The sequence below is a fragment of the Parasteatoda tepidariorum genome, chromosome 6, assembly GCF_982258835.1.
Source record: "Parasteatoda tepidariorum strain Cologne lab strain chromosome 6, Ptep-v5.0, whole genome shotgun sequence".
NCBI classification, from domain to species: Eukaryota; Metazoa; Arthropoda; class Arachnida; order Araneae; family Theridiidae; genus Parasteatoda; species Parasteatoda tepidariorum.
In genome coordinates, this window is record NC_141760.1 from 88,341,438 (window position 1) to 88,413,526 (window position 72,089).

At 28.4% G+C, this 72,089-nt stretch overlaps 2 protein-coding genes across 3 annotated transcripts; both read left to right on the forward strand.

Moving 5' to 3' along the window:
- Window positions 1-426: 426 nt before the first annotated feature.
- On the forward strand, window positions 427-18,285 carry LOC107443020 (cationic amino acid transporter 4). 2 transcript variants are annotated; one of them, XM_087166158.1, is made up of 5 exons: window positions 427-676; window positions 6,309-7,885; window positions 9,556-9,664; window positions 11,441-11,609; window positions 18,155-18,285. In XM_087166158.1, the coding sequence occupies exons 1-4, from the start codon at window positions 634-636 to the stop codon at window positions 11,596-11,598; spliced, it is 1,887 nt and encodes a 628-aa protein (XP_087022284.1). In that variant the 5' UTR covers window positions 427-633; the 3' UTR covers window positions 11,599-11,609; window positions 18,155-18,285. The 2 variants fall into 2 exon arrangements, with proteins under 2 accessions (XP_087022284.1, XP_087022285.1); XM_087166159.1 differs by lacking the exon at window positions 18,155-18,285 and having other exon boundaries at window positions 11,441-11,613.
- A 3,511-nt stretch (window positions 18,286-21,796) lies between these two features.
- Window positions 21,797-43,982, forward strand: Dus1 (Dihydrouridine synthase 1). The gene is made up of 11 exons (XM_087166160.1): window positions 21,797-22,162; window positions 28,616-28,775; window positions 29,081-29,193; window positions 30,017-30,099; window positions 33,045-33,148; window positions 34,413-34,557; window positions 36,218-36,320; window positions 37,420-37,514; window positions 39,962-40,157; window positions 42,980-43,055; window positions 43,790-43,982. Exons 1-11 carry the CDS (start codon window positions 21,932-21,934, stop codon window positions 43,909-43,911), a joined length of 1,428 nt encoding a protein of 475 aa, XP_087022286.1. The 5' UTR covers window positions 21,797-21,931; the 3' UTR covers window positions 43,912-43,982.
- Window positions 43,983-72,089: the final 28,107 nt, after the last annotated feature.

A 72,089-nucleotide genomic window follows, 5' to 3' on the forward strand; every position in this document is an offset into this window, starting at 1 on the left:
ATAATTTTAGCCACGGATTTGCACATGGAAAAATTGTATAAATTAATGAAGAAATTTTTAGTATTAAATTTTAATATTAAATATATATATATATATATATATATATATATATATATATATATATATATATATATATATATATATATATATATATATATATATATATATATATATATATATATATATATATATATATATATATATATATTTAAAGTAAAACTTTTTTTTAACCAGGTAGATACAGTGCTTAAAATTAAACCCAAGGCAATGATTTTTTTGTTTACCTTGAAAAAATAGCATTGAAAAACACCTTTAGACACTTTCTATTTGAAAGAATAGAACAGAGCTGCGTCATTTTATGTTTTTTTATCCTCACGATCATAAATATTTACCAATTGTTTTCGATTACAGTGCAACAGAGACAAATTTTTTTTCTTCGGAATTCAGAGGTAGTTCATGTAATAAGTCTCTCCCAATACTTATTTTAGTCTAATAAAATATTTATGTAGCACATGAATCTTAAACTATATTATTTCAATTGATACTAAACTGCTAAAATGGTCTTCTGCACAACTTATGCGTGATATTTTCTTGAATGCATAGGTTACTCAATAAAATACATTTATCAGAACGATGACTAAACAAACTTACGAAATGACTGAAACAGAGAAATCAGGTAATTAAACTATTTTGTATCTTTTTCATTCTATTGTATTTATTTATTCACCATCTGTTAGTTATTTGCATTGTAGGTCGTAACATATTTCCAATGTCGATCTTATTCATTGCTAAATTCTTTTTATCGACAATATTATCTTAATGCTATTGTTTTTATTAAGTATTATTTTCTAAGCATCTATTAAGATTTTTATAATTTTAAGAGTTTTGCAATTTAAAGACAATTTGCAAAATTTAAACTTTTTTTTCTACTTGTGCAATAAAGGCATATTAAATTTATAATGCTTAGCTATTTCATTCTATTACATCTATTTACGCATTATCTACAGCGTAGGTTGTAGTATTTCATTTCCTTAATTTTTAATTCCAACGTCAATTTATTCCAATTATTGATTTTTAATATCGATGTTATTCATTTCGAAAATCTTTTTATCGACAATATTATTATTATAATGCTACTGTTTTTATTAAGTGTTATTTTCTGAAAATGAATTATGATTTTTATGTTTTAACGAAGAGTTTCGCAATTTAAAGCAGTTTATAAAATTTTAACTTTTCCTACTTGTTTTATAAGAATTATCAAATTTATGATGCTTAGCTATTTTATTTATTATTTTAATGCTAAAATTTCCATTAAGAGTACTTTTCTAAACACGTATTATGATTTTCATAATATTTTAGCGAAACCTTTTGCAGTTTTAGGACAGCTATTTAAATTTTAGCGTTTTCTACTTATGCAATAAAGATATACCAGATTTAAGATACTTAGCAATTTCATATTAAAATGTTACTGTTGATCTATTCATTTTAAAATGCCTTCTGCAAAAAATAACATCATCATAAAACTAATGTTTTTGGCAGTTTTAATTTTCTAAGAATGTATTATAATTTTCATAATGTTTCAATTTTTTTACTTATTATTTAATATTATGAATTTACAATACTTAGATTTACATCTACATTTTACCTAACTTGTTAAAAATTTTAATAAACATAATTCTGAAACTTTAAATTAAGGATTGCGGTGTATCAAAATTATAAAAAAATTTTTTCAATAATTATAATGTAATCCCTGTCATTGCATTAATTATTAATTTAAGTGTTTAATTTTTTAAAAATCTTATTGCAATTACTTTTTACAGCTGTAAAGCTTATAAAATTAAATTCTCATCTATGGATACAGATGATTAAAAATTGATAAAATTCTGGTGATACATATTTAATAGAGTTTGTTTAAAGCTAATACGCATGTTAATAGCGATAACTAGTATTAGTCCGGTTCTACAGGCATCAATTAATGTGCTGATAAAAATACATCTCTAAGGTTTAAAATATAATTTCTGTTATTGATCAAAGTATTTCCTGGCGTTGTCTAAAATTTATAGACACCTTTTATAGTGCAAGGCAAATAGATTAGGTAAGGACCATTAAAACTGAACTGCTATTTATAGGATATTTTACTGACTTTTTACAGCTAGTCTTTATTAGAGTATTTGCGAAGGTTATTTTTATTACGATATACATTTTTATTATAGCTTCCTATAATTTGAAACCAAATTTAGAAGGAGAGAAAAATAGATTTGATATGCTTTGCTAGTAAAAAAAAAATGAAGAAGAAAATATATTACTTTACAGCATATAAACGGTATCAAAGTATGATTGAAAGAGACCATGAGTTATATTTCCTAGCAAGGTATACAAGCTAATTATGTTCTGTAATTATCACCCTCAGATAATGCACATTTTTAAAATCCTTTATTAAAAAAGTAAAAAGGTATGCGAGTTAAAGACCATAAATTAATATTTAATCGAGACAGAAATTAAAACCATATCGAAATCAGGCCAGTCACTAGTTAGGCAGGTGGAAGGGAGAACAAATTCAGTTTAATTATCCAATATAACTGATAGTGTTTCTAATCATCAATTTCGAATTCTTCTTTGTTTCCTTCGGCAATAAAATTACTTTTAATATTTTCATTCCGCCCTCCTTAATAGTGATATAATACATTTTGATAATGTTTTTGCTTTTGCTTCCTACTTTTAATTCGCGACTCCTCATGAGAAAATTTTTTAACATTTTTGACAAGAATTCTAAAAATATATATTAAGGCTGTACAGCACGGAGCAATTTGTATTTACAAAATATATTTGCTTTTGCAAAGCATTTGCTGTACATAACCCGTAACGCTAACCTTATCTCCTACCTCATATCGATATTGTGATTGGTAGGGAAATTTTCGCGCAAGCGCTGTGAAGTTCGAATGACGTTAGAGCTAAGGGAAACCACAACTCTTGGCAAAATTCTCGATTTCCATACTCCGTTTTTTGTTATTTTAAAAATGCTATTAAGTTTAATAGAAAAGATGATGATAATAGTAATAATTTAATAGATAATATTACATAAAATGCATTAATAATATTAATTTGGAGTCGGACATTTTGAGCATTTAAGGACTTTAGTTCTTATTTCTAACGCATCTGAAGGAGTATTAACCTATACATTATTTGGTTAAAGTTTTTTATGGTCTGATTTAATAAATAGGGAATATTTTATCCAGTGCTCCTAATTTTATGTTATCGATTCACCACTCTTATTGCATCTACATTCTTAGAATATTTCTTTAAAATAAATTTAATAAAATCTACTTAAATGCAAATTTATTATTGAAAAACGGTTTCAGAATTTAAAGAATGATTATAAATCAATTTTAGTGACGCTACAAATCCTGAACGTGATTAGAAGTTAGTCTCATTATTTCATATTTTCTAAGGTATTACGGGACATTTTATAAAACTATTGGTCTAAAGATTGGAACTTCACGTTTTATGACTAGATCTTAATAATTCGAGGGGGTGATCTTAAATAATCTAATTAATTAATGCAGACGATATTTTAAGTTTCGAAATCAGACACAATAACTTACTTTCTCTGAATAAACATTTTATTTTTGTTGATGGAATCGGATTTCTGACACCCAAAATATAGGGGGTCGCCGTTATCTTGGTAATATGGTCCCAATAGTTTGGTCAGGAGAACGGTTTAAAGTTTGGTATTCTAATTGTTGTTATGAATATTATTGTTATGTAAAATTTCCTACTTTAAAATGACATAAAAATTGTAAACCTTACATTTCAAAATTTTTTCGACTCCCTTTCCTTCGACATTTTTTCGACTGTTTAAAAAAAAATTGAAAATAATAAATATTTACAATATGTTATTTTTTTCATGGAATAATCTTTGAACAAATGAATTTTATAAGTGTAAATATTCCTGCCTTTAAAAGTTTAACCCCATTACACAGAATAATTGGTGCTTTTCTTTTCTTAAATATTTTAATTAATGATACTTTGCCTTACTTTCAAAAAAAATTTATTCCAGTTTAATTATATATAAGGAAACATATATGATCATTATTTGTAGTTTTCATTACTTTGAGGAAAAAATTAAATTGTTTCACAAATATTTAAAACAAATTGAGATTGTGATTTGATTTTGAATTGATAGAACTAATCTAATATCCAATAATGGGGTGCTTTTTTTGACATTTAATATTTACTTAACAAATTTTTTTCTCGACTGAAAAATAGAATTTTTCGTATATAATAATAATAATATAATATAATACATCTAATAATAATAATAATAACAATAATAATAACAATAATATAATATGATACATGTAATAATAATAATAATAACAATAATATAATACTATAATAATATAAATCTAATAATAATAGGAAATAATAATAACATAATATAATATAATAATAATATGAAATAATAGTAATGTAATATAATATAATAATAATAGGAAATAATAGTAATATAATATAACAATAATATTATTATTATTATTTCCTATTACACTGAAATATCAATTCACGATCCCTAATGTACATACTTGTCTGACTTAATTTTTGACAAGGATTACTATCAAATTTTCAAAGTAAAATTAGTTTGTAAATCAAGAATATGAGTAGCACAGCGATAACATAAAGAGAAACTTATTGAACGAGGCTTTACAAAACGGAAGCTGATAGAAATTATACATGTTAAAATCATTTATTAATACAGTTCACAGAGATTTAGAAAATATATATATAATTATCCTTATTACACGAAAAAATATAATTATCCTTAAAAACATCCACATCTGTTTTAACAACGAACAACAAATTATTTAATAAAATCATAACAAAATATAACAGCAACAAAGTCTTGCCGACTAATTCACAATTACAAACTCTAAACTTCGGGCGATAAAAAAGAGCGCGCCAACACATAACATAACATAACACATACATAAACATAACATGTCTTCTGAAGAGAAAATAATACTCATTTTGTGTGAATGAGTGAGAATTAGGTGTAAGCTATTTCTATTATAAGTTTAAATCGTATATGAACACTCGCTTTGGTGTTAGCTCGTAATAAATTGTTTTTACCCACATTTGTTTAGGTTATTCGACATCATATTCAGAAAGATATTATTTCTCAGTTTTTACAGTAGGTTTAACATTCTTCTTTTATATTGTTCATAAAGAAGCACAGTGTAGTAACATTTAAAGGGATCACGATAGTAAAATTTTCAAAAAAAAAATCTTTTTTTTTTTTTTCAGAATGCATGTTTGAAAGCATTTTACTTAAATAAAACAATTCAACAGACAATTCATATAAATAAAGGAGAAACAGTACATTTTGTAGTTATACGAATTTAAATGAAGCATTCTGAAACTTTAAATGGAGGTATTCAAATCTAGTTGGATCTCAAGCCTATTATGAACAGTATTAATCTGGTACGAAATTTGTACACATTGCGTCCGAAAAATATCCTCAAGTAATCACTCTCCTGTCACTTTTCATTGTTTTATTGTGTTGTTTTTGTTTGGCATATTATGTACGGGTCTAAAAATTGTTTTTTTTCCTATTGCATGAGATTATTAATCAGAGCTTGGATAATTTCGCTTCCCTGATTTCAAATCTGCAATTTATTTCTCGCTCCAAGCTACAATTTTTTAATGACATTTTTTAATGACATATGTTACAGAGGGTTGGATAAATGCTGCGACAAACTTCTAAGGAAGTAAATGCATATCATCAGGATAAAAATTGCATGGGAACGAATGCCTGGAATCATCATCATACACCGTTGGGAACGCTTTTCTATTATGAACTTCGCGTGCTTCAGAATTCACTGTCTGTTAATCACTATTTCTTTGTGTGTTTTTAAACAGGTTGTAATAGGGAGGAGCCTCTAGCCGAGCACGACATTTCCAGGCATGGGTTCCCATGCAGTTTTAATCCTGGTGATACGATTTCCTCTAGAAGTTTGTCGTAACATTAACGTGACCCCTTGTTATATAAAACGTTTTTAAAATATTACATTGCGGCAAAAAATTAACTAAAAATGTCCTTAAAAAATTTCAGCTTTAGGAGCAAAACTAATTTCAGATTTGAAATCCCACCACAGAATTAGATAAAATCAAGTAGTTAAATAAATGTAACGCAAAATTTGTTATCCTGCGTCATATTATGCGAGTTTAAATAAAATTGTAAGTGATGTTCCCCTTTTTATTTATAAAATTTAAATTATTAAGTACTAATTTCATTTACTTTTCGTTCTTAGATGTGTTATCAACTAATAAAAAAGTACCAAAAAAGATTAGAACCTTCACATCAAAGCTTATGAGAAAAAAATGTATTTATATGGATATTCTGGAAACAAATTTGCGCCGATGTCTCAATACAGTGGATATCACTCTTCTGGCCGTTGGTCACATGGTTGGTTCTGGAGTTTATGTTCTTACAGCTACCGTGTCCAAAAACATTGCAGGTCCAGCAATAATCTTAGCCTTCTTGCTCAGTGGATTTGCATCATTTTTATCTGCCTTATGTTACGCTGAACTTGGAGTAAGGTATCCCAGATCTGGATCAGCATATTCATATACATATTTATCCCTTGGAGAATTGTGGGCATTCCTAGTAGGTTGGAACGTTGCACTGGAACACATAATTGGAGCAGCAGCTGTAGCCAGATCATGCAGTGCTTACATAGACTCTTTAACTGGAGGTCGCATCAAAAATGGAACAATGGCGCTTGTGGGAGAAATTCACCAACCATATATGGCGGAATACATGGATTTTCTAGCATTAGGAATTTTGATTTTGTTTGTTGTATGCCTTTCCTTTGGGATTCGAATGACCTCACATTTGAATAATGTATTTACATTTGTTAACCTGAGTGTTATACTAACTATAATCTGTGTAGGGGCATATTTTGCTGATATAAAGAACTGGACAAACCCAGAAACTAAAGGATTCATGCCGTTTGGATTCTCTGGAGTTCTTGCTGCAGCTGCCTCATGCTTCTATGCTTACGTAGGATTCGACTCCATAGCCGCAGCTGGGGAAGAAGTGAGAGATCCTCAGCGATCAATCCCTAGAGCGACCATGCTTTCCATGGGTATTGCGACATTTGCTTATATTGGCGTATCTTCCGTACTAACACTTATGGTCAATTATCGAGATATTGCTGAAGATTCTGGCTTGCCAGATGCTTTAGATTATCATGGTGCTCACTGGGCAAAAATAGTTGTCATACTAGGAGCTGTTAGTGGTATGGCAACTGCGATTATTGGAAGTCTTTTTGCATTAACTAGAATTGTATATGCTATGGCAGACGACGGATTGTTGTTCAGCTTTTGTGCAATTGTTAATAAAAAAACTAAAATACCTTTAAAAGCAATGTACATTTTTTCGTCTCTGTCTGGCATCCTCACACTCATTTTTGATATAAACAGTTTGGTGGAAATGCTTTCAATTGGCACTTTGTTCGCTTATCTAATTGTTAGTGCGTCAGTAATAGTTATACGATATAGACCAGACACTAGCGGAGAGATATCCTCAACTGACCGTGATGGTAAAGAATTTCATGTTCAAGATCGAGCAGGACAGTTAAAAGAACGTTTTAAGGGACTGAAAAATTACATTGACTGTCAACCAGGAAGACTCGTTGTCATGAGCTTGATAAATTACGTGGTGTTCACATTTCTGCTGTGCGGATTCGTGAGGATATTTTATGTCAAAATAGTTAAAGGTGTGTGGTGGTCTATTACAATTGTAGTCATTCTACTCTGTGGTTTCGTGTTATCTTTCATCCCTATATTACTGAATATGCAGTCTTCAATGCATATTAATTATAAGGTAAGATATTGTAATATTTTAATATTTAATTACAGTAAAATTTTCCTCTTGAACCAGCCAGATTGCCCCTTTTTAAGTGAAAATTCGATTATTACATCAGAAATTGTTCAAAAGGATTATTTTTTAAATCTTTTTTTATAATCGCACCTTAGAACATACACTTCACTTGTATTGTGTTCAGTAATCACCTTTAACCAGCCTATTCATTACCTGTTTCATCGTTTTCTGGGACCTATTTTATGCTGATTAAATTTATGGTTAAATAAGATCTATAAACTTCTGCTGGAGGAATTTTTGTAAGCTGCGTATTCAAAAATGGATATCTATATCCCTCTTCAGTATAGTGTTAATTCATATTTTTTGAGTTCCTTCGAGAAATGAATTGAAAAAAATGCCTGCATTTAAGATTACGAGTGAATAAAGCGTGATGAGTGAAGTTTCTTAACTGTTTCGTTAACTGTATGGGAAGCGAACGCACCTCAAAACTGGTGTTTTAGATTTGGAACAAAGTTTTTACGTTTTGTCAATAAAGCTCGGGAAATAGTAAACTTTTACGCACCACAAAATGCGATTGCGCATTGTACATTAATTAAAGAAAAAAAAATTATGAAAACGACCGATTTTTTTCTTCTTTTCAGAATAAACAAAAAACGGACAACTTCTTTTCTTTACTGCGATTTTAAAATTGTTACTTCTAATATATATATAAGGTGATACAAAACTAATTTTAACAACTGTAACAGGTGATAATAATTGTCGAAATAAAGACATTTCAACAGTGGATCCCTGGTTCTCACCATATACGAAAATATGATCTATGTGGAGCCTGGAACGAAACAGACCCTGCAATGTCCGAGAAATTGACCACTGTGGCAGGGAGAGTTTGATAGTATAGGCAGATTGAACATGTTGGATTTGGCACATGCATACATGCTTTTGAAAGAGGCCATGAGATTCGGTGTAAGAAAAAAAAACAATAATTTCTCTGAAGTGTGAAGAAACTTTTGGGTAATCATAGTCAAAGGGGAATTACATGTACAGTATACTCTCAATATCGTAAAGTTGAAGGGGGCTAAAGAAATTTCGAGTTTTTGAAATAAACAAGTTCAAAACTAAATACGTTCTAAAAAGTATAAAAATATATTCTAAGACATTACTCTAAAAAATAGTCATGATACATGAGAATAACTACTAACAAATATATTTATATTGATAGTTGACTATAAATCTAAATACAAGAATGATAGTTTTATTCTTAATAATAAATTTAATAGTAAGTTACGGTAAGTTTAATTTTAATAGTAAGACGCAAATAATTATGCATTAAATAGAAAAGAATTGGTTTACAATAAATTTACATTGTGATTTTTTCCAAAAAAATTCATTTTCTATTTCGAAACTAAAATTTGTCTTAGCAAGGTTTTGAGAAGAAACTCTTCGACATTGGAATTCAAATTAACATATAATGCCAAGGGGAAAAATATTTTTTCGACAAAAAAAGTTTTTCGAGATATCGAAGTTCGAGTTATCGAGAGTATACTGTCTATGCATATGAACCGTTTTAATTTTTTTAACGATCATTTTCTTTCTTCACTCCTTTTTAAAAGAGTATAAGCCTCTTAAGTCATTACAAATCTCTTAAAGATTCATAATATAAATGCTTATTGCAGGTACCACTTGTTCCATTGACACCAGCTTTGAGCATATTTATCAACATCGTTCTTTTAGTTAATCTTCAAGCAGTGACATGGTTAAGATTGTTAGTGTGGGTTATAGTAGGTAAGTGGAGCTCTATTTTTTAATCAGTTAAAAAATTTGATTCCGTGAATTTTAGTTTCTAAAATTTATTTCTCATATGGCTAAAATATAATGATTAGATATTAATATTAAATTAGGTATTAATACTGCTTATTTCAATAATTTGAGACAGTATGTAATAAATTAGAAAAAACTATCAGGGCATTGTTACAGGACTTGAATCAGTTCTGAAACTGAAAACAAAATAAATAAAAAAAAATCAAATCTGTTAGACGGAAGGGGATGGCATAAAATAAACCTGATTTTTAAAAAAAAAATTATTAGATAGTGTTTAGAATTTCCAAAGTTTATATTTGGTTAGTCTCAGCGATTAGATATGAAGTATTAACTATCTGAACTTCATCATTTTATTAGACACTTTACCATGGAAGTATTTTCATTTAATTGTTATTTGAGTAAAATTAAATAGAAAATTTTATTGCTAAAAATTATTGCAATTTAATATTTGCTAATTTTATTGCAGTGATTAGAAATGGTAGACAATTTTTCATTACTTAAAGCACAAGTTCGAAAAGAAATAAATCTCAGTAGTTACACATTAACATAATTAAAAGATAAAAAAAATCTTCAATGATTGTAGAAAAAACTGAACTTGAAGAAAAGAATCTTCATATAAATTTTTTAATTTGCAGCAATAGTAATTCAAAGTTGACTGCATTCAAAGTACAAAATTATCCATAAAAATACGAAAGCCAAATCTTTAATAAAATTTGTTCTGTCAAAAATTTTGAAATGTCTATCAAATTTCAGAATAAAACATTTTAAGGTAATTAATTAGTTTCGGAGATTTAAAAATATTAAAATATAATACTTTCATTGAAAAAAAAAATACGCCGGAATAAATTTCAAAGATAAGAAAATAAGAAGTGGATGGAAATTTCCTTAAGCAAATTTCGCTTTACTTTTGCATCAAAATTAAGCAAAATAATGTAAAAAAAATTCTAAAGGCATTGTATGAGTATTAAAGACAATAAGGAATGCTTCTAAGTAAAATAGAAAGAAAAAAAACCCCGAGAAAGTAAAAATTACGAGATTAATGTTATGCTTCAGTCAATTTGAATTTTTTTCTTCTTCCGGTTATTCCAATGTATTCAGAATAATACTCGTAACTGCAATTAAGAGAAAAATCCGTGTCTCTATACCATATTTTGATTTAAAAATAATAATTTTTATTTTTATGACCAAAGGAAAATATTAAATAGTAACTGTTTTAAAATTGTGTTACGTTATTTTTTGACCAATGTTAGCTGTTCCACCAAACGCAAAATAAGAAAAAAAAATCTGTCATTATTCTTTCACCTGTCACAAACACCGAACAGTAAATATTTTAAATAATTACTGTTTGATTTGTCACAAAAGTCGAAAAACTAATGCTTAATTGTTATATTTTGACGTGCCACAATCTCATAATCAGAAAACAAATGTAATAGTTAGTTGTGTATGCTATCATTCTGTTATTGCTTTTTTAACAGTCGAAATATATCCTTTTTACATAAAACTATCAAAATATATTCCTTTCACGCAAAACTGTCAAAATATATCCTTTAAACGTAAAACTGTCAGAACATATCCCTTTTTAAGTAAAACTGTCAAAATATGTCATTTTTAGTGTAACACGCTGCTAAACTAAATATAATATTTCTTTCATTATTTGTATTATAAATTATGATTTTTTTTATAACCATTTGAATGAAATGTTTTATCATTTTACTTAATTTATCACTTCAATTTTTACAGGTTTGTTCATATACTTTGGATACGGTATTGGACACAGCAAAATTGATAATTCTTCTCCAAAATCAGTCACATTACACTCCTCACAAGCAGTAGCGTATAATTCATCTGAAACTGACATAACTTTTGAAGTTAGCCCAGAAGAAAAAATCAGAAACTAGGCATAAATATTATATTGATACGAAGTTCCCTAGTACATTGCATTGTTTAAGATCTAATGATTATTCCATAACCTGTATTCACACGTGGATCCCTATATTAGCTAATCTAAATTAATTTAATTAATATGAAAACAACAAATCTACAAATTATAATTAATGTTTAATCCTGAATATTTAAATACACATCTTGATTATTACTAAACAATTAATCTCTAACTATATCAATACTACAAATTAGAATATAATTTAAAAGAAGCCAACATACCCCTGCACCTTTCTCCCTCACACGCCAGCTTCCTTCCTTCAGTTTGCTCCGCTTCCAACTGCCGGACGCTCCACAAGATTCTTCACCATTTCAGGGCAACCCTTCAAAGTCCTTCTGATTGGATGATGAAGAAGGGGCTGCCCTATTGGCACCTATCGCTCATTTGGTGAAGTCGCCCGCCGTAACATCCCTCCGCCGCTAAATTCTACTTTGTGAGGGAGATTGGTGTCAAGAGGCAGTTGCTTAAAGTCCAATCAGATGATCTGTCAGGATCGGAGTCTGGATCACATGGATCGGAGGCTGAGGATGCTGCTCTTAAATAATGGATGAAGATTGACAGGCTCACACTGGAACAGTATCGAAGAATAGCATTCATATGAACGTAGATGGTCGAAGTCTGGATCGGAGTCTGGATCACATGGATCGGAGGCTGAGGATGCTGCTCTTAAGTAATGGATGAAGATTAACAGGCTAACACTGGAAGTGACGAAGAATCATCTGTCCTCCAAACTGGAACAACTGATGTCGTACATGGAAAGTCAGCACAGGAGCCACGGGTGTCATGGTTGAATGATGATCGGGGATCTGAAATGTTTGGCAGAATCAACTCTTTGGAAGGAACAATTGTTTATTTATTTTTTGGAGGGAGATAAGGATACAGAGGGTCTGTGGCTATTTACTTATTAAGAATAAAAAATTTAATGTAAATAATCAATTAAAAAAAATTTTTTTTTTTTTGTATATCTATATATACATTTATTTTACAATTTAGCTTGTCTGAAAAAAAAAAACAATTTGCAAACTTAATATTTTTCTCACGGGCCCTTGTGAAAAAAAAAATTCTTTTTTTTTGAATTCCCTAACTGCACGCCAGCATACAATTAAGAAAAAACAAATGTTAACAAATAATTTTTTTTTTTTTTTTACAAATTATAAACTTTATTCTGTTGGTAAAGATGAATTCCTAAAAACTCTTGTTCTGAAATTATATTTACGATTTGCATTAATCTTAGTAGGTTTATTCTCATTATTCTTCGGCTGCAAATGCAATTTAATAAATTTATCTTGTTCTGTAGGATCCTCATCTTGTTGAGTAAGGTGCAAATAACTAAACCTTTTAATGAATGGAATCATCCTATGGACATGAGTAGATATGACTTTCCTTGGATTATTAACGAGCATTAATTTATAATTTACTTTTGAAATCCTGTCTACAACTCTATATGGACCGGAAAATTTTGGTTTTAATTTTGCTGATAATTTACTTGTAGTGTTAGGTGTTTTCAAAAAACAAAGAGAACCAATTCTGAAATTTATTTTTTTAGTATCAATGTTTTTTTCACTGAGACGTATATGTTTTTTTTCTTGCTCTAACAAGTTTGTTAATGTTTTGGAAAAAACTTCATTCAAATTTAAAATTAACTGTTGTAGATATTCGGTTTCTGATTGAAATTTATTAGTAGAATCTTTAATGCAATATGGTAATCTCATATCTCTACCATGTTCAAGGAAAAAAGGAGATGTATGTGTCGCCTCATGAGTCGAAGAGTTCAACGACATCATGACATGTGGAAGCAATTGGTCCCATTCTGGGTTTTCGTCACAGAGCGCTGCTAGGATATTTGCAATCGAATAATTTGGGCGTTCTACCCTGCCGTTAACAAAGGCACTGTATGCTGAAATGTGTCTCCTCTCGATTGAATTTATTTTACAAAAATCAGAAAATTCCTTACTCTTAAAATATTTAGCGTTATCAGTAATCATTACTTCAGGGCAACCTTTCAATGCAATAAAATTATCGAAAATAGCTTTACTAATAGACTCTGATTTCGTATCCGACAGTGATACCAGATGGATATATTTAGTGAAAGCATCGATAATGGATAAGACATATTTATTTCCTTTCGATGTTGTTTTTAATGGTCCGAATATGTCGACATGGCAACATTCCCCTGGAAATTTACTTTGGGTAAATGGTTGGTGTGGAGGTTTGTTTATATTAAAGGCACTGCGTCTGGATAAACAAATTTCGCACGAATTGATAAAATTTTTCGTATCGCAGTACATTTTAGACCAGAAAAATTTTTCTCGTAACCTATGATAGGTTTTGAAAAACCTCAAGTGACCTCCGTAGTCATTATGAATTGCTTTGAGAATTGTGGATTTTAAGGAATGTGGAATACAAATTTGCTTAATTAAAGAAGTTCGAGGGGATTTGGAGTGTCTTTTACTCAAATGCATAAGCAACCCTTCCTCGGAAATAAAATAAGAATCATCGTTATTAGTGTTGTTATTAATTTTTGAAATAATTGTTTTCAATTTTGGGTCCTGATTTTGTAAAGTTATAATGGTTTCGGAATTGGGAAAGCAGATAGAATTAGTATTTATTGACCGAGACAAATGATCTGCTACTGGATTCATCGTACCTTTTACATATCTTATCTCATAATTAAACTCTTCTAGTGCTAATTTCCAGCGTAAAATTTTCGCGGATGGATTTTTGTTAGAGAGAAAGCCTAACAACGGTTTGTGATCTGTATAAATCAAAAATTTCTTTTTACCTATTAAAAATGCTCTAAAAAATTGAAGGGCACAGTATATTGCATAGAATTCAAGCACAGTTGCACTATATTTTGATTGAGTCGGATTAAGTTTTTTTGAATAGAAATAAATCGGTTTTATTTCACCTGAAGGATAGATTTGCTCTAAAACAGCTCCAATTCCTTTTTCAGAAGAATCTGTGGTAATTTGCATTTCTAAGTTGAAATCCGGGAGAGCTAAACAAGGTGGTTTCAAAATTGCGTTTTTTATGTCTTCAAAAGCGGCTTGAACAGTAGGAGACCATTCAAATTTTACGTCTTTGCGTAACAAATTCGTAAGAGCATGTGCTCTGGCTGAAAAATTTTTTACATATCTCCTATAAAATCCGCAACATGCTAAAAATGATTTAACTTCTTTTACATTTTTCGGAACTGGGAAATCATTAATTTTGACCGTTTTATCTTTATCAACCGAAATTCCGTCGGAGGAAACAATAAAGCCTAAGAATTTACATGTTTTGGTTAAAAATTGACATTTAGCAGGAGAAAACTTCAAATTATACTTTTCGAAACGGCCTAAAATTTCATTTAATATTACTAAGTGCTCCTCTATTGTTTCGGAAAAAATTATTACATCATCGATGTAAACAAGCGCTCCTTTATGTAATAAGTCACCGAGAATTTCTTGAGCAATAGATTGAAAAGATTTGGGGCTATTTTTAAGTCCAAAACATAATCTATTAAAATGGAATTTTTTTCCATCTGGACCAGTAAAGGCTGTTTTGTGCCGATCTCTTGGATCTAAGGGCTGCTGATTGAATGCCGAACGCATATCTAGCGCCGAAAAGTAAGTTTTATTTGATAATTCACATAAAATATCATCCAGGGATGGGATTAAAAAATCTTCTGTTAACGTTACTTCGTTTAAACGTCTGAAATCGAGGACGAGTCGCCATTTATTTTTTTGTCTAACGAAAAGCGTGGGTGCATTATATTGCGAGTCAGAAGGTGATATAATTTTAGCATCTAATAAATCATTAATTTGCTTACGCATTTCATCTCGCAATTGATAAGGTACTTTATATATAGGGCATTTAATTGGATTCTCATGCTCTAATATTATTCTATGAGGTTGAGTTTTAGCTCCAGTTAATTCCTTTGTAGATCTTGCGAACGCGTTAGCATGTTGTAGTAAGACCTTAACTAATCGTTGTTTTAAATTTTTGTCTAATTCGGGAAATTTAAAGTCTTTCTCGGAAAGAGGAGGAAGGGGATCACTAGAAATAGGTATTTCAGTTACGGGAAATTCCTCCATTGAGTTTACGATGCCTAAAGTCATATGCTTATTTAATTCAAAAGCATTGTTGGTAGTATTTCTAATCATTAACTTAAGATCTTTTGTCTTAGAATTAGTTGTTGTTACAGTAGGTAATACATTAATTCCACGTTTATCTAATTTATTTAAAGGAGAAATTAAAATATCGACATTGTTAGCTGGTATCATAGGTAATGTAACATCTAATATTTTTAAAGAGTTAGGTGGAAGAATAGTCTTTTTCTTTAGTTTTAACCGCGTAGCATTAGAATCAAAATTATAAATATGATGCGAAACTAGATCTATGATCGGAACCTTAATATCTAATACTTGTAAGCATGAATTTTTTGTATCTAAGATAGCTTGGGTTTGCTTAAAAAATCCAAAGCCCAAAATAGTTTGGTAGGCTGATGTTAATATATCACGTGTAATATAAAACAAATGAGAAAATGTATGGTTTTCAATTTTAAATTTAATTACGTAAGCTTTTGAAATTTCTAAAGTATCCCCGTTTACTGCTTTAATATTAATATCTTTATCAACGCATTCTTCAATTTGAGTTTTATCGAGTTTATCAAAAATTTGTGGAGACATTATTGATACACTAGCACCTGAATCTATTAAAGAAAAAAATTCCAAATCTCCACAGTGAAGTTTTATCAAAGGCAAGGATATTTTTCTACTACTATTTTCTATTTCTTGAATTAATTTCTCCGGGGCCTCCCGTTCCAACCTCGAGCTCTTGTTGAGAAGCCCCCCCTTTCGTTTCCCTGTCCTCTGGGTCTTCTATCTGGGTGTCGAATTTGATTTTGAAACAACATGGGGCATTCTCTTTTGAAATGCCCAAAATTTTTACAAAGAAAACACTGTATTCTAAATCTATCGTTATGATCTCTATAACTTCTCCGATCGGTTTGGTAATTATGCACCCTGTGTTCAACAGAATTTGAACATGCTGCCTGTTCAGCTAATTTATCAACTTTTAAATTCAATGCGGATATTTGATCAACCAAAAGATTAATAACGGACCCTTGGACAGCAGCCTGGTCAACTTTGTTATTAACTCGCGACTGCGCAACCATTGAATCGTTAAGCTCCTCTGTTAGAGCTATCTCTATCGCTTGTGAAAAACTTGTCGGTCCTTTAGATAAAACAGCTCGCTGAATTCCCTCTTTCAAACCGCTGGTGAAACGAGCTTGAATCATCCTATCGTGAGCTTCTAAAACTTCACGCGAGTGTTCAACCGGCGACAATATGCCGACCGCTAATTTCCTAATTCTGGATGCATAAGTTTGAACCGATTCTAAATCCTCTTGTTTGCATTGAGCAAAATTTTGCAAATTTGTAGCTAAGGGTATTTTCTTTGAAAACCTTTGGATTAAAAGATTACTGAACATATCAAAATCATTTGTGGTGTTAATTTCCCTATCTATCTCTAGATGATTAGCAGCTGAATCTCTAAGTTTTAATTTGGCTATAATTATTTTTTCTTGATTTGTCCATTGACTTAGAAGAGCTATCTGATTTAATTTGTTTATAAATTCCCTAACAGATAACTCATCACTATCGCCGCGATATTCAGGCAATAAGTTTAAAAATTCTGAATTATTAAGGCGAACATTATTTGCTCTAACTTCCACATGTTCTGGTGAACGTTGACGTCTTCTACTCATGATGGTTTAATATTTTAATTACTAAATGCTAAAATTACACTAGTCGGTGAATCGGCACGTGGCAAGACTTAGATAAAAAAAAATTGGCGTAGCAGCTAAGTTAATCCCTACCTCTCGATATAAAAAAAAATAAAAAGAAATAAATATAAATTTTGAACAAATATACATAGTTTAACGAAATTAATTATTAGTATATGGAAAAGTACTCATAGATATAACTGGATTGTTAAGATTGAATCCACGTGTCGAAATTAAATTTATTTTTTAAAGTTTCCTAGCATTTTAAATTTTTAAAAAAAAAATTCCGTGTTTGGTCACGGCGCCAATGATACGAAGTTCCCTAGTACATTGCATTGTTTAAGATCTAATGATTATTCCATAACCTGTATTCACACGTGGATCCCTATATTAGCTAATCTAAATTAATTTAATTAATATGAAAACAACAAATCTACAAATTATAATTAATGTTTAATCCTGAATATTTAAATACACATCTTGATTATTACTAAACAATTAATCTCTAACTATATCAATACTACAAATTAGAATATAATTTAAAAGAAGCCAACATACCCCTGCACCTTTCTCCCTCACACGCCAGCTTCCTTCCTTCAGTTTGCTCCGCTTCCAACTGCCGGACGCTCCACAAGATTCTTCACCATTTCAGGGCAACCCTTCAAAGTCCTTCTGATTGGATGATGAAGAAGGGGCTGCCCTATTGGCACCTATCGCTCATTTGGTGAAGTCGCCCGCCGTAACAATATAATAAATATCTTCTTATGATATAAAGTTTTCCAAAATAACGGGTTTTTGGACATCTGATAGTGATTTCATACTTGAAATTAAAAAGGGATATCCGTAAACAAACTTAAATTCTTGATGAAAAGTCTCATAACAATGTTTTGGATCTTATATTTTTTTGAGCTTTTGATGATTACATGAGCATTTGAAGTTAGAAAGAAAAAACCACGAACTAGACAAAATTCTTTGTTAACAAAAGACTTTTAAGAGTATTTCAGATTTCATAAATTTTTCAACGTCAATTGATTATATATGCATTTGAAGTTTTATTTTATTTTATTTTATAACCTTCGTTGAACAGCCAACCCAATTTTGGGTTTACGACTACTAATGTTCAACACCGTAGAATTGTAATTTTGAAACAAGCCAGAAGACAAGGAAATTCTTGGATCAGTATCCCCAGAGGTATGGTTTGTTATAGGAACATGGAGGACTTTATGACTCGACAGATTTAACGTGCTTCGGTCACCATTTACTACTCGGGGAGTCTTGGGCAGACGGGGATCGAACCCACGCCCTCTTGGACACGGGTCCGGTGCCCTACCAACCAGACTATCCCTGGACGTCAAAGGATTACATATGTATTTGAAGTTGGAAAGAAAAATCCAGGAAATTCCTTTGTTAACAAACATTTCTTGGAATATTCACAATTTGATGCTATTAAAAATGACTGATATTGATTTTATACTTTAAGTTAGAAGGAAAAAATTGAAAACTAGACACTAACTAAACTTCTAACTAAACTTCTTTGCTAATAAAAATCTCATTGAAGTGTTTCGGATTAAATACTTTTCTTTGGATATTTGAAATCTTTTAAGTTAGAAAGAGAAATTATGAGCCTAGTAAAAGTTTACTTGGATTATTCCAAAATATTATGCTTTTTGGGCATCTGAACAGTTATTCCACATTCGAAATTAAATGTTAGTAATAGAAATCCGTGAATTAGATGCAATTCTTTTAGAAGAATACTAAGTTTCATATTTTTTTTAGCAGTTCAGTTTCAACCTGTTAGCATATGAAGCAGTATGGAACATAAATTGTTTTTTTTTCTTCTTTTTTTTCAGTGAAAAGAAGAAGTAATTTTCAGCAAGACATTTTTAAATAAAATTCTCTGTAATTTCAGATTTATTGTGGTGGAACACTTATTTTACCGTAATTTATTGAATATAATCAAGAGTTAAAGGTCAACCGAGTTCATTTTTTTACATTCTTAAGAAGTGCATTTCGATAAAAAGGAATAATAAGAAATAATTATTTTATACTTTTGACATTTAAGTTTTTTTTTGGGGGGGGGGGGGGTTGAGGAATTGTGACTGTTTGGAGCAAGGGACAGGGAAGGGGTAACAAGAAGAGTGACATAACACATTTTGGTTAAAATAAAACAATTAAAATCAACAGATTAAATATTTTTATATAATCTGTTTTATATTTTTTTCTTGATATTTTTCATCAAGGTAAGAACAATTCTAATCATTATTGTTTTTATGATAGTTAATATGATTAAAACACGTAGTAAAAGTTAAATAAAATCTGAAATATGATCTGTAACATGTGCTTTGCTTCTGAACTTCTTGTATATATTTATACAATATGTAGCTTGAGGCGTAGCAAGGGGTATGGGGAAGTGTGAGACTTAGCGACAAATGGAAGGCAGGAAAACAGAAATATTGAAAAAAAAAAAAAAAAAAAAACCTGAAGTCATGTGCGGCTTGACTCTTATCTCATTTTTGCATCATCATCGATTTTAGCGACACTTTTGCTAACTATATGGAGTGACAAGTACAAAATGATAAAAAAATTAAAAATGTTTTATGAATATATTTTAGGATATGTATATATTTTTAGAAATTTTGTTACCAGTCCTTTGACTTGATAGGAATATTAAAATTATATTTCAAACCGGAAAATTATTAAAAAAATCAATAAATTGTTCTGGAAATGACCCTTTTATAATTATTAGTAAACAAAAGAGATCAATGCCTATAACCAAAATAGACAATAGTATACATTTAAGTTAAGCTACCAAGATTTCTTTTACCCACCTCAAATCATATATGCATCATCATCGATTATTTTGCGACACCTCTGTTAACTATATAGAGTGGCAAGTACAAAAAGAAAAAAGAAAAACGTTTTATAAATATAGTTTAGTAGATCTATATGTTTTTCGAAATGTTGGCACCTGGTCTTTGACTTAATAGTAATACAAAAGTTCTCTTTTGAACCAAAAAATAATCATTAAAATGTCCGTCAAATGACCAACGCAAGCGCAGTTATTAATAAGTATTAGAAAACAAAGGAGAGCAATACCTATAACCGAAATAGACAGTAGTACACAGCAAATCTAGGCTACAAAGAATTTTTAACCCGCTTCACATCCCATTTGCACCATCATCGATTTTAGCGACCTCTGTGCTAGCTACATAGAGGACAAGGACGAAATAAAATATTTTTTAAAAATAATTTATAAATATTTTTCAGGATATGTATATAGTATTTTTAATAATGTTGACACTTATCCTTTGACTTGATATTAATATCAAAGTTCTCTTTCGAATCAAGAATTGTAAAAAAATCATTAAAGTGTCAGTCAAATGACCCACATAAAAGCAGCTATTAATAAAAATTAGAAAACAAAGGAGAGCAATACCTATAATCGAAAAAGACAATAGTATACATTAAATCTAGGCTACACAAAGTTTTTTTTATCCTTCATCCTTCTCATATTTTCACATCTCCATCGATTTTACCGACATCTGTGCTATTCGCGATCGCAACGATCTATAGGGGGCGCTGTTGTATGAGACAAATACCTGCGATTTCCATATGAACATTCATTCAGTTACTCGAGTTACTGATCTCTAGATCTAGAGACGTCTTTAATGTAGCGTGTAGCATTGCAACGCTCCTTCTTTATTGTGGCTAATTAAACTTATAAGAGTTAAAACCTAATGCCCGAGAAATAGTTTTACTAAATTTAATGATATAACATGAAAGGCCTATTTAAACTTTACATTCCGTAGTTTTAAGAATCATATTAGTTCAAAAATTAAAATGAACAAAAAGTATATATAAGCCTCATAATATTATGAGTAATATTCTCATAATATCCTCATAAAAGCTTCATAATATTTATAAAAAAAAAGAAATACCATTTTGTTGTTTGCATAAGAAAGAATATCAAACATTTTTCTTTTTTAAATTTAATAAGCCACAATAAAGAAGGTGCGTTGCAATGCTACACGCTACCTTAAAGACGTCCTTGGAGTAACTGAATGACCGTTCATATAGAAATCACAGGTAATCGTCTCATACAACACTGCCCCCTATAGTTCATTGCGATCGCGAATAATAAATTTTCCTAGATTATTAAATCTGTTTCACATCTTTAGCTGAGGGATACACCGGATTTTCCTAAATTTCTTCTGGTTTTAGGAAGCTTGTTATTGTTTACAAGTCAATCATCCATTCGCATCCGATCGCATATGCGAATTTTATGCAATAAGAACGGTCCCTCAAAACAATATTATCTTTTTATTTTCGGATCATTAATGACTAAATTTTGCGGAAGGGTTTTGCAGCGTGGCAAATCTGAATTAGTAACTGTGATTGTGAGATATTGTTTGTAAACAAAAAATTAGTGTCCTTTAAGAACGTATGCACAAAATGTGGTATTATTTTGTATAATCTGTATTGAATTACTTGTTGTTTTGCTCTGTTACGAAAAAGAAAAAACATGCTTGAAAATAACTGTTATTCATTTTGGAATGAAAAACTCGGTTCTCCACGCTTTATTTTGGCTCCGATGGTTGATCACAGTGAACTTGCTTGGCGATTGCTTAGTAGAAAATATGGTGCCCAATTATGCTACACTCCTATGTTACACGCATCAGTATTTATTAAGGACCATCGATATCGCAAAGAAAATCTTGCTTCGTCTCCTGAAGATAGACCTCTTATTGTTCAAGTAATCGTTGGTTTAAAATGACATTCATTTTAACATGAAATGCTTGTGTTTAAAATAAATAGAATTGTTTTTTAAAATTCTAACTAATCATCATAGCATATTTTACGTTGAAATTTTTTTCTTTATTTCCGTATCGTGATCTGTCGCTTCAACTACAATCGTCAAGGTACCAAATAGATACCAACTTGCAAATTTTTAAATTAAAAACATGTAGATGTTTGCTCGGGGGTGGCTACGAGTTATACCTTTCGAGTTGGTCCCTTTCTGTGATGTTTTTTTTCTAGTTTCTCACGGGCCACTGCTTGGAAGTTTCCAAGTCATGGCGATTATTCTGCCACAGATCAGGATACGAAAATCTGCCCATTAAATGACCCATATAAAATTTAAACTTAAATGTCCTTTGTTATAAATCCAATATTTGAAAAAAAAAAGATTCTTTAACACTGAAATTCAAACCTTAAACAAAGATCTGTCATAAAAGTCTTGAATCAAATTTTTACAAAATCATGATTAAAAGAGACTATATTGTGAGAGAAACTGTTCATGACAAATTCTGTTTCATTGATATTTTAAAGTAAAAAAAAGTGAGTTCAAATAGACCTAACAAATTATTGCAGGATAACTTCCCCACTGCGTAATAGTAGGTAATTCTGCTATAATTTGTTTACATTTTGATATTTTAAAAATTTTTTTCATTTGAAACTTCATAGTTTTCTTTAATTTTTTTTTTTACCTGAACTAGTTTTTTTAAAAATTTCAACTTACTTTTGTAAGTGAAAGAGGATTTGCTATGAAGGGTTTCTACCACATTATTGCATACTTTTAATATTCCATTATTTCAATTTCTTTCAAACAGCTATAAAACGATTTGTAAATTGGAAAATTATTGAAGTTGCAAGTTGTAAATTAGTTTAATTTATAACTAATTAAAATAAGATGCTTCATAAATTTTAATTTAACGATGTTTCATATCTGTATTTTTCCATTTTTAGGGTATAATTAATTTTATCAATATTTATTAATCTTTTCAAATTTTTATGTTATTGAATCATTTTTGAATGTAATGTTCTTGTAACTAAAGGGTATAGCTCTTTGTTCTCTGTCATACACCCACATTAATCATGATAACTGCTATGCAAATAGTAGTTTTTCATGTACTTTGTGATTATCCTGTCAACGCTTGTGAAAATGCGCTCGTCAAAATCCTTTGGTGCAATCATAATGAAAAGCAATTTTCAAAATAAACATTCTAAGCACATTAAATTCATCAAATAATAAGAAATAATAATAAAAAAAATGTAAGGGTAAAAATCTATACATAATAATAAAAGCGGCTGTGTGTGTGTGTGTCTGTAATCACAATATATCGCCCCAGAAGCCTCGCCCAGGCACGAAACTCGGCACATAATTCTGTTTTGACATAATGAAGAAGTATTTTTTTCTTTTTCAAAAATTTGGATTAGTTATTTAGTTATCAGTCATTTTGTAAGTCTATGCTTTTCGTCTGCTTTTTCGTCTTTAAAGAGCCATATTCAAAAAACTATTAAAAAATGCATATGCTTTTCCCCACTCTTATAAATGTATGCTAATGCGAACCTTACAATTGAAATATTAATTTTCGACAACTTAAACCAATAATATACGAAGGAATTAATAATTTAATTGTAAAGTTCGCATTAGTTTACATTTATTAAAGTGGAGAAAAGTTTAACTTTTGTATTAAAAATGTGGCAACATATTCGATACGTAAATGGAACGCTTCGCTTTGATATATTTGTCGCTGTTCATAATTGTTATAATAGGGGTGCACAACCTGCGGCCCGCGGGCCAAATCCGGCCCTTCGACTACTGAAGTGCGGCCCGCGAGAGCTTCTAAACACAATTAAAAAAAATTTAAAAAATGGCAATTTTTAATTGCACTTTTAAGTCATCACGTTTTGACACAATCAATTTTAACAGATTCTTTAGTAAATGTACGTTTAACGCGCTTTCTTGAAGCCAAATTTATCGTAAATATAAATGATTTTTTTTAAACAGTTATTTCCGCTTTTCTACGTAATTTTGAAAATTCCAAATTTTTATTGCGACGCGAGTTTCAGATCGCAAATTTAAATAATCACTTTTTGTGCACTTTATTTGTGACTGAGAATAATATTTCCTGGAAAAACGCATTCATAAATTAACTCTAAAAAATAAGGCTAATCGAGAACGTTTTTGAAAATGTCGAAAAGCGAAACAGAGAACATAAAAATCAATCTTAATTTTTGAAAAATTTTCTTAAAGCTGAACATCTCAGTTTTTCAATTACCAGAAAAAGCCAAGAAAAAAGAATTAAGTCAACAGAAATGCTATTAAAAATTACTGAGAACGTCTGAAAAAAGTTTTTATTTTATTTAAAGAAAATAAAAAGATAGAAAAAATGTTCTTAATGTAGTTCAAAAATGTAGTTAAGTGAAAATCTTATGCCGAAAATCTCAATTTAAATTTTTCTCATTGCCATAATTTTAGAAGAAAAAAAATTGCTATAAAATAAATTTTATTTGTAACTTTATTTTTAAAAAAAATGCTGAGTCATAATAAAAATGCCTAAAAAAAGAAAAACAGAAAAAACAAATTTTTCTCAGTTCCTGAAACAAAACTTTAGTACTGAAAATCACACTTTTCTATATAAGTAATATCTATAAAAATTCAGAAATAAAAAAAAACTTAGAAAAATACATTTCTAAAAAATATTCTGCCAAATACTCGTTGCATCCCTCCTTAATTTAAATGCAATGTTATTGCAACTTGAGAAATTCATAAAATGGCGGAAAACGTGAATTTTTAAACTGCTCACTGTTTGTAGTTTAGATTTCAATTTTTTGTTGTTTAAGTGAACTTTTTCGATAAAAAAAAGGAAAATGTTTACGATATAAAAAATCTAATAATTAATAAAATAAAATAATAAAGTACATTACAAAATAAGCATTGAATTTTATTTTGAACTATCTCTGTTTTGTTTTTATTTTAGGCTTTTGTTTAAAACCTATAAATTTTCTTCAATTAAAATATTCAATTTGAATTTATATTACTTAATTACGACTAAACTTTTTCCTACTTTCCTTCAGTGGGAATTGCAGTTTTTTTTTAATTTATTAGAATTTAATTCTAAAATGAGTTTTCATATTGCATGATATGATAAAAATTTTTTTTTCTTTTTTTCAATGTTTATTTATTTTGATAAATCTATTGTTCATATGATAGCAATAGCAAGTTTTTTTTATTGATAAAAAAATGGAACTATAATGTTTAAATAAACATTATTACATTTGTCATTAACATGTCTAAATACATGTGCGGCCCTTCGTTAGCCAACCTGCTGTGCAAGTGGCCCTTCACTCAAAAAGGTTGTGCACTCCTAGTTATAATAAGTTTTTCTTCTTCTTTCCACGCTCTATTTTTTTTCTTAAGCGAAGACGATAATTTTTGTAGCGATATTGTAGTACTTTGTACAACTAAAAATTCTTTTCACAACACTTTAAAAATATTTACTTTATTTTCTTTATATATACAGAGAACAGTCGGCAAAGAATTCGATTAGGTTGAAAAACATTTCGCTAAAAAGGAACGAATTCCAAAAGAAAAAATAAACAACTTAAAGAATAAAAATGCTGATGCCAGCCAATTTCTTGAAAGTTAACTTAGAAATAACAAACCAAACTATGTTAAATAACAAACCAAACGATGTTAACAAAATGACGTAGAAAGCGCAACTAGATCAAAATTATACAAGCACAACTAGATCAAATTATAATACCTGAGTGCTTGACGTAACAGATATAGAAATAGAATTTGATACCATAAAAAATTATATAGAAATAAAAATTGATACCATAAAAATTTATTCGTTTTCGTGTTCTTTTCATGTATTTCGCATTTTAGTTTTTTTTTTCTTAAGCCTTGTAGCTATATAATTTCAAACATCCTCAAGAGCTATAACACATCTGCAGCAGAACTGGATATGAAGACAAAATTGCAGGACAGGAACACTTTAATTGTCCACTAATCTTCAGATTTCCTGCTATGTTTTAAAAAACTTTATTTGTGAAAACCTTCAGCGTGGCGGACAGCTGGCCGCCTTAGGCGGCTAGTACATAATAAAAAAGTGTAATAAAAAGAACCAAAACAGAGTAAAAGCCTCTATTTTTTTTATTTTTATAATTTCACATTGAATTACACTTGAATTTAACCATATATATTAGTATAAATGATTTCGGCGACCAAAAATCCTTGATAGCTTTTAAAGCACAAACAAACAATTATTCTTGTGCATTCGACGCTAGGCAGATTCTAATTATTTTGCAGTGGAGTAAAATGAACAGTATATTTCAACACGCTAAGGAAAACTAACCTGTTTACTCAAGGATTACTCAGTAAATGTGTTAAAATTTGGTGTTTTGGTGCAGAAGCTACTTTTTGGCGAAAATGGTCAATGGGATAATCCCAAAGTACCGTCTTTTAAAATGCAGCAATTTTTTTCAGCGAAATCTAAAAATATTCTCTTCCTTATCTTAAACTTTCTTTCCCCAAAAAATATATATATATATTTTTTGAAGACCCTTTGTTAATTCATTCTTTTATCAAAATAATTAAAATCAATGATTCTGCGTCATTTCAGAAATTTTGAATTATGCTGACAGTAATAGATATTTTCATCCTATTAAATATAAATGAGACTGTATGTATAAAAAATAATAGTCTTAATTAAAAAGAAAATTTTCTTCATATTTGTGTTACAAATTTATGTAATGATATTCTCCATTAAAAACAAAGAATTTTTTAGCTTTTTCTAAAAGCATGTTTAATATTCTCTGCCAAAAATTTTATATGAAAAACATACAAAAAAAATTATATTTCTTTTTAATCTTAATTATATATTTTGCATGCTTTTTAAGTGGATATTTACATGTTTAAGCAAACAAAGTTGATTTACTATAGCTAAGTAAATTGTTTCAAGAAAGAAAATATAATTTATTTATTTATTGTTTCCCTTTGGAAAAAGTCAGTTGAGGTATCATTATTTCGAAACTAATGAATGTGTGTGGACTATGCAGATTTTCATAAATGGTGTAACACCTTAGTTTATTTTATTGTTTTGGCTGATAGTTTCTGCTCCTTACTCACCGTACATTACTGTATGGAGATTTTACATTAATTTGTTCTTAAAGGTGATAAATATTTTTGCCATTTCTTTATAAAATATATTACAATAGCATATAGTTGGTTTAATATCTTAATTTAATTTATTTTTAAAGTTGAAGACATTTCTGCACCTTCTACACAGTGCTTTATTATACAATTTAAATGGTGTAATATTTTAGTTTAATTTCTAATCGAAATTGATACAGGGGTGATTGTGCTCCGAAAAAAATCCAGATTTCCATATTTTTTGCTAACTGTGATCCGAAAGTTTCGGGAAATCCAAAGTCCCGAAATTTCAAAAAATCATCGATCACATTTTTTTTATAAAAATTCTTGTGTATTTTATTTAAAAATATTAGAACTAGAATTTATACTTGGCATCTCTTTCATTTGTAAATATTTTTTCTGATAGAATAATAAATGTGATTAGAGATAAAAGTAAACTTACGCATAATCATCGATCACATTTTTTTATAAAAATTCTTGTGTATTTTATTTAAAAATATTAGAACTAGAATTTATACTTGGCATCTCTTTCATTTGTAAATATTTTTTCTGATAGAATAATAAATGTGATTAGAGATAAAAGTAAACTTACACATAATTATTTATTTAAATTATGCTGCGTATAATTCATTTAGAATATCATGTTTTGAAAATTTCAATGATTTAAATTTACAAAGATATTAATTTTTTGAATGATTTTACTCAAGAAATTTGCATGATTTTTGAGTTTGGCCCACAATCACCACTGTTGATAGGAGTTTTTATACTTTTTTTTCAGTACATAATTGACAAATTTTTCTGAATTAAATTTTTTTTTTTTCGATGTTTATATTGGAATGGATGGTAAATTCAGACACTATAGCTTACAATAAAATATCAATGCATTTATTTGAAACGAAATAGGATTTAACACATCACTTGTTACAATGAAGGATCATAATAAGGAGTGTATAGGCTAGATGTAGATATTTAATTTTAAAAATGTTCTTGAGTTATTGATTTCTTGCTTGTAGTCCACATTAATATTTTTTTACTCTTGGGTTGAAATTAGAACTCAATTTGTAAATTTTCAAAGAATAATTGAAAAGCCACTCCATCATGCAACTATGCTTTTTATTCAAGGAGAGAAATTAAACACAATATAAAATTATTTTTCACTTATTTCCAATTTTTTTAAATTAAAATGTTGTTAAAATATATGAAATTTTAAGTTAAAATACATGAAAATATTAGATCTAATGTATTAAAAATTATATTTGTTTTTAGTTTTGCGCAAATGATGCTGATACATTTGTGGAAGCTTGCAAGCTTTGTGTGGGACATTGTGAAGCAGTAGATTTAAATATAGGATGCCCACAAGCTATAGCTCGCCGTGGTCATTATGGTTCTTTTCTACAAGAGGAATGGGAATTGCTTGCAAATATGGGTATGTGCACTTATTCTTTACTAACAGTTAGGTAAATCACAAAACTAGGCTTGTGCAGACAAAGCCTACTAATTTCATGATCAATATCATGATGGTTGCATTGCGGTCATTATTGTTCACTGTTCTTTACCCCCCAGACAAGCAGGTCTATCCATTGATCTGAAGCTGGGTTGAATAAATATTTTTTTATCTTGACAATGAAAAAAGTACTAAAATTATTGTGGCAAGACTTATTTGCATACAGAATTGTTTTAAAAAGTACTTATAAAATTATTTTAAAACTTCTTCTAAATTTTCTTTTGCAGTTTCCAGAGCTTCAAAAGAAGCAAAAATACCAATAACTTGTAAGATTAGAGTCTTTAAAGATGTTGAAAGGACTATAAAGTATGCTCAAATGTTGGAAAAAGCTGGGTGTCAGGTTAGTAACTCTCTTAATTTCCTTTTTTTTTTTACCCTATTTTATACTTTTTAATCTTTTAAATATTAAATCTTGTCAATTTATACTTCTACTGTGTTTAAAGTTTTAGAAATGTGTTGTGCTTAAAAATTAATTAAATTCTTAAAATGTATATCAAACAATTACTTTAAATTTTTTCAATATCTTTTACAAAATCTCAATGTATAGATTATGATACAAATTGTTTTGGAGAAGAGTTCATGTTATTTAAGGATCTAAAGATGATTGCTTATTTTTCTCTGCAATGTTTTCTATCTTAAACTTATAATTTTTTCATAATTTTTTTATTTACCTGCAAAATTTAAATTCATAGAGTGAAATGTATTAAAAAATTGAATTAGAATGTAAATTGTTCCAAAATATATAAAATCACAAAATACAATTGGGTTTAAACTTAAGGATTTTTTAAACATTTAAACTTCAAAAATTATTTAAATTACTATGATCTTTTTATAAACTTTAAACTAAATTATCTTAGTTTTGTTTTTAGAATGTATTTATTAATTTGTAGATTAGTTAAGCTGTTTGTTGAAACCAATTATATTCATAATGATTTTTAGTGTAACAGATTTATGTTTGTATATTCGTAATAGTTAATATTTTTGTGCAATCAATTTAATAAAGTATGTTTTATTCATTTTTATAATAAACTGTATTCAGCCGCAATGTTTTTTGAACATTAAGTGAGTTATTATAAGATGTTGGTTTAAAGATGCTAAGGAGTTCATTTTTTACATTTAAAATATTTATTCAATCTTTATTCAGATATAATTATTTATTTCAGCTTCTTACAGTTCATGGTCGTACGAGGGAACAAAAAGGTCCATTAACAGGATTGGCTAGCTGGGAACATATCAAAGCTGTTAAGTAATAATTTTTTTTATTTATTAGAAATGCTATAGCAAATGTATTTTTACATTCTTTTACAACATTAAGTCTTTTATTTAAAGCCATTTATTACATTCTTAATAAGAGAGAAATTAGATGTATCTATTTTTTATTTATTTTATTGAATATTTAACCTGTTTTTAATTTTCATACTAAATGATACAGATCACAAGATTTATTTTATTATTTTTTTGGTATAATTTTTAGGGAAAAAAATTCATTACAATATTTGTAAAGAATTCTACTTTTTTTACTTTTCCCGTTCTTTATGTACTTTAAAGTTTTTTTTTGTTCTTTAAAAATTTAAGTCATTTGTATACTTTTTAATTTTTTTTCAATTATTTAAAAATAAAATTTATTTTTGAAATTAACTGAGCTTAAAATTTTTGTTCAGCATTGCTTCAATTTGATTGGCAGAGATACTGTATGTGAAATTTTTTTTAATCAAAACTTCTACAGTAATTAGAGGGTTTCTTTTCTTTTCTCTTCTTTTCCAAAGTTTCTTTTTGTGGGTTTGCTAACTTAATCATATTAATTTTTTTGCTGCCTGAATACAGGATTTAGTTTCGAGGATTATATATTTACTTATTATATATTACAAGGATATAAACTTGAATATTACAAAAAAGTAAAGGAACAGTTGAATTTAAAGAATTATGATGGTACTGTGAAAAATAAAGGGAAATGTATAAAAGATAGTATCTGTAACGCTGCCGATAACGTGATTGGTAAAGTAACTAAGAAACAGGGTAAGGATTGGTATGATATTGATTGTGCCATTGCTAATGATAAAAAGAATGTTGCATGTAAACATATGATACAAGCACACACAAGAAATAGTGCAGAGGAATACCATAGACACAGAAAAGAGGTGAAGAAACTCTTTAGGCAAAAGAAAAGGGTCTTTGATGAAGAATTGTTTAGAGATGTTGAACATCTGAAATCCATTAATGAATGCAAAGCATTCTATGGAAAAATAAACCGCAGTCGATTGGACTTTAAGCAAACCTCTAGTCTATGGAAAAACAAATTTGGTGAAATTATTACTGATAAGCAAGTCATTTTAAAACGATGGCATGAACATTTTAAAGAACTTCTTAATAAAAATTGTGACGATGTTGAAATAATTGTGCCTGAATTCATAAATGACATCGAAGTTGAGGCTCCAACTATTGAGGAGATCAGGGCTGCAATTAAAAATTTGAAGATAAAGAAGGCTTCGGGACATGATCTTATTTCAGCAGAACTACTAAAACATTGTGAACCTACCTTATTGAGAAATTTATTTGAACTTATTACTGACATCTGGCACTCTGAGAGTATGCCAACGGATTGGAATATTAGCATTTTGTGCCCAATTCACAAGAAAGGAGATCCTATGACCTGTGCCAACTATTGTGGCATTAGTCTTCTTTGTATAAAATTCTATTTAGAATTTTATATCTCAGGTTGTTGCCATTTATTGACTCACAAATAGGAAAATATCAATGTGGATTTCGTGCTGGAAAATCAACTAAAGATCAGATATTTTGTCTACGTCAGATTTTTGAGAAATCAATGGAATTTAACATTGAAACACATAATTTTTTTATTGATTTCAAGGCTGCTTTTGATAGTATCAATAGAAATTATCTTTTTGAAACAATGAGTACTTTTAAAATACCTTCATAACTCATTAAATTGACGAGACTTACATTGAAAGATACAAAGTGTAAGATTAAGTTTCTGGGGTCTCTGTCAGAAAATCTTGACACATTCACAGGTGTTTGTCAAGGAGATTCTCTCTCCTGTCTTCTTTTTAATATTGCACTTAGAAAATCTTGACACATTCACAGGTGTTCGACAAGGAGGTTCTCTCTCCTGTCTTCTTTTTAATATTGCACTTGAGAGAGTTATTCGTGATTCAAACATCAATACCAGTGGTCACATTTTTAGTAGATCAGTGCAACTACTTGCATATGCTGGTGATGTCGATATAATTGCTCGTTCCCTTCCTACCCTGAAAGAGGCATTTCTTGCCCTTGAGGTGGCTGCAAAGCAAATGGGCTTAGTCATAAATGTAGAGAAAGCAAAATATATGTTATTTTCAAGAAACAGAGTCCCAGACCCCTATCTTGAAATAAATTCTTATAGATTTGAAACAGTGAGAAGTTTTAATTACTTAGGATCAATTATTATCATTGACTCCTGAAATAAAAAACTGACTATCTGGTGAATAGGGCTGTCTCTGGGCTGAGAAGATTTATTAAATCTAGGTTTCTTTCTAGGAAAACAAAGTTCTTAATCTGCAAAACTCTTGTCTGGCCAGTCTTGACACATGCTTCTGAAGCTTGGACAATAACAAAACTGGAGGAAAATTGTATCGCAATATTTGAGAGAAAGATTTTGCGGAGTATACTTGGTGGTGTAAATGTAAACAATAACTGGAGAAGGAGGTTTAACTTTGAACTGTACAAGATTTATAAACAATCTGATATCATTAAATACATAAAAATAAATAGAATGAATTGGATCGCCCACGTGATTCGAATGAGTGATGACAATACAATAGAAAAGATACTACTTTTTAGACCCACTGGAAGTCGTCATGGAGAAATCTTCAAAGGAAGGCATTGGCTCACATTGGGCTGTTTGGCCAACTATGATGATGATGATGAAAATTTTCGTTAAGCATAGCTTCAATTTGATTGACAGAGACACTGTATGAGAAATTTTCTTAAATCAAAATTTGTACAGTAATTAGAGGGTTAAAAGTTTCTTTTTGTGTGTTTGCTAACTTAATCATATTCATTTTTTTGCTGCCTGAATACAGAATTTAGTTTCAAGCATTATATATTTACTTGATATTCTTTTTTTAAGTAACTACACTTTGCCTTCTTCATTTATTTATTTAACAAAATTTTTAAAATTGAAACTTTTTTTAGGCAAAATTTAAGAATACCAATATTTGCTAATGGCAACATACAGTACCTTTCAGATGTTCATAGGTGCTTGATAGAAACTGGTGTTGATGGAGTTATGATTGCTGGTAAGTGCTGAGTCTGACAGTGCTGAAGTCTTATTTTATTTTGTAACTATATAACTATATGAATTCTTAGTTAAATTAAAATAGTTATTTACTCTAAAGTTTTTTTATTTAAATTTTTAAAGTATGTTGGAGAATCAGCATTGTTGTAACGTGTTATGAAACAATTTATAAAATTTGAAAAAAAAAAGTTTTTTTAAATGTAATTTTCAAAATATATATGAAAAATAGCATTGTTTTAAGATTTGTTGAATCATAATGTGTTTAAACACTTTTTCAGTTTAAAAAAATTGAAATTTTTTTTTTAAATGCTATTTTAAAAATATATATTAAGAACCAGCTTTGTAAGTTGTGTTAAATCATGTTATGTGATTTGAATTTTTAGTTTATAAAATTAAAAAAAAAGTTATTTTAACTGTTATTTTCTAATGATATATTAAAATGAAAGTTTTTTTTAAAATTGCTTTGAATAATGCAATGTGTAATTAAAACTTATTCAAAATTCATAGAAATAATTTTGATTATAATTGGAATAACACAATTTTTTTACAAAAATGAAAATTATTCAGAGTAGTCCATATATTTTTTAATTTTTTATATTAAATTTTGTTTCTATGCATGTTTATCTCAAATTAATTTTATTGTGTTACTTATAGCACAATCAATTATTGATTCAGGAAATAATAATTTGTCATTATGATTTGAATGTTCCTCAAAGATTATAATGTTCGTGTTCTGGTATAATTAGATTATGATTTAGAGACGTTTTTAAAACCGATACAAAAATCTATATGAGTACTTCTGTGTTACAAACTACTGTAGTATATTATAAATTAGGAGAAAATGTTACTTTGTTATAGTTAATTATTTACAAATCAAGGATATAGTTTCCAGAATTTCAAGCCTACCTATAGTATTTTTCAAATAATGTAGTTTTTTTTCTGATTTTCTCTTTTGCTTGTAACTTGGAAAAGATACATTATTTCTTAAATTTAAAATTTAGTGATTTTTTTTTTTGATTTAGTTATTTCATAATTTCACTGCATTATCTGCATAACTTTAAAAATATTTCTTCATAATTGATGTGACAGAATCTGAATAACATAGTATATATTTATGAATGTGATTCAAATGAGTAATTCAATTGTGTGATTGATTCAATTGTATGATGAAAGTGATTCAGATTTTCACAAATATTTTAAGGTTAATTGTTTATTTTTCAGCTCTTAAATTTTTATTTATTCCATTTGCTTAATTTTTTTTATAGAGGGCAGCTTACACAATCCAGCTTTATTTAGAGGTTTGGCTCCAACAGTGTGGGAAATGGCTTTGGAATACTTAGAGCTCGTCAAACTTTATCCTTGTCCAACTTCATATGTACGTGGACATTTGTTTAAATTATGTCATCATTGGTTAGTAGAAATGTTTTGCTTTCAAAATTTTTATATCCGATATCACTGTTATATTGTATAGTAGTTGTTATGAATATAAGGACTCAATTAACCTCACTGCATAACAAGGTCTTTAACCTTGTGGTGTTTCCATTAAATGTAAAGTTTCTGAAAATGTGCATCCTGTACAGAAAGTGATTCAAATTTTGGTACAATGAATATTGGTACAGTGATGCAAATCTTTTGCAATATGTGGGTCATAACTCATATTTTTGAGATAAAATGTATTTGTTTGTTTGTGAAGTAAAAATTTTATTATTTGATATTTTAATTAAATCTGTAATTAATAGTTTTAGTTAATTTATATTCTGTATTTTAACTAATTATGTTTTTAATGCTTTAAATACAAATTTTATTGCTAAAATTTGAAAAAAAAAATTTGCAAAAACAATTTTTTTAAGGTGCAAAATATTTTGAGAGCTGTCACGACATGTTTTTGAAAAGAAGAAAAAGCTTAATAATAAATAAATTATTCAGATTTGTAATTTTTTTTGCTTTATTCGAAAGGAACAATAATCTTTATTTTTATGTAATAATCCTACAGATAAAGACGCTTCTTATGACATAATTTCTTACTGATAGAGCACATCTAATTAAATTTCTCATACCTTGTTGTTTAAAGAAGCAGCTCTTAATGCATAAACAATTATTGTTATCTGATAACTATACTAAAAGGTTGTTTAAAGAAGCAGCTCTTAATGCATAAACAATTATTGTTATCTGATAACTATACTAAAAGGTTTATTGAAAAAATTATTTTTTTAAAATTTCCGTTATAATCTCTTTAAAACAAGTTTGATTTCCCCCTTTTACTGCCACGAGTTTTTCCTTAACAGCCTGCAATGCATCTAGGAAAATTTTTTTGTGCACTTAAACAATTTCTAAAACTGTAAACAAAACTTAAATAATTTTATGGAAACAATAAATAAAAACTTCCCAAAGAAATCTAATTTGCCTTTTTCAAAACGCTATTTTGTCAAAAAGCTATTTCAAAAACTATTTATTAATCTTCTCTCCTTAAAGATAAGTGAATGAACATAAACTCATTTATGAAATACTACGTGCCATATTTTTTATTGGTTCAAATACAGGATGATAAAAAGGCAATAGGGGATAGTTCTAATTTAACTAAAAATTAGATCATTGATACCAAGTAATCTATTTAATTTTACCATTTTATGAATGAATTTCAAAATTTCAGTATTGTATGATTTTTAATTTAGTCCTTGATCTAAGTGTTACTTTTTATTTACTAGAAAAAATCCTGCATTATTTTCTTAATATGTATTATATACCTCAACAGTTGTACGTATATGCATCTTAAAATTGATTTCTTTTGAATTACTTAATTGCTAACTGTATTATTGTATTTTTGATTACTGATAGCTAGTTTGGAAAGGTGGCATCTCTGCAAACTCATTTGGTTATATTTCTTCTCTTCATGCTTTTACCAAAAATATTACTTTGGTTTATCTCTCTTTCTCTTTTTTAATTGGCCTCTTTCGGTTTATACTCAGCTTTTAACTAGATTTTTTAGAGATTCTCACATTTTATATTTCTATAAAAACTATCCATCTGTTATAGCAATTGATATTAAAGAATTTTTTTCCACTCTCAATAGCTTGTTATTGGATGAAAATAAAAATATTAGGCAAAAAGTAGCTGTTGCTAATTGTATTGAAGAGTTTAGAATAGCTGTCATTGAATTGAAAGACAAATATGAGGTAGCATTATATATTTTTTTATTTAATTTATTAGTAATAGTAGTTTGCTTGTATTTTCTATTGCTTGTATTCTTATTTTATTTCCAATCATAGGTTTTTAGTTGAAATAGAATGAACAAATACTTTAGGCTATGATTTATTTTATGTAAACATGTTTTATAAAGGTTTTAATTTTCATCAAATTATAAGGATCAATTTTAGAATTATTCGTTTCTCTTCATTATTTTGAAGCATTTTTAAAGTGAAAGTTTTTTTTTTATTAGTTAAAAATATGAAATTTTTTATTAAAAAGATGAAAATGATATCTGAAATGTCTGAGTTTTAATTTTTTTCTCTCCACTGGCAGGAATGTAACATAGATAGATTAGAATAACATGGATAACATATAATCTTTAATTTTTTTTGGAAATTTCTTCTGCCAAGTTCAAGCATGCCAACTTGTTGGAAATTTTTTAAAAAATCTATTGAGTATTATTTAATTTAAATAAAATTAATGTTTTTTTTTAAAATTTGGATGCCTATTATGTAATTAGTTAAAAAAAATTAAAATATATTTCCATTCTAACTTCCATTCATATGAAAATCCTTGGATAAAATTGATTATATTAATTTATTCTGGGTAGCTAAATTTAAATAAGTGTATATCACTAATATGTGGATTTTTAAATTTCAAATAAAAAACATGGTTATTTTTGTATTTTCTATGTTTCTGTCAAACAAATTATGATGGAAGCTAACTAATAAGTTTAATAATAGAATTATTACTAACTAATAAGAACCATTAGTTGCAACCATAGTGTTAAAAAAAAATTTAGTATATTTTTTTTATTCTCTATTATCTAAATAAAATTGATTAATAAAAAGGCAATTTTATTGAAGGACAAAAATTAACATAATTTTTTGTGTTTGGTTATTAAGTATAATAAATTTAAATCTTAGTATTGTATAGAATTATAAATATTAAAAAGAAAACCTTTGAAAAAAATTGAATTACTAAGTATTTGTTGAAAGTTTGTGTTGTGAGTTACATGATGTAAGTTCATTATTGTATAGAATTTTAGTTCTGACTGTAATATTTTTTCAAACTTTATAATTTTAGAATTTTTTGAAGAACAGTGAAAATCACACAAATTGTTTGAAAGATTATGGTTTACCAGATCCACCTTGGATTTGCCAGCCATACGTGAGGCCAGAGTATGTGCTTTGAAAAGTATACTTCTACCATTTTACGCTAAACAAATTTTATTTATAAAATATACTTAATTTTATTTTACACAAGATATTTTAATTTAATTTTCAGCAAATACTTTCAGAGTTACTTATTTATGCCTAAAAGTTCTTACTGACTAGTAAAAGTTAAATCATTATTCTTATTTTTGGAAAAAAAGTTTTAAAATTGCCAAATTATGGAATTACTTTCATAAATTTTTTTTTGTTGGCTTATTTTGATCTTAAGAAGTTAAGAATTACAATAAACTTGAACTCTGGATTGGTTAAGTGGTTTAAATAATAATATAATAAATTTAACTGGAAGTTATTATATTTTTATGATGTACTAGTTTCTATAACAACAAAGTAAACATTTATGAATACATCTTATATTTGAAAAGCTTAAAACAATATAATGATAAAAATAAAGTATTCCTGCAGCAGCACATTGTGGGCAGGAGCATAATGGAGGTTAAGTCTCCACAATTTTATGAAATTAGCATGATTATCACAATGTGGTCTGTATTAAACAGGAGCCACCTTTACGTTCCAGACAGGCTGATCCCCATCAATCTGATGATAACTTGGCTTCAGATTGCTACTGAAGATTGAACTCCAGTTCTTTGCAATGGCAGTATAGTTCTTCTAATCAATAAGCTATCACGTCTCAATGTACAGTGGAAATCTGATTTAACATTTTCTGTCGGGCTAGGGTTAAAAAACACACGGAGTTGGATAATCAAAGCTTAACCCCGTCCCGCCCCAGAAAAAAGAGGATTCACAAGGGTAGGCTTGGTGACGATCAATGGCAGCATGTCGGAATAATGGGCGAGAGAGGCAAAAGCAACTCCAGGGAAAACCCTGGTTGATGTAGGCTGGGCGCTGCATGCACAGAGCAGCAACCTCGCCACAGTGTGGGATAATGTTAAAACAGCTTAAAAAACTTCAAGTTTATTTTTCACAGATTGACACAAGATGAACTGCTAGAAAAATGCGTACTCTTTACATGATTTTGCTATTAGATACAATTTGAATAATATTGCTCTCAATACTTACTATTGTTTACATATTTGCTTTATGTTTTACATTTGCAAATATTTTAGAGTTTTTGTGCTTTTAAATGAGATATAATAGTTTTTGTGCTCACGATCACCAGGAGCAGATAATAGAGCAATTGAAAAATAATGGGATATGTGTGGCAATCAGTATACATGCCATCGATTTCTGAAGATCTTCAGACATGAAATTTTGTTCCAAAGGCCGGAAGTTCTTTTTGGATACTAAAAAGCAATTAATTCCTAAAAGATTTATTAAATCCATTTATAATGCATTTTAGTCGACACTATCCAAGGTTTTAGATATCAAATTCAGAGCTTACAAAGCATTTATTTTTGTCGAGAAGCGTGTCTCAGCTCGCCAGAATCCCAAAAAGGAAAACATTGCCTAACCAGTTGTTTAGTGTACCATTCTTTAAATGATGGGATCATTCCAAGGTTGAAACTTGCTGTAAAATTCTTCTAACAAATTTTACAAAAGCTACCAAACTTCCTTTAACCACCCTTCCCGTGATGTAAAAAAGGAATAATATACGATGGGGGCTCAACTGTAATAAAAAGCCTCATATTTGCCACATTGTTTAGGATAATGTTTATGTAAATATTACCACAAACTATGTTGTTAATAAGATGCTTCTGTGTATTGTGCTGTTATTAAATGGAAATTCTGTAAAGTATAATGTATAAACAATATTAAGGAGTAGTTTGTGAAGATGGCGCTTAAGGAAAAAAATATGACACATCACTATATTGATCCATATGTTTAATATTTATTTGCTATTCGTTATTTGCTGTTTGCTTGAATTATCTTGGCTCTTTACAAAATGTTTTATTTTTAAACTAATTGAGGAGCAAACTTTTTAATACGTTTAAGACCAGTAAAATTGTCTGATTTTCCCTGAAAAAGACTAAAAATGAGCCAAAACTATATTTAAAGTTTTGAACTAATGATCAAATTTTAACATCGCTATAAAGAGGAAATCTGGAATTAATGTCATGTCAAATTAGCCAGTGTAATGAATGTATTTGATGTACATGAAATATGTTTAAAAATATGTTTAACCACAACAACTTTATCTTATAAAATATGTTCTAATTTTTGTTTTGTTTATTTGTAAATATTGTATGAACTTGCTTAATAATTTAAAATTAATTTTTATCTCTTTGTATTCTGACTTGTTTGGTTCCCCAGCATTTAAAATTTGATTAAAAAGCATGATGTATAATGTTTTTATTTTTTTATAAAGCTTTTGTGATTGCTTTTAATATTTTTACTTTTATTTTCATTACCAAAATAAATAAATTAGTAGTAAAAAGTTCTAAAATTAAGTCATTGAAGTTGTATTTTATCAGTTATTATTGTTATGTTTGTTATAGTCCTGTTGCCTCTGCTCAGAAGGTAAAAAAGGAAAAATCTGCACCTGAAAATGAGATCGCACCATGTGGCATTAAACGACAAAACTGTGATAACTCATTATCTAAGAAAAAGCTCAAGAAATTGTTAAAAAATCCTCGAAAACAATTTTCTATCAAAAAAGCTTTTGATGTTTGTTCTCTTTGTCCCAATCCAAAAGTAAATATTTTTAAAATCTACTTCCAATTTCTTTATATTTGTTAATATATTTTATACATAATTTTTTTTTGTTATAAACATTTTTATTCGTGGCTCTAACATCAGCTCAATCATACAATTTTTTTTTGGTAAAAGCTGTTGTGGTGGTGATCGCCATTAGTGGTCGAATAGAGAAATTCATCAAGGGTTATCTTGGCCTTATTGATACATCTTAATTTATGGATGTAATAAAATGATTATCTCCAGGAAATTAATATAAATTATTTAAGTAAAAATTTGACTTATTAAGCAGAATTGGTATGATGCATTATGGAAATATTCAACATACAAAAAAGGAAATCCCCTAAAGGGATCAAATCAGATACTCTCTGACATCGAAAGATGATGCAGCAAGAAGATCATTTTTGACCGTTGAAAACTGAGACTGGGGAGGCCCGAAAAGGGCTCTCCCAGTCTCTACAAATTTGAAATTAAAAGTGAATGCAATTGTTCCCGATGGACACAGGAGAAGCATGAGTAGGAGATCCAAAATTGGCGATTTATCAAAATATAACATAGCCAACCTAGTTCTATCAACCTTGGGTTCAAAAATACCTTGGCAATCACGAGTCGCCAACAAATTTATGGGAATTATTACAACCATGCAACTGAAACATTTTTGCTGTTTGAAATTTTAGAATAAAAAGTTATAAATAGATTTTTGTTTTCGATTAGGTGCGGCAGTGAAGTACATTGATCGATAAAAAAAGAATAAATACTTTATGTTCACTTTAAAAGATTAAGTCCTTGATTTATTTGAAATATAATTCTATTAATAAAATAAGCTTAAGTAATTAAAGATATTTTAAAAGGTAGGAAATAAATATGTAATGCCAATTGTGGCATCACATCTGTGTTATAATTGTTTTGTTAAATAACACTGTCACAGTGGCTTTTAATAACTTTTGGTTTTTATAAACTTTCAATTGTCTTATATAGGTTAAATTATTTAATTTTTGATAGTCTTACTTATATTCTACTTACTTGTGTTACACTTAATGTTTTTTGAGCTACACATAAGTTTGAAAATTTCATCAGCTATAATATATTGTTGTAAACGTGGTATCAACTCCTGTACATTACATATAAGTTTAAGTATAATAGATATATAACAGTTTTATTATATTTTTTTTGAAAAATGTAAGCATTTATTGAATGTTCTGCATTGCATAAATATTTAAATCCAAGTGTTTGATTGTTTTTATTTTCATGTACTTATTTATTCAAATTAGTATAAAATTTAACAGTTTTATTATTGTAACCATAAATACTTTGAAACCTAAGTTATTCTTAACCATCACAATAAACTATTAATATATTGAAGCTTTAATCATAACTGTAAAGTATGGGTTCATTTATTTCTGATTAAAAATGATCAAAAATAAGTATTTCTAAAATTTTAATCTTCTTTAAATACTTCTTTAAATAATTTTCTGAACTTATACTTTTTAGAAAGTAATATACTTGATTCATATTATCTTTTACTAGAATATTGCTTAAAAAAAGGAGAATGAAATTAGAAAAATTCTTTTATTTTATTCAGATTGCACATGACTATTTTTACTTGATCTATTTAATTAATATATGTTATACGAAATGGTATGCTTTGAAGCATTTACAAATATTTAAGACCCAACATTTTTCATTTAAAACGCTTTATTGTCTTTTTTTCTTAAATTATTCTTTACTATTATAATATGCCAGCCAATATCATCTTTATCTGGTTCTCAAAAAGCAAACTATTCACACATAAAAGCACATTTGTCTATTTCATTACAAATTTAAAGAGTGAAAATGATGTTAAATATAACTCATATCATTATTGACTGTTTGCTAATAGGAAACGTTTTATTTAACAACTCTTATAATGAAAAAAATTAAATATATTATAACTTCTGTATCTTTAAAGTATTCATAAGTTGCCACTGGGATATAAATCTTAAAGTATATATATATTTGTATTTAAGTGCATAAAATAAAAAAAAGAAAAGTATTTAGTGTTGATAGCTATCTTTTATTAGTATTTTAAAAATTAAGTATTTAAATCAGATTATCATACTTTCAAAATGAAGAGAGATTTCAGAGTTACTTATTTGTGTATGCTTGTTTCCGTAACAAATGCTTTTTTGCAGTGGTTCAAGTTTTTCTTTTAACATATTTTCTAGTAATTTATTGATACATATAATATTTTGTTACTTTAGTTTAAAAATTTCTTGATGTTTTTTCTTTTTCTCTGACGTTTCCTTTAAAAATTGTCATTGTTTCTTTTCTAATTTTACTGCAATATTTGCAAGTTTACTAAAGGTTTTATAATTTTACTATCTATTAGAGAATTCTTTGTTATTAAGTTCACCTCACTATATTTTAGTATTTAGTCATGTTGAACAATTTTGTTTGTTAAATTTGACATTTTTTTCTTCCTAATTTAACAACAGCTTTTTAAAATAAATTTTTTTTTTCTTTTAAAATTTACTATATATTAGAGAAATTTTTGTTGTGCACATGTTTAGATATCTTGAAATATTTTAGTAATTAGACATGTTAAACAGTTTGTTTCAGATTACAAAGAAACTATTATTCACAATTTAACATTTATAGTGATTTTTCATTAGTAAAATATTTTTCAGGTAACATTTTTATACATTTTACTGTTTGTGTTTGTTTCCAATATTGATATTAATAATCATTATAAACATTTATCACCAATGATTTATTGATGTAATCTAAGATTTTTTTATTATTTCCATATTTAGTAAATCTTATTATATGTTGTTTTATATTAGGGAACAAAATGCACATACCAACTTTGTAAGTCTTGCTGCAGAGATAAATCCTTCAAAGAAAACTTGGATTGTTCAGGTTTGTTGTAATACAGAATGCTTAATATTTATTTACTTATTTGTAAAGCTATTTTTGCTAAACAGTTCATTTAAAATGATATGAATACTTTTAATAAACAAATATCAGCAATAAATTATTTTTTAAAGGCTGTATTAGATGAATAAATTGAAAAATCAGATCATACATTGCAAGTTATAATCAGATTAGTTTTCTAAAAAAAATAATAAAATGTTTGTAACAATGAAATGGATTTCTCTTATACATTTTATTGTTGTTAATTTATTTGTAGTGATAAAATTTAAATAAATTTTTTAAAAGTTTTTTTTATCTATTCTGATCACTTTAAATAATGTTGTTTTATACCAAATAAACAAATATATAACAAATCAATACTTCTGGGGGTACTGAATTGGAGATCGATCGTTCTCTGATTCAGGTCTACGGAATTATATTTTTTGGAATTTTTATTGGATATTCCTAACTTTAAATGTGTGATATTGTTCTCTAAATGTTTATGATGTCAATTTTATGAATCTGATCTTGTTTTTAATCTGTATCTTTTATCGATCTGTATCTTCAATCAGCCTGCATGTTATAGATCTGTATCTTCTTTAAGTAAAGTATCATTATAAAAAAATTCTCAGCAGAAAGTTATTTCTTGCTATTAAGTTTTTGAGTTAATGTTAACACCTCCTTCTCTTTCCATGAAAAATAAAAGAATTTTAGAACTTTATTTCTTTTTCTAATTTCAGGACATAGATTTAGTTTCAAAACGAAGATGGAGAAATCTGATCAGGAAGCACATTGTAAACTTCCTAAGGAATTTGATGTACAATCAGCTAACTGTGATCATTTTAAAGATGATTGCTTATGACAAATTGCTTTTTGTTCATAAATTTTATATATTTGATATGAATTCTATTATTAAAATTTATGCTGTTACTATCTATTAGTAATTATTTGTGACTGATAAGATTAACATCGCATTTTCATTTCTGGTTTTAATATTTTATTGATGTTAATTTAAATAAAAATCTGTGCAATTCTCATTTAAACAGGGTTCCCAAGGGTCGGAAAATCTGGCATTGTCAGTGAATTTTATTTTAACTCCAAAAATCAGTGCATAGTCAGGGAAATTCAAATTTTTTTTTTACAAAAACCTGGAATATATTTATATCATACCTGGAAAATAACCAGTCTTGAAATTGTCAGTAGCAGTAATCAGTTATTGAGATTCAAGTTAAAGAATTCTAACATCGATTACAAATATTTGTTATAAAAATTTCACATTTTAGTCAAACTGAAAGGCATCCATCCTCATTTAATGAAATTTTTTTTATGCTGAAAATCTTATATTTAGCATTACATATAAAGGAACCAAAGTTTTCTAATGAAAATATGGTCTCGATTTTCATTGAAATTTACTTAGTATATCTGGAAAAGTCAGGGAATTGTTTTTCTGAAATTGAGTGGAAACCTCATTTAAATTTAGCTACTTATGTTAGAAATTTAATATATATATATATATTTATTAGTAAAAATATAGATTAATGAAAAGAGAAGAATAAAAATTATTAAAATAAAATATTTAAAAAAAATATATATAAAAAGATTAAAACAAGTATATATTAAGAAGCAGAAAACATAAAATGAAAATATATAATCTCTTCATCACCTCACACGATTATATCCACAAAAAGGAGTGCTTTCTAATATTGTATCAATATAGCCAAAGCAAAATATATCAATACAATAGTGTGAGAAGCTCTAAAAAAAATTTAAACGAAATGGATCGCATTAAGTAAAAAATATCTTACGTAAGAAACAGAAAATGAAATGTTAAGAAAATACAGAAAAAAAAAACGAAATCTATTAAGCGAGTAGCATATTCAAATGAACTTACATGTATCGGAATTTTTCAAGAACGATTTAAGATATTTTCGTAATAAGATTGCCAGATTATACAAAATATGAAAACGGAAGCGCAAATAGAGTTAAAAGCGTAAATAGAGTGATTTTATTTTATGGTGCTTTCTTACTGCAGTACTGAAGCATGTTTGATTTGTTAGTTACCAAGGATTGGCCCGAAATGTGTGCGCATGGTAATAATATCATACTGGATAATTTAAAGAAGTTTATAATTAATAAGGTTGATATTTAATTATACAACTTTAATGATATTAGAAAATGAACATTTATAAAAAAAATATTAAAAAGAAAGAGAGAGAAACTTGTGTGCCCAATTTGCTCAGATTTTTAGCCATGGATTTGCCCGAATTGGACTCACACTTGGTAGAAATAAAAGTTAACAAAGAAGTTTTTAGCAAATGTATTAATAATAACATACAATTAACTTAATAATTTTATGTTGAATTTAATTACTTTAGTTGGGTATCCATTGTTTTTTTAATCAAATTTTGAAAGAGTTTGTCTATTTGTTTTTTTGGATGAATGAACATTACTATATATTCTTTTTATTCCATTCATTTGATTAAAAATAGTATTTAATTAGATGATTTTAGAGACATTAGAATTTCAAGTAATTAATTTATTTATATTAAAATCAATTCTTTTATCGTTTAAACAATAAAGCAGATATTTTCTATTTTAATACCCAAATCCAAAAAATTAAAATTAATATTATCGTCATGATTACGAAGCAAGATTAATTCTTTAGGATAAGTATTATTTAATAAAATTCTATAATATTGAAAATTAAAGATAATTAGATCATCAATAAATCTAAAGGCAAATTTAATATTAAGAGTATAATTTTTTTTCAGAAAAGTGTAAAAATAAGTTAGCTAAGAGAGATGAGAATTAGATTCTTGTAGTATTCCATCGATTTGAATAAAAATATGTTTTCCATTCCATATGATTTCCTTAAAAGATCCTAGAAATCAAAAGTCACAATAGAATTAATTTTATTTTGTTTAATACATTTAAAAATCAGTTAATTATTAGAGATAATCCAAGAATAATATTGTTAATACTTTTATTTAAGTAGTTAGACAAAATGGTGCCAGGTTTAGTTATGTAAGTATTAGACCTACATGTGATTGCTCTCAATTTTATGAAATTTTGAATTGATAATTAAGTTACGAAATTGTTTATTGCTAATTATAATTTTTAACCTCTTTTATTAAGATTTTTTTTTTTTAATGATAATTTTAATATTTGAATTACTGAGCTTGAAATTTTTACTGTTTTTTAACTCTGTATTTAACAACATTGTTCGACATAGCACTTTTTACAAAAGATTGCATAATTATTGTTAGCTTTTTCTATGGGGGTAATTACAAAATTTTTTTGTAATTGCTTAATGGATGGAACAATTTTAGAAAAATTTGTTGAATTGTTACTATTACTTAAATTTTCCTTATTATTGAAAACTAAGTTTTTAAAGTAATTATAAACATCCTATTTTCATTCTGTTAACATACCTAAAGGTAAAGAAAATCTCAAATTTGTAAGTTTTAAATTATAGTAGATTCAAAATCATTTTATAATGTTTTTTATTGTTGAGTTGTTTATGCTTTCTATACACCGAAATTCAAAACTTGCATGTTACACTTTGTAAATTTAGGAATTCTTGCCTGAATGTTACCAACAGTATTTCTCACAGCATATTGTAAATCATATATAGCAACCATTTAACTTGGAAACCAGCAACCTATTTGTTTTTTTAATCTGATGTAAGATTCATGAATGGTCTAGATTCGATCGATCAAGGTTAACGAATTTAAGACTCCAACAAGATTTAGAAACATTGTTTTATGAAAACGTGTATCTTGAAGATCAGTAAATGGTAAATTTGTCGCAATCTTTTATCGTTTGGAGTTGTTTCTTCTCAAACTTTTATCTTGTAAAATTCTACGTAAAATTTCACATATATTTTAATAACTATAAGCTTCCCAAAAACACGAAATTTTAAATTTTCATGATTTTTTTTTCTTTCAAAAAATTCAAGGAAGTCAATTAAAAAGAATGTACACCCATTTTGTGTCTCTAATCCCTTTCTTAAATACCGTACAGTCGATTAACCATACAAATTAATGAGTGTAGATTGATTATTAGAAGAAACCAATATCTGATATAAAAATTTATTTCCTCTGAATAGACATATACTTTTTACTATGTATTGTATGGAAATAGTTGCAAGTTGTAATATATAGAGATAATTGCGATGTAAAAAATGTAACCCTAATAATATATTCGAGGCATTTTCCCTCCATATCTCAAGAACGAATTAAAAGCTTTTGGAGCACAAATATAAAACTTGTTTTCCAGAATATAATTACTTTCGAAAAATAGTTTTCAATGATTATATTTCGCTTGATTTTATTAGTCTTAGGAAAATGTAAGGTTTAAATACTTTTGTATTGAATAAACTATGTTTTTTTAAAATAATAAATAAAATGCAAAACTTTTAAATAGCTGCTGAACTGTCACAATTCAAAAAACATTCCTATATTTCTTTAAAAAAAGTTTAAAAAGTGTTATTTGAGTATTAAAAAGTGTAATTTCTAAGAAAGTGTTGTCCAATATTCTATTTAAAGTCTATTCCAATATCTATTCCAAGTCTTACTAGGTACATTTAGATCATAGGTTCCCAAAGTGGTCCAGGTGGACCCCCAGGGGTCCATAGGAGACCACACGGGGGTCCACGTAGACGTGAAGAGAAAACAGGGGTTCACAAGTTGTAAGTGGGGGTCCAAGAAAAATTTTCTGGTTTTCATAATAAAGAACAAAAATTTTGGCTTGGATTTACCTATCAACGTAGGCAGGGAGCATCATTCACTAGGTACACTACCGGTCAAAAGTTTACGAAAATTTTGAAATCAACGAAAAAAGGTCTAAATTCAAATGTTCATAGAACTGCGAAAAATCATTCAAATTGCATGAAAATTTTATATGTTCTAAAGTGAACCCTCTACGGTTAGTTACATATGATCAAATTGCAATACTTTGTTTTTTGCGAACTAAATCCAGCTTTTAATTATGGGTTGTTTCTATGGTGAAAAAAGTTGTTAAATTTGAACTCTTGCCAAACTCGCAAAATTTTTTTTTCGTACTTTCTGTTAATAGAAAATAGTTATTTGAACTGTTCTATGTAAGCCCTCAAAATTTCAGATCGATTTGATTTTTCTTGATGAAATTACAGAATTTTGAAAAACATGTGTACTTTTCTCGATTTTTGAGCATTCCACATATGCGGTCTTTTGGTCTATACATCTTCTACCAAAGAACATTTTAATTTTAATGTTTTCTATATTTTCAAATAATTAATATTGATTACAAAATAAATATTCTTATTCATTAATGTAATTATTGTTATTACAAAGAATTTATTATGAATATAATTAAAACAATATCTCATAGATGTCACATTTCATCGAAAATTTGTTTGTTCTTGCAAACGATGCTCTGATAATTCGAATCGAAATCAGTTATGAGACATTTTACAACAGGAATGGAACTCTATATCACTTGAAGTGATTAATGGTTTGTTAGAACGAATGCCAAGCATATGCAAGGCTATAATAAACATAAACGGTGGATGGTTCGAGGAATCCAAGATTTAAATGTTAATTTATTTAATTGCAAAATGCGAATAAGAATATGTTAAATATTTGATCAGTTGTAAATAAAATAGTTTAGTAAATATGCAAATTTTTTATACTATTGTTATTATTCTTTTAGAATTATTTATGTAATTATTGTTATAACTTTTTATTTTGATTTAATGTAAAGTAAAAATATCACAACAAAACTAATACATATAAGCAATAAATATAAACAATAATAATTACAATAATGAATAAGAATATTTGTTTTATAATAAATATTAATTATTTGAAAATATAGAAAACATTAAAATTAAAAAGTTCTTTGGTAGAAGATGCATAGACCAAAAGACTGCATATGTGGAATGCTCAAAAATCGAGAAAAGTACACATGTTTTTCAAAATTCTATAACTTCGTCAAAAAAAATCAAATTGATCTGAAATTTTGAGGGCTTACATAGAACGATTCAAATAACTATTTTCCATTAACAGAAAGTTCAAAAAATTTTTTTTGCAAGTTTGGCAAGTGTTCAAACTTAGCAACTTTTTTCACCATAGAAACAACCCATGATGAAAAGCTTGATTCAGTTCGCAAAAAACAAAATATTGCAATTTGATCATATGTAACTAACTGTAGAGGGGTCACTTTAGAACAAATCAAATTTTCATGCAATTTGAATGATTTTTCGCAGTTCTATGAACATTTGAATTTAGACCTTTTTTTTGTAGATTTCAAAATTTTCGCAAACTTTTGACCGGTAGTGTAGGTACTCAAAAATATTCTAGACTCAGTTCAATCACAGAATTGAATAGAACAATAGATAATAGTACAAGTGTACACCACATGTCGAGACTTGCAAAGTGCCGCCCGTGCCCCCGCTCGCATTTAAATACCCTGCATGATGACTTCAAAAATAGATTTGAAGATATTCTGACGATGGAAATACTACCATAGATCATAACCCCATTTGATGAAACAGAAGAGGTGGATGTGGTATTACAAGAGGAGCTACTTGAGCTCAGCGCCAACGAGGAACTGAAGGTGAAATTTAAAAAAGGCTATCAAACATTTTGGCTAAAGGCAGAAATCCCCGAAAAATATCCTGGGCTGTGGGAAATTGTGAGAAAATTTTTGATAGCGTTTCCCTTGTCATATCTTGTCGAAACAAGTTTTAGTGTCGTTACCAACCTGTTAACAAAAAAAGGAGCAGATTGGACACCACAGAACGGAGAGATTTGAGATTACTTCTTACAAAACTGAAGCTAAATATTGATAATTTGCTGCCAATTCATCAAGTACATCCATCTCATTAAAAGTATGACTATTTTTTATTGTTGATTTACATTTCAGAATTCATTGTTGATTTTTTGTCAATGTTTGTAATAATAAATGTTTATAATTTTGTATAACCACAAGTATTATTTTAATAAATAGGACACAAGATAATGTGCTACTTTTTTTTCTTCTTAACACCCCAATTTAGGGTGATATTTTTTTAGGAGTTTTGGGAATACAGTAGAAATGTAGTAGCAAGGGGTCTACCGAAAATAGTAAAAATTTGAAAGTGGTCCACGAGAAAAAAAAGTTTGGGAACCTCTGATTTAGATAATGCACCTTATCATTCATTAAATAAAAAGAAAGTATTTTATTTAATTTATTTTTTTGCACGAAAGTTCAATATTGTTCTTTAATTTCAATACGTCTTTTGTTTTCCTCCAGAAATGCGCAAAGTAACAAAGTTTGTATAAATATAATCTTTTATTCAGGCAAAGAACATATTTCATTTTAAAATTTAATATACTTCACCCAATTTTGTTTCAAATTTTTTCTTAATCTAAGTAAAAAAAATCGTTTGAAAGCAATCACCACTAACACACATTCGGTAAAAATCATTGGCTAGTTAGCCAAATTGGTTTTTTATCTCTGGGGTTAGTTTGTCTACAATTTAAAATCCAATAAATTTCAAATGCATCAAATAGATGGCTTGGTACATTTTCGTAAGCCAGACGCAAGTAAATTCGACTATTTTTTATTTAATTTTATTTTTTATTTATATGTATGATGACCATTACTCTTTAAATAATGTTCAATAAATAAATAATAATTATAAAAAAATAGTTAAATTTACTTGTGCCGCCTAACGAAGAAATGCAGATATTTTTACTCATTTTTGCAATTAATTTTAAGTACAGCAATGAAAGAAAGCAGCTTTGCAACAGCGACTTGAATATCACATTGAAGTACCGTATTTTCGGTGCATCATCATAATAATAAAAGGAAAAAACAAACAAACCCGGAAGTATGTTGAAATTTATGAGTTGTGGTGTAATTTTTAACGGTTAATTTATTAAATTTGTTTACAGGAAAATCCTGTAAACAAATTTAATAAATTAGCGCTTGACAGACTACAAGTTTAAAGAACCGAGGTTCGAGTAAGAGGAACGGCTAGTCAGAAATTACGAGTTCGTAAGACGAAAGTGATTCAGATGGGAAAGTTCAGTCTCGTAGGGACCGAAGGTGTGCGGTATTGGTCCTCGTTAACTGTTCTACCATAAAGTGCTCGACTTTCGCGTGCAGGTCGTCGGGCTACCGAAGCGAGGGTGCTATCCCCTCTGCAGAGGATCAAAATTGTGATGGTATGTTTTCGGATCATCCTCAGGGATGTTTCCCAGACCGTCGCCAATAGCTCATTGTGCAGCTCTAGTGCGACATAAATGAACTACAACAACAACAGATGGGAAAGTTTAAGTTTTGATGCTTTGAAAAAAAAATGTTTTTTTTCTTCTTCTTTCTTTTCTGACCTGCTTATTTCTTTATTTTTATATTTATTTCTGACATTTCAAAATAAATTACATATTAGTTGTAAGTGATCGACATAATTACATATTAGTTTTATAATTACATTGTTAATTACATATTAGTTTTTCGACTTTTACTACCCTGAATAATCAAGTGTTTCTGATTGGATGTTAGATGTATGCTAGTTTAAATAAGACAAATCGAGTTTAGGTTTGAAAGAGTATGGAAAGAATTAAGCTGTGTTATGTTGTGAAAAGTAGAATGCTCACGTTGATTATGTTTTCCAGAAAATTATGTTAAAAATAATTTAAATTGTTTTATTTCTTTCTGTCTGATAATTTTCCCCCCCTAAGTTTTAAGATGAATCTTCAATAATGTTTGCTTAGTATTTTCCACTACGAACTAAACTACTCCAGTAGATATGATTAAAGTTTTCCGTTCTCGCATTTATTTTTAGATATAATTAGAAATATAAAATTTTTACTCGTTTCCCTGAGAGACTATATGGGGACCATATTTTTCCTGATTAAAGCTTCCTCCTCCATATTTAAAGATCTAGAACTAACTCGTCGAAGAGAAAGTACGTTTTTGTGTCTGATTCCATAATTTAATTAATAAGTATTTTTAAGATATACACCGAAGAGCCATTACATTATGACCACCCTCCATCTATAACAATGGGCTCGCCCAGGAACAATGTTTTCATGGGGCACATCAGGACCCATAAACCTCACAGAACAATCCCTGACGCCAGTAAGCTACTTGAGCATAGTTGCAGACCAGGTTCACCCATTCATGGCAAAAGTTTTTCCTGCGGGAGATGGTGTTTACCAACAGGATAATGCACCATGTCTTAAGGGTCGAATCGTCATGGATTGGTTCGAGGAACATTCCAGTGACTTCCAAGTCATGTCTTGGCCCCCAAATTCACCTGACCTTAATCCAATAGAGCATTTGTGGTCCTACTTGGAAAACCAAATTCGTGCTGCCATGCTACCCCCTCGCAATGTGAGGGAATTGCAGGACCAGCTGGTGAGCGCTTGGTACCAGATACCTCAGACTATCTATCAGCACCTTGTGGAATCAATGTCACAGCAGATGCTAGCAGTTTTGAGGGCTAAAGGTGGTTATAATGTAATGGCTCTTCGGTGTATATCAAGAATTAGACGATTCTAATTTGGTATGTAAAATAAAAAAAAATATTAAACGAGATTGATTTTTTTTTCTTATGCTTACATATGTAGAATAAAATATTGTATGTGTTCGTAATTTAATTTATTATTTTATTGTTTTGGACTGGAAAATAGTCTAAGAAATAAACTTATGATTTAACAATGGGAAGCGATTTAAGAGTGCTAAGAATCCATGAAAAATAAATTAATAAAAATAAATTAATAAATTAATGTGTTACTGATTTTTCACCAAGTCATATTTTTCCTGATAGCCATATTTAGTTTATTTTTTATCATTATTGTTGTTTTTTAATAAGTTAATAATTAACGAAACTGTTTGAATTTTTTTTATCTGAAATATAATCTTGATACAAATGTAGGGAGAGGTTTTCATCTTCCTCGTTGGGAATTCTGTAATTAGTTCATTTAAGAGTTATGGAAATAATTAAAGAGCAATTTCAGCAAATCATAACTACGTGGTAAGAAAAATTATTTGCGCAAGCAATTAGCGAAAAAGAAATCCTGGAAGGTAGATAAAAATTACTTTAGTAACGAAATTAGAAAACAGATTTTCTGAGATTGCGTTTTTCTTTGTATTGTTATTATATATATTTTTTCGTTTGAGTACTTATTGCATGTTAGTTGTAAAAGGTTTTATTGAATGATTTCCTATTTTGGTAATCGAAAAATAAAACGTGTTTGCTTCATTGCTTTAGAACTTACAATTTCGGTCGGAAGGAAGGAGAGTGGGCGGAAGATATTTCCTTCATAGAACAAAGATAATTTCCACTTTTATAAGTTTCCTATCTTTTATTTTTCGAGTAAGATGCTTCTACCAAAAGTCCAAGATGCTGCATTTTTATGGTACCTATAAACCTTAAGAGAACCGACTTATCTAAGTTTCTTTGATATTTTTTCGTGTCTTGGTTAAAAAAAAATATATTTAAAGACCTACGATAATTTACAGGTGTGAGAGAGAAAATTAACAAGAAGAAAAAAATAATCTTTGCAAAAAATGTAAAATCTTAAAAGAGATAATAACAATCTCTAGTTGACCATCTTATATTATTTTCTAAACATTTGAAACAGATGATATACATAAAAAGATAGAGTTACTTTTCAAATTTAAAAATAACCTGCTCATCAAGAACCCAGTCTTTTGGAGAATTTTTTTCTATCGTTGCCATTATTTTATGCCTTTATTTTTTGAATATCTAAGGATCCGTGCCCCCCCCCCTGCTCGCTTACCAGCTTTCAAAAATGCATCCACAGCGTTTATACATTAATTGCTTTAATATTTTAATCCCTTAAATTAAATTTATTTGGGGGTTCAGCATTCTGATAACTATTGCTGGTCAACTCTCATTTCTTCCCAGTCTTGTGTATCTCTCCATTGTTTTATTGTAATTACATATATTTTCAAGCTTGTGTAACCTTGTAAATCTTTGTCAAATGGAAGACAGATTGCACAATACAGAGAAGAATGGCACGAAGGTACATCCAGGGTGACAGCGGGATTCGGACCCGCTACCTTTACGCTTTGCGCATTGTTTGGTGGACAATACCGCTTGGCTAGGAAGGCCCCTATCACCCTAGTTTTTATACTATACCAATCACCCTAGCTTTTATACTATGCAACTCAGTTAGAATATACTGGTGGCCCGGGCATAACGAGCATTCAGCTCTTTATCGATTATCAATCCCTGAAGCTGGGTACTGTACACACCGGCCTATGAATTAGAAACCTTAGTATAATTTCTTATTTCGGTGAGCAGTGGTTGATCAGGGTATAGAACATTCGCCATCAAATGAGGTGGACTGGGTTCGAATTTCAGAGTTGTATGGTCGATAAGAGTTCCACAACCGGCTCGCACCGACCACGGTGCTGACGTAAAATATCCTCAGTGATAGACGGATCATGGGTTAGTGTTTCCTTACGGTCAGGCTAACCGTGGTAGGTTTTAGTGGTTTTCCTCTCCATGTAACGAAAATGTGGGTTAGTTCCATCAAAAAGACCTTCACGAAGACAAACTTCTCTTAGTACTTGATCCAGGAGTTCCCTTGTCTTCCGAATTGGGTTTAAAATTACAAGGCTATGGAATTGAACATTAAGTAGTCGCAAACTCAAAGTTGGGTTTTACCGTAAACCCAAATTTTCGTACAGTGAAAAAAATTGATCTTATTTTCTCTATTAAATTATATTTTCAGGGAGTTCTTTGTAATTAGAAAAATTTAAGCATAAATATTAATAATAACAAGTCCTTCAAAAGCATTCATTGATTGTGGAAAGTATAGCTTAAAATTTAAACCTACAAGTCGATCGGAAATCACTGTCTTTATTGCATCTTTCTTTTTTAAACTTTACAAAGCTGATACCTTAAAAATTAATACAATTTAGGTTCGGTGAATAATATTTTAGTTGAACGAAAAAGTGTAATCAAAGTATGACGAACTACTATCGAAGTCAATCTCAGTTAAGGTGGAATAAAGATAGCAACAACTAAATAGCGTGGTGTTTACTTTTCCCAATCAAATGCCAAAAGCACGAAGCTCTAAACTGTAGCAAATAAACAGTATTTTTAAATATTTTAAAGCGACTCTGATTTGATAACGATTTTGACGTGATTTGATAACGTTTTTGCCACTTTCTTACTTAAGAATTTTATATAATGTGTTGTCATCTTATTTTTTCTAAGAATTCCAAACTTTAAAATATTGGAAGATTAATTAAAAATATAAATTCAGGTACTAATTTAGTTAAAAACTAGACGATTCTAATAGGTTTGCGCACATGCAGAACAATATCGTATGAAATAGATATTTTTGCTTTAATTTATTGGAAGATTAATCAAAAATATAAATTCAGGTACTAATTTAGTTAAAAGCAAGACGATTTTAACAAGGTGGAGCTCATGCAAAATAATATCCTATGAAATAAACTTTTTTCTACATATATAGATGTATACAAAATAATTTTTATGTACTTTGAATAAATTATACAAAAACAAACTAAACGACGTAGTTAATTTAAATTTAAACTGCATTTCTAGACCAGTTTTCCTTAGATCGTTAAGAATACTTAGATTTTCAATTATAATTATTAATCATAAGATATTCCGATTTATCAGGTCTAGTTACTCGTATAATAATGCAATTTAATGTCTTTAGGAAATTCGAATGCTTTGTAATCAAACGTCGAAACATAATTGAATATTCATTGTTAACTCAAGGAATTGGCGAAGCTTGTTGTGGCAAACGGGTAATGATGTAATATCATTTATCAGAAAATAGTGATTTGCTGCCTCACCAATCAAGGCAAACAATAAAAACTTGTAATAATCTAGAGCAATTATAAACTCATTGCAATAAAAGTGTTGATTTTGTTTGATTTTCACTCTATTTCGTGACGAAAATGTTTTTAATTTATATATTTGTACCATTTGGTGGCGATGAATTTGAGACACAGATGTTTGCCTTTGCATGCGTTATCGGCTAAGTTAGAAATACGGCTAAGCTAGAAATCGACCGGTAAAATATGAAATGATTTTACATTTCTCTCATTATTGATGCATTTTTCACATTTTTAATTAGTATGATTATGCTGTATAAGAATTACTTGAAAATAATTTCTTGGTGCAGTAAGATTTTTATCTTCTTTTTTTTCTTTAATAAGAAAGACTTACATTTTCAATAATCACTAATGATATCAGCATGTTAGTTTTTTTTTTTGTCGTATGTCTGTTTCAGGCAGTGGGGGAGCGATTGTTACTGTTTTTCAGTGGCGCCATCTATGGGCAGGAATTCGACTTCTGCCACGCCATTCACACAACCACAACCCCTTTATAGGGCGGGTCACTTTGACACACAAAGGAAAAAGGACATCCATGCCTTGCCCAGGATTCGAACGCAGGACCTTTCTTATGCAAGAGCAGTTCCATGCCCTCTACACAGCCCGGTCGGCATATTAGAATTAATAATACTTATTAATACTTACATGATTTACCCTTTATTTACCAAATTACTAAAAATAATTCTATATCATGTTAGTATTAATAATACTTGCTAATACTAATATGATTTAACCTTTACTTACCAAATGACTAAAATAAATTCTATAAAATTTGAAAAACTTTTTTGCTCGTTAAATAAAGTCTATTTTACACTTATGCAGATTTTTTTTTAATATTCAATATTATATTCTAATTTTTCATAAAATTTTTTATTTGGAATTTACCCCACATTATAAGGTTTAAATTAAAGATAAAAATTTAATACTTTGTTTTACAACTAGTTAAAAACGTTAATAAATCAATAAAAATATGAAAGGCTTACCTGCAAATTTGAGCTGAGAATTGAGAAATGAAATTGAGGAATAATAAAATGGCATATTCCATTGGAATTAATGGCATTTCCATATATAATATGTATGGAAATATTGACAACTAAACAGTAAAATGGGTGATATTCAACTGCAAATAATCTCGTGTCTTCGAAAGGTAATGATGAACGGAAAGTCATATATTACAGCTTCAGACAAGTTCAGATGCGACAATTTGTTCTGTTTCAATGCTGTATGGAAATAATATTAGTGTGACTTTAAAGTCCCGTCGGTTCATAAAAGGCTAATCGGGTTAATGATTTGACCGGAATGTGAAAGTTAGTACTTAGATATTCTTGTCCGGTATTCCTTACACAGATGTTTTTTTTTAAAGTAAAGCCTTTTTTCTCGATATACAGTTGCCTCATATACCCTACTCTGATGATTTCTCCAAACTGATATTATTAATAATAACCAAAAAGGTGGTTAAAGTATGATTTATGCTTCATAAAAAATTTATTTATTAAATAAAGATGCTGCTATTTTTCTTTAGTTAGTCTTCTTCTTAGTAATATATCTTTTAAAAAGAAAAAGTAGAAAAAAATAACATTCTGTTGATTATGTTTTTTCTAGGTAAGGAACTTTTTCCAGATATATATTTGGCCAGTATTCCCTACTTTGATGATTTATCCAAATAGACATTAGTGATAATATCCAAATAAACAGTGAAACTTGTGCTTCATAAAAAATTGATTGATTGAATAAAGATGCTGTTATTTTTCTACGGTCAGTTTTCTTCTCAGTAATATATTTTTTTAAAAGAAAGGGTAGAAAAAATAACATTCAGTTTCTTTTCCAGTGATTCTCATATTTCATACTTTGCCTAAAGAGCATTTATCATAGTATACTCTACATTATATTGTATATACTGCTTAGACGTTGTATATAGTTCTTTTCGCAAGTTTATAAACGATATCATGCTTTGTCTAAAGAGCATTTATCATAGGTATACACCATATTACATTGTATACACCGCTTAAATATTGTATACAATTTCTTACTCAAGTTCTCATTTCTTACTTGTTTTCATATCTCATACTTTGCCTAAAAATGCTAGGTGGTTTATACAATGCCGGCACTTCCCACATTGCTTTGTTCAATTTTTATTTTAGTGTGTGTTTGTTTACTAAAATGTAAATATGAAGCTTTACAATTTGATTATGCTTAAATATATTTTTCCTTGGAATCTATTGATTCGAGAAATTCCTTTTTGTATTCAAGATTCCCTATACTATAAGAACAAAGCAAACATAAAAGTTACGATGAAACAGAAATGAACCTGATACATTGTAAACTCTTCCCGAGATATATTTGATCGAAATCGAGCAAAAATTTCCATTTTAACAGCATTCCATCTTACGTAAGCGAAATTTAATAAAATATAAAACTTAAGACGTCATTATATTAAAAAAAATGGAAATAATCATATAAATTAGAAAAGAAAAATTCTAAGAAATGATGGTTGTAATTTTTATAATTACTAAATTAAATGTTCACATACAGTTTATACAATGCGTAATATATTTTCTCAATAGTGTTATCTGTTATCCTTTATGTAGGTAATAATATTTCAATTAAGATGAAGTTCTTTATTTATTTTTCTTTTGTTTCATATCTGCAAAATATTTTTCTGTTGCACACTCCGCTATAAAGGACAATACTACATTTCCTTTTGAAATGAAAGAAAATTTCAAGCCACTTAATTTCTTTCAAAGCGTCTTGTTAAAATTTTTTATCTCCAAAATAATGACGCTTTGAGTTTGAACAAAGAAGTATTCTTTAACATTTTGTAAACTGTTCTAAATGTTCTTGTTTGAAATATATCTTGTAGTAAACATATATTTAAAAAAAAAACGTAGATAGATTTATTACATTCATATTTTCTACTAGAATTTTAAAAATAGCGGATTTAAGATGAATAGTATAAATACGGCAAATGAGAAAATATGCTAGAATAGCTTGTTTTTCTGGCGGTAAAATGATTTTTGTTCACTTATAATCGTAGTCAATAATAATCTCTTTAAAAAGAGGAATTTTTATAAATATTATGTTTTTTGATATATATTTCTTGTGCATTAAATTTGAAAGAAAGTAATGATCTAAGAGTAACGGAAATCGCTTTTAGAATTCGTAAATTCTTAATAATAATGTCAGGTCTGTAGATTCAATCCGTAGCAATGTACCAAAAATAAAGTTCATTTGGGTTTTTCAGTTTCTTTTAAAAGCCTTTTCTATGAATCCCTTTTCGAACTTCTTTTCTATCTAAAAATCTTTACCGGGATTCAGACGCTTTTAACTGAACAGAACTTTTCAGTTCTTTTTTTAAATGGAAAATTTAAAAATTGTATTCAGAAAAAAAAGAAGATTTTAAGCCTCATTTTAAAAGCTTAAAAGTTTATATACTTCTACAAACTCGGCTTAAATACTTAAAGTAATAGTAATATTACTGGTGCGATGTTTTCATCGTTTCAAAGCATTATTAACATATTTTTAATTATACTTATTTTTTTTATTTGTAAGGTTATAAAATAATTGACAACTCGGCACTGTTATTTCAAAATTATATAAAAGGAAATATTGTAAGTCTTGCAGTAAGGGTGATTCGAAAGATACAGGTAATAAAGGATCATTACGAGGTCAACGACGTAATTTACGACGAAGACGATAGTGAACTTGCAGAATAAGCTGGTGCAGCTAACATGCCAGAATCCCATACTTGATGGATGGACAATGCATTTTAAAGATTTTATTTATTTTTTTAATAAAGGGAACACTGAAGACGAAGTGGACCAAAAGGTAAATAAAACCAAAAACGACTGGAAGGAAGTCGAAAAGAACCTAAAGTTGAATTAACCCTTGGACGCAGACATTTTATTAAACATATTTTTCATACTTTCTTCATTATTTTGTATTAATTTAGGCTAATATAAAGGAAAAATATTATATTTAGCTATTAATAATTCATGGTGGTTATGAAATGTAGCATGAAACACCGTTGTCATTTTCTGCGTTTTTAGATAAATCTTCCGAATACGGTTCACTTCTAGATAATAATTTTTCGAATCTGCACTTATTTGCAGTTGTTGCAAAAAAAAAAAAATAGTTACTCTTCGTTAGAATTTTTTTTAATTTAAAAAAGCAATTATCGATAAATTTTTTTAATATAAAGGAAATTTTTTTCAAACTATTTTTCTTGTATTTTATATTTTATACAGTTATATACTTCAACATTGCTATTCTATACTTAAGAAAAAAGAAATGAAACAGGAAGATCTTCAACTGGGATAAATTTTGGAATACAATCCTTTTCGTATAGTTATTAAAAATTTAGCAAATATCTCCTAGTTCCATAAAATGTGCAAATAATCTCCAATAGTCAATAAATTAGACGAGTCAGTAGTCAATGAGTCAATAATTAAGACTAAGAGAATTTCTAAGAGAAATGCTAAAATTATATCAGAGAATTAATTTTTAATTATCTTACATTATTTTAAATATTAGTTACCTATTTATTAAAAACTTATTTGGCATTTTAAAAAGGTCATGTTGTAGACAGTATTGTTATAATTAAAATTTATTTATTTACTAAAAATTAAGCCTGAAACTATTGAAAAATTTCCTTCTCTTCTTACAATTTATTTTTCACATAAACATCATAATGTTAATAGCAGTAGGGGAGAGTGGGGTCAATTGTAACAGGGTACGATTGTAACAGAGCAAAAATTTCGAGTGTCGGATTCTAGATTTGGTTCCTAGGTAGCGCACAAGGTGTATTTAATAAATCTACATGTACACCCCTTCTGGCAACCATTTTAATGTACTTTTGAAAGAGTTTCATCACAAAAGATATTTTCACGCTACATAAGTACTCTTTTTGGTATTAGAATAGTACATTGTAACAAAGTAATTTTGCTTAAACAAATAAAAATTATTAACCGAATGCGTAAGTGGACACCTTTATTAACATTTAAAACAAAAAAGATTAGTTTTGCTAATTAGCTAGCATTGTTTTTAACAAATGAAGCTGAAATGGCGTCTTGGGGACGATTGTAACAATAAGTAAAGGGACGATTGTAGCAGCTGAAAATAAATAATCTTATGTTTACAAACCATTACTCAACTCTTTAAAAACCACCAATAGTTTCCTATATCATTTATATTATGTTGCATGTGCATTATTTTATTTGTCACCTTTCACAGCATAAATTAAAATTTTTAACCCCTTAAAGTTAAAAGTTTAACCCTTTAGGTCTCTGCTCATTATTATTTTCACTCCTAAAATATCACTACTATTTTGATCAATAAAAAAAATATATCACAACTATGATAATGTGTATAATTAACTATGTTTTAGTTGAATTTATGAACTGTTACAATTGACCCCGTAAGTGGGGACAATAGTAACAAGTGCACGACTGTCAAAAATTGTTAATAGCTAATATAATAACATTTAAAATAATGTATTTATTTTTTTTCTAGTAGAGAATAGTCTACTTTACTCGTCTGTCAACTAATACTAATAATATATTGGCTTTTTTGTTTGTTAAAAATAGTTAAGTAAAAAATGTTACAATTGACCCCACTCTCCCCTACTGTTATTAATAAAATAAAAGCTATTTATTAAAAATTAAGCCTAACAATTCTGAAAAGTTTTCTTCAGTACTCACTCTAACCCTATGTGTAACACTCAATATTTAAAACAGTTCTGTTATTAATATCGAGTTAATAATGTTAACGTTAATAGAAGCATTTTTATTAATGAAATCAAATCTATTTATTATAATTAACAGAAGCCTGACAATACTGAAGAGTTTTCTTTTCTTTAATACGAACTTTATTCTTTTGTAAGGAAATCAATGTAAATTACATTACAAATCATTTTAATTACATAATAGTGTTAACATTATAATCAATGTTAGTAACATTATAATGTTAATAACGTAAATAAAATAAAAGTTATTTATAAAAAATTAAATTTAATAAAATTAGGAACTTTCCTTTTCTTTGTTAAAAATTTATTTCCCATGTAAACAACTTAATGTTATGAAGAGTATTGTTATTAACAAAATAAAAGCTATTTTATTTAAAATTATACCTCATAGAAAAAGAAATGCTTTAGTTGGAATTTTTTTTTTCTTTTTACAAATCCGAAATTTTAAAAATTTCCAATTAGATCCAGATTTGACGCTTGTTAAATAAGTAATTGAAAAAATTATTAGTTATTTTTTAAATTTTTTAAAAGTTTGCAATAGAATTTTTTTTTAAAAAAAAATTAAAAATAACTACCACCTGGAATGCTAAACTGGAATGATAAGATTATAAAAAAACATTTAAATTAATTGATAATGTTGATAATTTTGAAAATCTTTTTAGTGAAAAAAGTACATATGAGTACGTAAAAGTACGTAATTTTTTTTTATCTCTATAAATGTTTTGATTTAAATTATTTTATAGATGAAAATCGGAAATTCCTAGTTAATATTAATTTAAACAATAGTTAGATCCCTTTTCGATAACTGGAAAAAAAAATTGAAAAGACAGCACGAAAAATAACACAATACATTAAGCAATTATAGCACGTGGAATGGGATATTACGTAGTTTTCTTCAATAAGAAAAATGAGACAAAACTCTATTAAGCCTTAATGTCTGCTCTGTACGCAAAACAACGTGGGGGAAAAAATTTAAAAATTCTTTCAAGTAATTTATTAACAGAGACGAACCATTAATTATGTTAAGCCTCACTTTCCAGATAAAAATTGCTCTCAAAGAGTGCATCTTAAAAGCTCTGGTGCCAAACCTTTGACAAATTATTATTACTAATTTCCTTACTTTGCGTCACATTCCATTAACTATTACGAAATTGCTTTTTTGATTTCTTTTTAAAGCTGGTATTTTTTGCGTGTGGCAATAAAATAGACAAATAATATACTTAGCTAATTATTTTCGCTTTTATTTATTTCTTTTTTAGACATATAAGGTTGGTTTTTATTTATATTAAAGTAAGGGAGAACATTTCTGAATATTTTTTATAAGTAATGTATTTAAGTCAAAAATTTCACACTATTGCTAAAATACTATTTTTGTTCGAAAATTAGTATTTTATTAGAAACACAAGCTTTCATATTGTGCGTTTAACTTTTCTCTCATGTCTGTCTGACATTTCTATACGGGCAAGAAAATAACAAAAGTTGTATAAACTTTTAAAATCATCTTTTGGCATGAAGAAAACGTTATTATTATTATTTTTTAGTTCCAATGCCCACCTGTGTTACCATTTCTTCAATTCAGACATTTATTGGGTAGATTTGTTGGTCACTCTTTCAGGAGCACCATATTAGGTGGGCCAAAGTTACTCCCACAGTATGGGCAGATAGTACAGAGAATGAAAGAACCTCTATTCATTGCCCGAGATTCGAACCCAGAACCTTTCTGAACCAAGGTCAGTTCCTTGACCACTACGCAGTCCAGTCGGTTATTTAAAAAACGTTTGAATGATCGTATGATCATATTGAATTGCTAAATTGTCGGGTTTATTAAAAGATAAAGTATATGCTTAAAAAAGTCCATACATCTGAATTAGACTCAAATTAAAAATACAAGCAATTGGGAGGAAAAAAAAAAATAGCGTTTTTTTTCTTCTTCCAGGCAAATATTTATTACTCATTTAAACAGTAGGGGAGAGTGGGGTCAATTGTAACAGGGTACGATTGTAACAGAGCAAAAATTTCGAGTGTCGGGTTCTAGATTTGGTTCCTAGGTGGCGCACAAGGTGTATTTAATAAATCTACATGTACACCCCTGATGGCAACCATTTTTTTGTACTTTTGAATGAGTTACATCACAAAAGATATTTTCACGCCACGCAAGTACTTTTTTTGGTATTAGAATATTATATTGTAACAAAGTAATTTTGTTTAAACAAATAAAAATTAGTAACCGAATATGTAAGTGGACACCTTAATTAACATTTCAATAAAAAAAAAGATTAGTTTTGCTAATTAACTAGCATTGTTTTTAACAAATGAAGCTGAAATGGCGTCTTGGGGACAATTGTAACAATAAGTAAAGGGACGATTGTAACAGCTGAAAATAAATAATCTTATGTTTACAAACCATTACTTAACTCTTTAAGAACCACCAATAGTTATATTATGTTTATATTATGTTGCATGTGCATTATTTTATTTGTCACCTTTCACAGCATAAATTAAAATTTTTAACCACTTAAAGTTAAAAGTTTAACCCTTTAGATTTCTGCTCATTATTATTTTTACTCCTAAAATATCACTACTATTTTGATCAATAAAAAAATATATCACAACTATGATAATATGAATAATTAACTATGTTTTAATTGAATTTATGAACTGTTACAATTGACCCCGTAAGTGGGGACAATTGTAACAACTGCACGACTGTCAAAAATTGTTAATAACTAATATAATAATATTTCAAATCAGGTATTTATTTTTTTTTCTAGTAGTACTCGTCTGTCAATTAATACTAATAATATATTGGATTTTTTGTTAGTTAAATATAGTTAAGTAGAAAATGTTACAATTGACCCCACTCTCCCCTACTGATAAAAATGTTAAGTAATAAATTACTTCTCGCAATGCCCAATTTTGTAGTTTTAATAATTATGTTACTTAAACTCAATAAATTTTTGGGCACACATCACAATTTACTACATTAAGAGTTATATCTGTATTATTATGCTAAAAGTGAGAGAAAAAGGTAACATTTTAACCCTATAAGAAACTAGAGATTTTTGGAAACAAGGAAGCGTAGACATTAAAATTTCGCGCATTTACATAGCTTTTCGGTTTTTCTTAACTCTAACACTACGTGAGCTTCACAGCGGACGCAAGGAAACTTCTCAATAAATCGCAGTTTTGCCAAACTGTAAAAAACAACTTTAGTGTTACGAGTAATGCGAAACAAGCATTTTTTAAAACCTCTCAAAAATGTTATGTTTATAACCTTTAAAAATATTAAAAATATTGCATACAAAACTTATGGAGTTAACAATAGAAAAATTTGGATAAGTTTTTTTCTACGAGTACCTATTTATTACATTTACGGTATATGTTAAATCGATGAAATATGCTGTCGCAAACCGCAGGTTAAAATGTGTAACAAAAGATTGTCACATCGCTGAACCATAAGTAGTAACTCTTTTTTTTTAAATAAAAAAGGTTGCTGTAATTTGCTTTGTGTGTAACTAGTTCCTTTCCTTTTGACTTAAAATCTGTAAATTTTGCTGCCTGCAAGATTCACAGAAAAAATTAATTTGTACATCCGCACAAAAAGTTTAAACAGAATAAAGACATTTCGCCGAAAACAAATATTCGAAGGTATTAAATAAATCTTACTTCGACAAAAATGATTTAGTTCAAGAGTACTTTCTAGCAATTTTAAAATGTGACTTATCATTATAATTTTGACCCTTCATACACATATTTTCATGTTTATTTATATTCATATAAATGTAGTTTTTTTTATATGAATGACATACTTCTTCAATTTAGTTAAAGTTACTAATAAAACGAAATTCAATGAAAATGTAAATTAAATTTAAAATGAAATAAATAAAAAAAAATTGAAATAAAATGAAATTGGATAAAAAAAAACCTAAACGTATTTGGTAGTATTAAGATAGTATACCAGTGTAAAATTTTAGAATTGCTTTCCAGGATTCGATTTTTAATTTCGCCTTTCGTGAAAGTAAACATGATAAAAAAAAGACAGATCTTGTTGTGTTTTGTTCGTTTAGGGTGTTAATAATTTAGCCAATGATTAACATTAAATAAATATTAACTTTAATATCCTAAATTATAATCCTTAAAAATATAAAAGGATAAGTATTTTATAACAAAATTCAAAGAAAGTATTGCATAAAGTTAACTAAAAGGGAAGAAAAGCTTTTGAATGTTTGAGAAACTCAGTACAACCATAGAAAAGTTCTCTAGCGATGCAGAAAGTATTGTAGATTCAATACGTGCAGTAAAAGGAAAGTTCCTTTGGTGTTCTATTTTTTTCGTTCAGTTTCTTTCTCTTTATTCTGTGCCTTTTTCGAAGTTTTCTTTTATATAAAAATCAGAAAATTTCTATCGGATACTACGACTTCAAACCAAAGTTGAGTTTTTTAAGACAATCTTTACCGAATAGAATTTTAAAAGTTATGTTAAGAACAATCTATAGATTTGCTAGGATAAAATGGTAGATTCTAAAATCTATAAAATTTATAATATCTATGAAGTGTTTAAAATGTAATATTTACATTTTACTCTCCCTACCAGAAAAAAACAGAGATAAGTAGCGTTAGAATGACGTATCTTAATATATATTTAAGACTTTTGGGCGTGTGGCAACATTTCATGCTTATTTTGTATTTCATATATAAATGACGCTAATTATATTTGATATTTTGTATCTAACATCCTTGGATCTAACACGCTAAACATCTTTGATATTTTGGATGGAATTGTTTGATATCTCCCAGAGCAGAATTTAATGAAATTCTCTATTATTATATGCTAGCTTTACTAGTTAATCCTTTTTGTTGATTTTTTGTGCTTTCGTAATTATTTTAGAAGAAAAGTACTATTTCTTGCACAAGGGTCACTTTGAAATTTAAAAAATGCGCGCAGACGAGAAGTAGCAAAACAAAATTGAAAATTTAATTTAAAAATACAAACGATTTTAGCAAAGCAGACGATTTCTTTATTGACTTAGCTTCAAGTTGGTTAGTGAAGAATAAATTTTAGCCAGAAGAGAAAATAGAAATGACGTGAGAATATTATCGTGCTATGATTTTCTATGGTTTAAAAGTGGGATTAAATCAAGAAGAATGCTTTCAACGGCTTCAATTTGCACTTGAAAATAAAATTCCATCTCGTGGTACTGTACTCAGATGGATTTTTAAAATTTCGCCGACTCCACAATTCTTTTTAGGATAAAAAACACACAGGAAGCACCCTTACATAAAATTATAGATGAAAAATTAATTATGACAAAACAATTTATAGTTGGGTTCTGCATAATTTAACTGAGCAATGATGGTTTGAAGCGTTTAATCTTTGAAGAATTAGTCAACAAAAGTGCATTGATGCTGAAGGAGGCTACTTTGAACACTTCTAAGATTTCGTAAGTATAACTTTAAAAACTTAGGTGCATCTCAAAAATTTTAAAGTTACCTTCTTTATTGATATCATTATTTTAAGGAATCAGTTTTTTCTTAGTATTTCCTTTTAACTGTCAATAGAAATTTTTTGTGGAGTTAAACTGAAACTAAAATTAACTTACTATTTCTTAAAATTCCTCGTCGTTTAAGTTCTGAGTAAAATCCATCCATTGCTGGTTTCAATGCTTCCAATTAACCCATTAACGCCTGAATTTTTTATGTACTGTGATGCCAAAAAAAAGCTCTTACTAAAAAAGTGTTTATTTGTTTTAGCTGAATAAATAATTTCTTCTGTTAGCTACTACTTGATTTTTGAAAGGAATAAAGAAAACATTTGATTGATATGAAACAGTGATGTGCTTTATATAATATGTTACGTATATGTCATTTTGTTTAAATTAAATTAATTGTTTTCCAATTGCATGGTAAAGATGAGTTTTTTCGGATAAATATGAATCCACCACTGACACACAACCTTTATCGCTTTTTTATTTGTTGTACATTTCGATGTGGTTTTATACTATTAAATTTACCATTAAAATAAGATAGAATTTCAACTCACCAAAATCAAGACTAACTCTACATGCATACATATAGTATTATTTTACCTCTAACATTAACAATTTATCACAATTTTCCAATGACTTATAGATAATTTCAACTTTATATTTCTTGCATAGTTTCCTTAATTTAAGTGCATAAAGGCATGACTCAAAAGCATTAAGTATCAATATGAGAAACGCATATACCTATATATCTTTAAAAAATTGGTAAAATTATCACCATACGTTCTTAATGTGGATTTTACTCGGAAATCTATTACATAGGAAATCAAAGATGGATAATTTATATAAGCATGCAATATTACTATTTTTCTTAATTAAAATGCAAGCTAGGATTTATCACACTAATTTTTAAAATATCTGTCAAATCTTATGGAAAATTCTTTCTTCAGGATATAGCGCGTGAACTGGAGAGAGTTTTAAAGTTGACAGTTTAGTCTGTCACGTCTTCTAACGTTTGCACTAAAAAATTTGGAGTGGATCGGTTCAAAATTATGGATTTGTGTTGCACGTATACATACGTATAAACTTTATGCTTTATTTAAATAGACTTACAGATACGTAAATAAGCATGAGCGCTGAATACAAAGAACGGTTTATAGACTTGTATTAAATGGAAAAATTAAAAGCACGAATTAAAGAAAAGCAGCCCACGGATGCATGCAGGACTACAGTGGTACGAATCTTCTACTTTCTCACTTCTGCATGTTTGGCGAAGGAATCAAGAGAATCTCAGTCATGCAGACCCTCTTGAATCGAGAGCACAAACTCAGATTCAAAAGAATCAGAATTCAAAAATGAAATATTGTTCTTCTAAAATCACGTCCTGACAGCATAATTCTTTTATGACAAAAATACATTGTTTGCTAGGAATGCAGTTACAGAGTTGTAAGCATGGAAGTTGAAGCCAAGTTTTAAGTATTTTGCATCTTCAAACCATTTCGTCTGGATATTGTGGATAAAATTATTTTGTAAGTATAGCATGCTATTTTAAAGTACTTAAAATTACTAAATGTTTTTAAACCTTCCTAAATGCAATAATTATGGCTGCCTCAATTTGATTATAGGTGTTAATAAAAATCCTCTATATGAAAGCTTTAAAGATTTCAGCTGGAAGGCAAATATTCTTCCATAGGATAAAAAAGTAAATCTCATTTTCATTTTTAATCTTAATGTGTAACTTTCAAAAAATCTATAATAAAAAATAATATTTAAAGTTATTTTAGCCGTATAGAATGTTAATTTGCGATCATTTTGCTAAAAAAAATCATTTCGGAATTTAGCCCTAACAGAAGGCGTAGTCATTGAATTTCGAATACTTTTTTCCATTCTCGTTTTCTGCAAATTTATTTATTAGTGTGTACCTAAGAGTATAAATTAAGAGGTGGAGAAAATTATAAAGGTAGAAGGAAGGAATATTTCAGAGCACTATTTAAGCACTGATTGATTATCTCTTTGTAGATGAAGCAGAAAATGCAGAAAATTTTGTCAGGTATTATAAAGATGCTTAATTTTATTTCTGCATTATTCAAAGAGTTTTAAAGTTTTAAGAGAAAATTAAGACTTTGGAAAGTCTATATTTGTTAGGTATCAATTAATCTGTTTATTTCAGTTTCAACACATGGCACATATTCTCCCGGGAGAAATTCTTGAATGCATTTCGAAAATAAAATCTGGATAGGATTCATGATACATGGATTTATACGATACAGGAAAAGAATCGCGATTTCAGGGATTTATTTCTGAAATATATATTTAAAGATACACATAGTAAAATTCAACGAATGTGTGAAAGTTTTTGAAATAAGGGGAAACTAATGGGAAAGCAAACATGATTGTTTTCTTTATCATTTGAATAATAAGAGTCATCTATGTGAGAGTCATATGAAAGCCAGCTATAATACAATGGAATGATAAACTTAATAATTACCATTTTGGAAAACTAAATAATTATGGGATTTATAGATTAAATTATATAATATAAATAAATATTTCGAAACCTGCGTTTTTCAGGTAGATCATAACGGATGAAATCATTTTACTTTTTGTCCAACCGAAAACGAAAGAGTAGGGAGTATCACTTTCGGAAGACGTGGAGATTTTTAGCCGGAAACTGGTCTAAACTTCGATCGGCAATAAAATTGATATAAAAGTTGTTCTCACCATTCAAAAAATAATTTTAACATGCAATACACCTAGTTATTGACATGCAATACACCTAGTTTGAACAGCCTAGTTATTTGGAAAGTTGCATACAGACACATAGCTCTAGTTCTGCAAGAAATTATTGAATAGCATTTACGATATCCAAAATTTGGCTACTTCCCTTATGTTCGAACTATATTTATCAGATTGAGCATGCCTCTACATTTTAAGCATAAAAAACCCGAATGTGTCGAAGAATATAATTAATCATGGGAAGTACGCTTTTGTGCGTGGTTTTGTTGTCTTCTACTAAGTAAAAACTATATCAGGAATTATTAAAATATTAACTTTTTTTTCCGCATTGTACATCGAATATAAAGGTTACTTGTGATGTTTGTTGTTTTTTCTATAATCGTTTCGTCAAGTAAAAGTATTGGAACTTTTTAACAAACAAATTAGTGTTTCACACTACCTTTTTTAGCAATAATATCTGCAAGGTGTGCTCATACTAAAACGCTGACGCTTTATAGCTCTTTAATTTACTTTTCCCTTCCCCGTTTGGTCCCGTCTTTGAGACTGAAAAGGAAATTTCTCAGTTTTCTACCAAATTGAACTGCAGGATCTCTAATCTAATTACGCATATCCAGTTAACTTTACCACCGTATCCCTTTCATAACAATAGTTTCAGTATTTTGAATTATTTTGAAAACCATGTATCAACTTTACTATACCTAGCTACTCTGCTTCTAACTGCAGTTTCGGTCATTCAAAAGATTGTATAAACTCCTTTCAGTCAGCATAATTAGGTACATAATTAGGTTACATATTATATGCTGCATAATGCAATACTTACTGCATCAGTATTCAAATTTTATTAATTGTTAATTGGTTTCATGGTTCCGTAGTACAAAGTTTTTCCTTTTTTAATGCGAATGTATATTTTTATCTGATAAATTCTAAATGGGCTGTTGCAATTGAAACTACTTAAAACCTAATCAAACGAATTTTGTTCCATATTCAGTATATATTATTTAACACTAGATTGCCCTGGAAGTCATTTTGACTGCTTCTCAATTTCAATTAGAAAAACCATGATGTATATAATGGCACAATTTCTTAGAATTTTGTGACTTTTATAATTATTTTTTTCATTGATGTTTACTAATAACCTGTTACATAACTGAAAATAATATCAAAAATATCAAAAATTAATTTTAAACAAATTTTTTTGTACATTAGTTATTCTTTCACAATGCAGTCATTTTGACTGCTTTTGGGCAATATAGGCATTGCAGTCTTTCTAGTGTTAATCACTGTATATTAGCGGGGTGTGGGAAGTTTAGTGGAAGAGTTCACTTTTTTTATAGGAGAGGTAAGTTAAAGAGCTCTAAATCTGAGCGTATTTCTTTTGATGAGAATTTCCAGCTATCAAACCATTCCAATTCTTTGGTTCACTAGGATAAAAAGCTCTTTGAAAAAGTAAGATTTTTAACTCATTTCTTTTATATAATTCACCAAATTAGGTGTTTATTTTCACTTTTCCACGAATCGCTTTGACTTTCTTTGCCCACATCCCCTGAAATAAACTTTACCGGTTTGTACAATTTGTACATTCCAACTCGTGAATACACTTTATGCGATGCTTTATTGTATGCTACGTCATTTACGTTTTTGCTAATTATTTATAAACTTATATCCTCCCAAATATAAAAATATATTAATGCATATTATATTGGCTCCCATAATCGAAAAATTAATTCGTTTCATGCAACTAAAAATGCTCAAACTTAATCAAAGTAACTTTTTTAAGGGAAAAAAGTAACTGGGAAAGAAAGATAGATTGCTGAGTCTCACAAAGAGCAAAATATAGAATTTTTTATAAGCAATGCGGCGATAACCAACAGTTTGGTTATTTTATGGTAATTACATTTATTATTATTATTATTAATGGAAAGAAGTCTGCTTTCTTTTTTGAAAAACAAGAAACTTTTATTTTTTAAGTGTCGGAAAGACTTTCCGTTTTTATTAAAATAAATTGTGCTATTGTTATTGAATAATTAAATAAATTCGATGATAATCAGAAAAAAACAAATGTTGTGGTTTGAATGAATTAAGATTATTCATAATGGAAAACAATGGACCAAAGCAATTAAGTAGAAAGGGAATCTTGGCGCTTCTAATAAAATACCTTATTATCTAAAGGAGTTAAAATACATCAAGAGCATTTGCTGAGAATAAA

What these genes read in the sequence shown, in the direction of transcription:
- LOC107443020 (XM_087166158.1), top strand. Translation starts at nt 634, where the DNA reads ATGACTAAACAAACTTACGAAATGACTGAAACAGAGAAATCAG. An exon ending in GACTGAAACAGAGAAATCAG is followed by an intron (nt 677 to 6,308) that starts GTAATTAAACTA and finishes TTTCGTTCTTAG; the next exon opens with ATGTGTTATCAACTAATAAA. An exon ending in GTTAGTGTGGGTTATAGTAG is followed by an intron (nt 9,665 to 11,440) that starts GTAAGTGGAGCT and finishes CAATTTTTACAG; the next exon opens with GTTTGTTCATATACTTTGGA.
- Dus1 (XM_087166160.1), top strand. Translation starts at nt 21,932, where the DNA reads ATGCTTGAAAATAACTGTTATTCATTTTGGAATGAAAAACTCGGTTCT. An exon ending in ATAGACCTCTTATTGTTCAA is followed by an intron (nt 22,163 to 28,615) that starts GTAATCGTTGGT and finishes ATTTGTTTTTAG; the next exon opens with TTTTGCGCAAATGATGCTGA. An exon ending in AGAAAACTTGGATTGTTCAG is followed by an intron (nt 43,056 to 43,789) that starts GTTTGTTGTAAT and finishes TTCTAATTTCAG; the next exon opens with GACATAGATTTAGTTTCAAA.